Below are 57,923 nucleotides of genomic sequence, written 5' to 3' on the forward strand. Positions count from 1 at the left end.
ACTCCAAGTGTAACTATGCCTAAGCAAACATATTATTATGTTTCGTCGTGAAAACAGTTCTAACCGAAAGAGTCACCTTATAGGACTACTGTCATTAACGTAGACTTGTTGGATGGATTGGATGCGAATTGGTTTATAGCTGTATGCTAGTTGTCTAGTGATATTGTCGACCATCATCAGCTGATCCAGTAAAGAAAAAAATTATTGATAGAAAATAATAAAGCTGAATAAATGGTATACTACTTCCGGCCACGGATGGCACAGATAACACCAGTACCTACCCGCGCGTAACTGAAAAACAAAGCATTGAGCGCTCTAAACAGCTGACTGACAAACGAAAACAACGATACATCAACGGATAGATCTAATGCATTGGAATAAAGGCTATTTGTTTTATCAAGGACGCATGGCAAAACAAATAGCGAAAATAAGGAAGTACAAAGGAAAAGCTATGCATGAAGGAACTCAGCTGAGGCCGAAATTCAGCACTGCCACATAGAAATAAATGATTTAAACCATGACAGAGAGGTGGGGCTATTCGTTTAATTTGGAAACGTTTATTTTCCTATTTTCCACTGTAAAACATATTTACCACTACATTTTAAACAAATAGGAGAATGGTTAAATTAGCATTAGTTAGAGACCCCCCAAAGTTGGACTTTTGCTACATTTAGGGGAGCTAACGTCTCATTCGGGGGGAGCTGATCCCCCTGGCTCCCCCGTAATTCGCACCCTGAATATAGGCCTATTTCAGCACAGGATGGGCAGAGGAACAGCAGTCCGTCCACAAGAACAACTTGGTTTTAGGCGTAAACGAAATTTGGAGGTGTGATCAGTGTCAGAATCTCTATTCTGAATATTGTCTTCTTACTTCCATCCTTGGTCCCAGATATTATATAATAAATCCAAGCCTTTGTCCCAGATTGGTATCAGGATTACACTATGGCTGCATTTAGACAGGCAGCCCAATTATTTTGTTGTCTAATGGGTATTCTCTGCATTCAGGAAGTGGCCCTCCACCTAATTCCTCTGTGCCATAGCTGAATGTGTGTTCAACTACCTGGGGCATTGGAGAGGGCCAAGACACTGCGTTTTTGAAGGTCGACCGAGCAGCACTATAAGTATAATATAAGTTTACTGTTGAATTTTAACATCTGATTACAAAATATACATTTTATTTGCCATTAAAAAAACGTTCTCTTGTTGCAGCGCAACTCTAGCTCCAGAGTCTGGCACAGCGTCTCAAAAGATCTCTACCTCACTGTTGCCGCAGGACGCCCAATCCACCAGCAGCTTCAAAGAAGGTCTGGTTCCAACAAACCCCGAGGAGGACATTGCTCAGCTCAAACATCTTAAGAAATAATATGGTGTGTTTATTTGTTCACAGTAATCTAGCCTATACTTAAATGTTAACAAGCTATGGCATATCTGTATTATGCTCTCCCATTCCAATAGCTTAATGTTTATCTGTAGCTAGATATTGGGTTCTGCGAGACCATTCTCCTGCGCTGACAGCACCAAAACGAAGTGTGAAGATTGCTATTGCTACCTACCTAGAGTGAAGGTTGGATAAAGTGCTGGCCTATCATCATCGCCATCGTCTCCATCTCTGTGATCGTCAACACTGTCGTCATCGACAGTTTCTGGGTTTCCTTCATCCGGAGGGAGAGGGATCCGCCGTAGTTTGCAGATGTCGTGCAATATTGCACAAGCCATTATTATGTGGCAGACCATCCTTGGGCTGACGCACCTCTCCATGGAAGAGATGATCTCCTCTTCCACTGGCCTATTCCCCTTTCTACCGCACTCCTTGTGATTTTGTGAGTCATTTTATATTGGTTCATATTTTAATTATGCTGAGATAATGTCCACTATATACTGTAGCCCAGTAAAACAAATGTTTGGCCTATTACCTCACCTGTTATAATTGCGCTTAATGCCGGGAAGAGGTCATAGAAAAGGGGTCAGCAGCCAACTCCTCTGGGGGTATCCCTTGTCGCAAAGCAGGTGACATCTAGACTGCATCAAAAACCCCTTGGGTGTTAATACTGTGGTACCGCTTTCGATTAATGAATGTGTCCTCTTCATTTGTGGAGCAATGAGTTTGATGAGGGTACAATCAATGACGCCAACAACTCTCGGAAAACCAGCGATTTGTATGAAAGTAGCTTGTTTTTGAATAATCTGACGTTGAGTGGTGGGAAAATAAATGAACCTTTGGATGATTTGAGGTGCCGTGAGTGCCATAGGGTTTGACGGATTGCTCTGCTGATAGTAGTCTGTGATGGACCCAAAACATCACTGTTACACTGTTGCATTTTTCTTGTTGCCAAGAAGTGTAAAGTGGCGATTACTTTGATCTCTGTATGGAGAATTAGCATCACGGACAAGGTCAGTCCCATAAAGTATACCATCCCTATCTAACCAGTACCTTTTGATTAAATTGTCATTATCAAATGTTTGTAAAACATCCCTCTCCTCTGCCTAAATGTGTGTGCTTGCTGTCATATCCGTCTTCTGGCAACTCCTAACTGGCTAGAACACCTCTCGATCTCTCTTAAATACACCCTGAGATATGAGTACTTTTATGTCATAGGAATGTTGATAACATGCTCTTCTCCTATGCATAAAAGTAGGACCAGAATTCACACTGAGAACTTTCAGCCAGTTAGGACCAATTTCCTACTCTGAGACGCTTAATAACTACGGGCCCAGATATTAGATCAGCACTCCTACTCTGAGACGCTTAATAACTACGGGCCCAGATATTAGACCAGCACTCCTACTCTGAGATGCTTAAAAACTACGGGCCCAGATATTAGATCAACACTCCTACTCTGAGACGCTTAATAACTACGGGCCCAGATATTAGATCAGCACTCCTACTCTGAGACGCTTAATAACTACTGGCCCAGATATTAGACCAGCACTCCTACTCTGAGACGCTTAATAACTACGGGCCCAGATATTAGATCAGCACTCCTACTCTGAGACGCTTAATAACTACGGGCCCAGATATTAGACCAGCCACACTCAACTACTTCCATCATGAAACTTTTAGACATCTTCAGTTAGCATAGTGTCTTCAGATACAGTATCTAGTTAATGATTTGATGGACAGTTTCACCCCAAATGGTTTTGGTGATAATAAACCTTTACCCATTGTTTTCTTGCAGGTAGCTCAATGTCCAGTCTGCCAGGGGAAAATAACTGTTTTGAAACAGACATCAGATTACACCCCAATAATGTTAATTTCCTCTCCCCCTAACCCACACATTTTCATGCCTGTGAACCATGAATATGCAGAGAGAGGTGTATTTTGCTTTTCTACTTTGTTAACTCCTTATGGCTGCAGGGGCAGTATTGAGTAGCTTGGATGAAAGGTGCACAGAGGTGCCCAGAGTAAACGGCCTGCTCCTCAGTCATAGTTGCTAATATATGCATATTAGTATTAGTATTGGATAGAAAACACTCTGAAGTTTCTAAAACTGTTTGAATTATGTCTGTGAGTATAACATAACTCATATGGCAGGCAAAAACCTGAGAAGTTCCACTTCCTGTTTGGATTTTTTCGGAGGCTGGCAGATTTTCAACCAAGATCCCATTGAAATTACAGCGAGATATGGATGAGTTTTCACTTCCTACGGCTTCCACTAGATGTCAACAGTCAATAGAACTTTGTCTGATGACTCTAATGTGAAGGGGGGCCGAAGGAGACAGGAATGATTCACCACTGCCATGAGGTGACCACGCATTGAACACGCGCGTTCACGTGAGAGGCAGCTCTGTTCCATCGCTCAACTGAAGTCAATGTAATTCTCCGGTTGGAACGTTATTCAAGATGTATGTTAACAACATTCTAAAGATTGATTCAATACATCGTTTGACATGTTTCTACTGACTGTTACGGAACTTTTGGATATTTCGTCACGTTATAGTGGACGCGCTTTGTGACTTTGGAATTGTTTACCAAACGCGCTAAACAAAGTAGCTAATTGGACATAAATAACGGACATTATCGAACAAATCAAGCATTTATTGTGGACCTGGGATTTCTAGGACTGCATTCTGATGAAGTTCATCAAAGGTAAGGAAACATTTATCATGTATTTTCTGGTTTCTGTTGACTCCAACATGGCGGCTAATTTTACTATTGTTCTGAGCTCCGTCTGCTGTTTCCGTAATGTTTTTTGAAATCTGACACAGCGGTTGCATTAAGGAGAGGTATATCTATAATTCCATGTGTATAACTTGTATTATCATCTACATTTATGATGAGTATTTCTGTTGAAACGAAGTGGCTATGCACTATCATTGGATGTTTTTGGAACTAGTGAATGTAACGCGCCAATGTAAACTCCGATTTTTTTTATATAAATATGAACTTTATCAAACAAAACATGCATGTATTGTGTAACATGAAGTCCTATGAGTGTCATCTGATGAAGACCATCAAAGGTTAGTGATTCATTTTAGCTATATTTTAGCTTTTTGTGACTGCTATCTTTTGCTGGAAAAATGGCTGTGCTTATTGTGGTTTGGTGTGACCTAACATAATCGTTTGTAGTGCTTTCGCTGAAAATCATATTTGAAATCGGACACTTTGATGGGATTAACAACAAGATTATCTTTAAAATGGTATAAGACACATGTATGTCTGAGGAATTTTAATTATGAGATTTCTGTTGTTTGAATTTGGCGCCCTGCACTTTCACTGGCTGTTGTCATATCATCCCGTTAGCGGGATTGCAGCCATAAGAAGTTTAAAAACAAGTGTATCTTTAATTCTATGTAAAACATGTATCTTTCATCAAAGTTTATGATGAGTATTTATGTTATTTGACATGGCTCTCTGCAATTTCTCCGGATATTTTGGAGGCATTTCTGAACATGGCGCCAATGTAAACTGAGGTTTTTGGATATAAATATGAACTTAATCGAACAAAACATATATGTATTGTGTAACATGAAGTCCTATGAGTGTCATCTGATGAAGATCATCAAAGGTTAGGGATTCATTTTATCTCTATTTCTGCTTTTTGTGACTCCTGTCTTTGGCTGGAAAAAGGACTGTTTGTCTGTGCTTTTGCGGTGACCTAACATAATCGTTTGTGGTGCTTTCGCTGAAAAGCCTATTTGAAATTGGACACTTTGGTGGGATTAACAACAAGATTACCTTTAAAATGGTATAAGATACATGTATGTTTGAGGAATTTTAATTATGAGATTTCTGTTGTTTGAATTTGGCGCCCTGCACTTTCACTGGCTGTTGTCATATCGATCCCGTTAACGGGATTGCAGCCATAATAAGTTTTAAGTAACGGAATGGGAATTGGATGGGATGGACCTAACCAAGGCGAAAATAACCTCTAAGGGGTACAAGTACATATGTGTAATCAGTGGCGGTTCTAGCTTGTATGGCTCCCTGGGCGAACCCCCGTCACGGCTGTTGAAAGGAGAGGACCAAGGTGCAGCGTGGTGAGCGTACATATTCTTTTATTGAATAAAAATGACGCCAAACAAAACAATAAACACTACAAAAACAAACCGTGAAGCTCAAAGGCAAAGTGCCCTAAACAAAGTCAACTTCCCACAAAGACAAGTGGAAAAAAGGGCTACCTGAGTATGGTTCTCAATCAGAGACAACGATAGACAGCTGCCTCTGATTGAGAACCACACCCGGCCAAACACAAAGAAATACACAACATAGAACATAGAATACCCACCCCAACTCACGCCCTGACCAAACCAAAATAGTGACATAAAAGGATCTCTAAGGTCAGGGCGTGACACCCCCCTTCAGCGCCCGCCCCCAACACAAAAAAAGCACCATTCTGCACTAACTGTAATTTTTATTGGACATTTGGAACAACACAAATTAATAATCATAACATTTAAAACTATATAAATGTATATACAAAAATAAGACTCATACAGTTGAAGTCGGAAGTTTACATACACCTTAGCCAAATATATTTCAACTCCGTTTTTCACATTTGCAGATATTTAATCCTAGTAAAAATTCCCTGTTTCAGGTCAGTTAGGATAACCACTTTATTTTAAGAATGTGAAATGTCACAATAATAGTAGAGAGAATGATTTATTTCAGATTTTATTTCTTTCATCACATTCCCAGTGGGTCAGAAGTTAGCATTGCCTTTAAATTGTTTAACTTGGGTCAAATGTTTCAGGTAGCCTTCCACAAGCTTCCCGCAATAAGTTGGATTAATTTTGGCCCATTCCTCCTGATAGAGCTTGACTTAACTGAGTCAAGGTTGTAGGCCTCCTTGCTCGCACACGCGTTTCCAGTTCTGCCCCACAAATTTTCCATAGGATTGAGGTCAGGGCTTTGTGATGGCCACTCCAATACCTTGACTTTGTTGTCCTTAAGCCATTTTGCCACAACTTTGGAAGTATGCTTGGGGTCATTGTCCATTTGGAAGACCCATTTGCGACCAAGCTTTAACTTCCTGACTGATTTCTTGAGATGTTGCTTTAATATATCCACATAATTTTCCTCCCTCATGATGCCATCTATTTTGTGAAGTGCACCAGTCCCTCCTGCAGCAAAACACCCCACAACATGATGCTGCCACCCCTATGCTTCATGGTTGGGATGGTGTTCTTCGGCTTGCAAGCCTCCCCCTTTTTCCTCCAAACTTAACGATGGTTATTATGACCAAACAGTTCTATTTTTGTTTCACCAGACCAGAGGACATTTCTCCAAAAAGTACGATCTTTGTCCCCATGTGCAGTTGCAAACCGTAGTCTGGCTTTTTTATGGCGGTTTTGGAGCAGTGGCTTCTTCCTTGTTGAGTGGCCTCTCAGGTTATGTCGATATAGGACTCGTTGTACTGTGGATATAGATACTTTTGTACAGGTTCCCTCCAGCATCTTCACAAGGTCCTTTGCTGTTGTTCTGGGATTTATTTGCACTTTTCGCACCAAAGTACGTTCATCTCTAGGAGACAGAACGCGTCTCCTTCCTTAGCAGTATGACGGCTGCATGGTCCCATATTGTTTTGTGGCGGATGAATCAGAATTAGTTGGGTAACATAGATAAGATGTTTTATTTGCATAATATGCTTATGTGAGATACTTGTCATTAGAATGTTTCCCTTGGACTATAGGGTTGGCAGTTGCACTTATCCCTTCTCAGCTAGGGCTCAGTCACTTGGGGCCCAGAGAGGGGAGAGGTCAGGCTTGTCTTCATATGTGAATGTATCTGTTAAACCATCTGGTGCTATGCAGAATATCAGAAGGGGAGGAGGACAGAATGGAACAGTGTCTTTACCTATTCTTAAACCATGTGAAGGGATGGTGTGATTAATGGGGAACCAGTTAGTTGTCTCCACAATGTCTGTACACCAGTCACTCCCTCCTTTTCCCATTGGGGGGAGGAGTATGGCAGTGTCTGGAACCATTGTATGTCCCCTCTGATGTTGCACTTATCTTGAGATAGTATATGACCAAGAGGTTCACTCCCCTCAGTGAGCTTGTCCAGGAGTGGGGTGTACTTGAGATGGGAGTATCTAGAGTTGACAATTGATATATGCCATTGGATGAGTTGGTGTTTTTGTACTATGAAGTACCAGGAACGAGATTAGAACCTCGTCTTAGAGACCAAACTGAACAATAATTTATAGCTAATTCTATCTGGCTATGGGATACTCCTTTCTCAAGTAAAAGGCCCTTTGTGAAGAGTTCCTGAGATCTGTGGTTTGTCATGTAAGTTGAGAGGGGTGGATCTTTGCTATAAAAGATCTCAGTTGCCATTATGTTGACACTCTCAACTTTTCATTAGAGATAGTGAATTGTTAAAAGTCAAATGCTATTGCAAAAGCTTAATTATTATTAAAAGGTGAAGTTTAAGTATATCTCTGAATGGTGTGTGGTTTGTAACTCTCCTCATTTGGTAATACAGGAAATTAATCTACCACAGTTTATACTTGCGTACTATTGTTTGTACAGATGAACATGGTTCCTTCAGGCGTTTGGAAATTGCTCCCAAGGATGAACCAGACTTGTGAAGGTCTACCATTTTTTTGTGAGGTCTTGGCTGATTTCTTTTGATTTTCCCATGATGACAAGCAAAGAGGCACTGAGTTTGAAGGTAGGCTTTGAAATACATTCACAGGTACACCTCCAATTGACTCAAATGATGTCAATTAGCCTATCAGAAGCATTTAAAGCCATGACATCATTTTCTGGAATTTTCCTATCTGTTTAAAGGCACAGTCAACTTAGTGTATGTAAACTTCTGACCCACTGGAATTGTGATACAGTGAATTATAAGTGAAATAATCTGTTTGTTAACAATTGTTGGAAAAATTACTTGTGTCATGCCCACAGTTGATGTCCTAACCGACTTGCCAAAACTATAATTTGTTAACAAGAAATTTGTGGAGTGGTTGAAAAACGAGTTTTAATGATTCCAACCTAAGTGTACAGTCGTGGCCAAAAGTTTTGAATGACACAAATATACATTTTCACAAAGTCTGCTGCCTCAGTGTCTTTAGATATTTTTGTCAGATGTTACTATGAAATACTGAAGTATAATTACAAGCATTTCATAAGTGTCAAAGGCTTTTATTGACAATTAAATGAAGTTGATGCAGAGAGTCAATATTTGCAGTGTTGACCCTTCTTTTTCAAGACCTCTGCAATCCGCCCTGGCATGCTGTCAATTAACTTCTGGGCCGCATCCTGACTGATGGCAGCCCATTCTATCATAATCAATGCTTGGAGTTTGTCAGAATTTGTGGGTTTTTGTTTGTCCACCCGCCTCTTGAGGATTGACCACAAGTTCTCAATGGGATTAAGGTCTGGGGAGTTTCCTGGCCATGGACCCAAAATATTGATGTTTTGTTCCCCGAGCCAATTAGTTATCACTTTTGCCTTATGGCAAGGTGCTCCATCATGCTGGAAAAGGCATTGTTTGTCACCAAACTGTTCCTGGATGGTTGGGAGAAGTTGCTCTCGGAGGATGTGTTGGTACCACTCTTTATTCATGGCTGTGTTCGTAGGCAAAATTGTGAGTGAGCCCACTCCCTTGGCTGAGAAGCAACCCCACACATTAATGGTCTCAGGATGCTTTACTGTTGGCATGACACAGGACTGATGGTAGCGCGCACCTTGTCTTCTCCGGACAAGCTTTTTTCCGGATGCCCCAAACAATCGGAAAGGGGATTCATCAGAGAAAATTACTTTACCCCAGTCCTCAGCAGTCCAATCCCTGTACCTTTTGCAGAATATCAGTCTGTCCCCTGATGTTTTTCCTGGAGAGAAGTGGCTTCTTTGCTGCCCTTCTTGACACCAGGCCATCCTACAAAGGTCTTTGCCTCACTGTGCGTGCAGATGCACTCACACCTGCCTGCTGCCATTCGCGAGCAAGCTCTGTACTGGTGGTGCCCCGATCCCGCAGCTGAATCAACTTTAGGAGACGGTCCTGGCACTTGTTGGACTTTCTTGGGCGCCCTGAAGCCTTCTTCAGAACAATTGAACCGCTCTCCTTGAAGTTCTTGCTGAGCTGATAAATGGTTGATTTAGGTGCAATCTTACTGGCAGCAATATCCTTGCCTGTGAAGCCCTTTTTGTGCAAAGCAAAGATGACGGCACGTGTTTCCTTGCAGGTAACCATGATTGACAGAGGAAGAACAATGATTCCAAGCACCACCCTCCTTTTGAAGATTCCAGTCTGTTTTGTGGCAGGGCTGAAATGCAATGGAAATGTTTTTTGGGGATTCAGTTCATTTGCATGGCAAAGAGAGACTTTGCAATTAATTGCAATTCATCTGATCACTCTTCATAACATTCTGGAGTATATGCAAATTCCCATCATACAAACTAAGGCAGCAGACTTTGTGAAAATTTATATTTGTGTCATTCTCAAAACTGTAGAGCTTGAAAATTGAAAATTCAAGCCCCTTGGGTGCTGCCATAGAGTTACATTAGAAGTGCCCATCCATGAAGGATCAAGGTCATTGGCCACAGATAAAATTACATCAAATCACATTATATCTACAGTAGCTTTGATTGGACTGATCATGTCTACATCATACTTCAAAATCGTGCAGTCATCATCATGAATCAAGTCAACAATCTAGTGGCAAATCCTTTTTAATCCTTGTCATATGAAGAGAAATAAGGAAGAGAAATTATAGATTATATCGTTGCTCAACGGCTATTGGAAATAAACATTACACAAGAAGTTGGAAATCGCAAATTCAACAATGAGTGGTTTGGAAGGAATCAGTGATTAACTGCAAGCATTGCAAAGCAATCATTAACCTGCTATTCAGTGGAGTGGCCGTGTGGTCCCAAGTCTAAGATGAATGGTCTCTTTTCCTAGTTTAAAATTATAAACATTCAACATTGGCCATGCTGTCAATGAAGCTTGATTTGTGCCGCGCCCAAAACAAATGTTAACTTGGAAAGGCAAAATCTGACTTAATGAGTTCAAGACAACTGGGAACTCTGGGAAAAACAAGCTACGACTGGGAAAATACATGTTGAACTTTCATTGAACTCTGAATTGTAAATCGGGACCTCGGGCTTCTTTCTAGAGCTACGAACTGAAGAGCACTGACGTCATCGTCATTCAACCCCCCCAGAGTTCCAAGTTGTCTTGAAAGCACCATAAATCCAGAGAATGACAGACTTTGATGACAAAATTTGCCCACAAAGACCCGCCGCGTCACCTTCCTGTTCAAGTGAGCACAGCACAAGGTGAGTCCAAACAGGTCTTGTATGCTGCTGCATAAATGGTGTAATGTGCCAGGGAGATATGTATACTGTAGCTAAGAAAGTAATGCTAAGTGTATGTTGTGTAGTAAGCTGTTAGTAGCCCATGTGCCTCACCCTAATAATTTGGTCTATTTTCACCTCTTAATTTCACCTACTGTTCTGACTTGGTGGTGCACATGTAGCCTATAACCTGTTATTGAGAAATGTAATCATCTGATAGCCAGGTGTCTCAGTGGTATATTGCAATTAATGTATTGTTTAGTGTTGTGTAGTGGATTTGCTAGCATGCATCCCACTTGTATATATTTTTTGCCCCACCAAGATTAACATGCTAAAAATCACCACTGACCATAACCCAGGGCTCTCCAACCCAGCTCCTGGAGAACTATCCTGTAGAACAATCCTGTAGATGTGAGTAACCTGATTGTTTATCAACCAGTTAATTATTAGAATCAGGTGTGCTAGATTAGGGTTGGAGTGAAAACCTACAGGACGGTAGCTCTATAGGACCAGGATTGGAGGGCCCTGCATAAATCCCTTTCCTACCTAACCAATTGAAATGTAAACTTCAATGGGAGGTAGGCACATCCCAAGGATCCCGGATAGCAAGGGCCTTTTTTGACAAACCCAGAGTGCAACGCAAGCACGCTGCGTTGGACTCTTCTGATTGGACAATATTTCAAACATCGGTTGCGTTCCAGGCTATTTTTCATTGTAGTAGCGCTGCGCCGATAATCAGATCCCAAAATGCCTGAGAAAGTGTTTTACATTTATCGGGAGCCACTGCTTTATACAGCAACCTTCGTGTCTTGTTAATGGGGTTCTCGAGTAGTTAAACACTTCGCATAGCAATGTGAGATCTGATCATTTACGCAGCACACCTACAATAAATACGACATGGAACACGACCATTTCCTTCTACCGATTTTGTGATTAGGGAAATCTGGGGAAATTAATATCACTTTAATTTAAATTTAAATGTTTGCCATGTAGCAGACGCTCCTGTCCAGGGCGATTTACAGGAGCACTTTCGTCATTCAAATTTGCATAGAATACATGTGCAGATTTGAACTGCAAACGTTTTTTTATTGGAATTCTTATCTATATATTATATCTATGTGTTATAAATGTTATTTTCGAACACACAATTAATAAAATCACGAATAACTCCCATTAGGTGTAATTGTGTGTACCTTCCGCATTTTGCCAACTGAACAACGTTGCACTTCAACCAAACCTCAGCTCGGTCTCTTTCGCATCAACTTTGACCCTCTCATTGGTAAAGAAAGTGAAAGTTAATATACAGCGGTTGTAGGGAACTGTATGTGATTCGTGAATCCAAAGTATTATATGAATATGTTAAATTTTTTATACATATGTAGAAACAATGCCATGTGATTGGGTGTCTCTTCAGTCATCCACTTCCTGTACAGTGAACCAGCAGTTCGTTCACACCCTCATGCAATGTGTGTGCCTCTATGGAAATCAACGTCAGTCATACCAATTTGGCAGAGAAGACCAAACGGCCATTACTGTCAATGAGAGCCGCAGTGTAGATTGTGGACTATTCGGTTTTACATTTAGCAGGAAACAGGCATAGAAGCAAGTTGCACCAAGGATTTTTCAACGTAAGAACTTCGTATTCAGCAAGCCACAGCTGCTGAGAGCTAGAGGAGGTCAGCTATCAAGCTGAGATAGCTAACAAGCTAGACAGGTAACTTACTGTAGCTAGCTAAATGTAGTAAAGCCCAACGAGGCAATTCGATCTAAGAGTATTTTACATTTTATATAGAGTAAACTGTGTTGACCGTACATTCTAGTTAGCGAACATTTGCCACCTACAACATATTCACAATCAATGCTAATCTTAGCCAGAGAGCGAACATGCTAGCTAGCTCAATATATTTGACTATCTGGGGAGGGTTTTGTGCTGTCATTCATGCTAGCTAGCTACCTACTATTGATGCCTTCTCTCACACAGCTTCCTTGGGCCAACTGGTGTGTGTCTGCTTGTACCAAGCTGTGTATGGCAATGCAGTGGGTAAAAGTCCCACTGGTCGCCGGGCTGGTCGTGGCGGTGTTGTCGCTGCTCGCTGAACACTGTTGGGCGGATGGTGGGGGCCCAAACCTTGCTGAACGAGTTATTTGGGCAGTGAACGCTGGCGGGGAAGCTCACACAGACATGCATGGCATTCACTTTAAGAAGGATCCTTTGGAAGGAAAGCTTGGGAAAGGTGAGTCTGTCTAGGCATGGCTGAATCGTCATTTCCTTATTAGCGTCATAGCTAACCTCTAACTTTGTATGATACTGATACAGTTCCCTATTGCAAATGTGACTGCTAAATTGAATTAAAAGCTAACTAGCCAGCTACACGTTAGATCTGTGTGAAATTAGCCACACGTTGAACTATTTGGCTAAAAGCAAGTGAAATATTTTCTTCTGGCAGAGGGTAATCGTGTGATTGCAGATGTGTATTTTTCATAAATAAGATATTTCAAGCTAATCAACTCATGCATGGTTTTGACTTCCGCAATTTAACCAGGTTAACCCAATGAAGAGTCAGCATTACTTTCTAGTGCCTCGCTATTAACCCAACTGTGATGATAACTAACGATATTCAGAAATGTATGTCTTTAAAAGTAATAATTGGAAACTAATAACATGAGTAGTTAATTAAAAGTAAAGTATGAGGTAAATGATACAGTGATGAAACGTCATATTTGATGTTGTATGATAGCCACTTTGCTTAGTTCCACGGAATGTTCATCTATTCATTTGATGAAAAACACTTCACTCAGAAGCGACGTTTCAGATTGTTTCTTACATCCACTCTACTAAAACTAAAGACCAAATGGTTCTTTCAGGAAATATACTGAACAAAAATATAAATGCAACATGTAAAGTGTTTGTCCCATGTTTCAAAAACCGCTAGGCTACTCTTAACCGCTAGGCTATCTGCCGCTAACTTGCCAGAACAGATAAGTCATTAATATTTGAACATGCCAAACCATGGTTAGCCAGAAAGTTTGCATCTCACATTGTTTTATGACTGTATCAGGCATAAAAATGCATGCACTATTTGCCTTGTTTGCAGCTTTTGTGTGCAAATACAGTACAAGAAAGTAAATGTATGCAGGCATCACTACTGTTCCGGTAGATGGGTAAGCAAATGTGTTTGTATTGTGTAAGCTTATGTGAGAAGTGTTGGGTGCAAATGCGACTGAATTGCTTATAAATCGACAACGTAGTAAACAATCTACTCTTTGTATTTCCCTCTAGCATCAGATTATGGAGTCCGTCTGCCCATATTGCGTTCTAGTCCTGAAGACCAGGTTCTCTACCAGACAGAACGCTACAATGAGGATACTTTTGGCTATGAGGTGCCGATTCGTGAGGAAGGAGACTATATACTAGTCATGAAGTATGCAGAAGTCTACTTTGCCCAGTCTCAGCAGAAGGTATGACAGCCATCCAATCAAATCATCATAATATGTTTTCTGTTTAGATCTCAAAGTTCTGTCCAGTAAACTGTAAGTCATGGTAATGTTATTCTAATTTGGCAGCAAAGATTGTTGTTCAACTTAGATGATGATGATGATGATGATAGTCTCAAAATAGACAAATTCCAACAGATGTTTTATTGGAAGGTAATGATTTATTAGTCATCTATAAATACTTCTTACAAACTTGTACACTTAGGACTGAGGATTTCCCATGCTATTTTCTTTCTTTCTTTTGTATTTTCACCCCCTTTTTCTCCCCAATTTCGTGGTATCCAATTGGTAGTAGTTACAGTCTTGTCTCATCGCTGCAACTCCCGTACGGACTCGGGAGAGGCGAAGGTCGAGAGCCATGCGTCCTCGAAACCCAACCAAGCCGCACTGCTTCTTGACACAATGCCCATCCAACCCGGAAGCCAGCCGCACCAATGTGTCGGAGGAAACACTGTACACCTGGCAACCGTGTCAGCGTGTACTGCGCCCGGCCCGCCACAGAAGTCGCTAGTGCACGGTGAGACAAGGATATCCCTGCCGGCCAAACACTCACCTAACCCGGACGACACTGGGCCAATTGTGCGCCGCCCCATGGGTCTCCCGGTCGCGGCCGGCTGCGACAGAGCCTGGACTCGAACCGAGAATCTCTAGTGGCACAGCTAGCACTGCGCCACTCGGGAGGCCTCCCATGCTATTTTCATGTTGCGAATCTGGCTGGCTGAAATGATCCTTTCTACAGGTATTTGATGTGCGTCTTAATGACCATGTGGTGGTGAAAGACCTGGATATCTTTGAGCGGGTCGGTCACAGTACAGCTCATGACGAAATAGTGCCTTTCTCCATACGCCGCGGTAAGCTGAGTGTCCAGGGAGAGGTGTCCACCTTCAACGGCAAGCTCACTGTGGAGTTTGTCAAGGTGAGTTGAAGTGTGTCAGTGAATATTGTTTTTTCCTCTCCTGACTCATTAAAAAAAAAAAAAAAACAGAAGTGTCCAAGTTAAACGGTCAAGCACAAAATGTACTATTACCTACATACTACTCTGAATGTGTGTTTGTTTAGGCTTTTTCTATGCCATTAATATTTTTTTACAAATAATGGTAGGATAGTGTTTTTCAAAATGTTCATTTGACACGTGGCTTTATCTCCTGGGAACTGATAACCTGCCCTGTGTTTTCTCAGGGTTATTATGACAACCCCAAGGTCTGTGCTCTGTACGTGATGAAAGGGACATTAGACGGTGAGCCTCATCAGTCTATTAACAGGAGAATATTCAACAGTGCCAGTCAAAAATAGCATTTTCTAAGATGTTGTCTTTATAATTCTGAAATTCTTTAAAGAATTGTAATGGAATGTTGTATTATTATGGAATATTTGCTCTCTTTTTTTATCCCATTCATTTTCAATAACATTTTATTTGCTCCTGAATCAATTAATTGTATGCACAATCCAGTCTAAAGTCATCACAACCTCTCCTCAATGTCCTGAAGTTCTGTATGACAAAATATTTTATTACCTTTCTATTTTCACTTAACACTATCTTTAAACCCATAATCTCAGCCCCCTCTATATTTTCTGCATCTCAGATGTACCAAAACTCCAGCCTCACCCTGGACTGGAGAAACGTGAAGAACTTGAGGAGGAGGAGGAAGAGGAGACTGAGGTAGGCGAGGAGGGTGGTAAGAGGAGTACCTCGACAGCTCCCAAGTACAAGGTCCAGTCAGGCCCCAGAACGCCAAACCCGTATGCGGCCGACAATAGCAGCCTCATGTTCCCTATCCTGGTGGCGTTCGGTGTGTTCATCCCTACACTCTTCTGCCTCTGTCGGCTGTGAGAACGTAAGTTCGAGGGGGAAACGGGGACATGAAGGACAAGAGACTGTGAAGAAGGGGGGGGGGGGGTCAAAGTGACATCAAAGACACAAGGCAAGCATACAGATGGGAGAGAGCACAAGATCCAAGGGGAGAATGGTGATAACAGAGGACAAAAAAGAGACCACAAATTTGGAATGCTGGGCAGGCGGCAGAATAAAATGCCTTCCTCACTGACTAAGGTCACACACAGAAAAGGGAATGGAGAGAGTTTGTGTGTGTTGTACATCCGACACCTTTTCACCATGTGGCACATTACCACATCGCAAAGAAATAAGACAGGATTTCCCACTTTCAAACCAGGTTTCTCTTGTCTGGCAGGAAGTGCCTGGGATTATACTGAGGGGTTCTGAAGTGTTAGTGGCTGTCCCTCTTTATAGATACACTTATTGTTATGGATTTGGATGAGGTGTGGCTTGGAGTGAAGGGAATGCAGATAGGCTGCTATTATGATCAACAAAAAATCAGGCCCAGTATTTAGTCAGAGATGGAACAGGAGGTGAAATCATGAAAATTGACAGATTCTTAAAAAATTTAAATTTGAAGTTATTTTGTTTTAGAGATTGTGTTGTTGGTGGAATTTAGGGGGAGATGGTTACCAATTTGATCAGTTAGGCTTTAGAATGTTGTTTTTTCTTGCTCTTTTTGACTTTTTATTTCTGTGCTTGATTATCTCTCAACGTGCTGGTGTTTTAGAGCAAAAATGTACTTTCGCTTTTGATACAAGATGTGCCATAGTCTGATGAAGACAACATACCAGTAATTTCAACAAGTTCATACTGTTACAGCCTGTTCTTTGCAGCACATTGACATTTCATGTGCTGTTTTATAAGACTGCTGATGAAGTGTTATCACATTCAAGGTGGGTTTCACAATTCTCTTGCATAATGTTTCAAAAATGCATGTGTACCTCAATGGGACTATCCCATGCTGTGCTGTTTCATATAGCTGATGCAAGTTTCCTCAAATGTGATCACAAGTAAGAAGTCCACTTGTTGTGCTGGCACGCATAAATATCTGTCCTAGCAGGTACCTTTTGAGGCAACTAGACTATAACGTTATCAGAAATTGAATCTTTTGAGGGTTTACATGGTTTTTAATCACATTGATAAAACCCTCTAACTTCTGTGTTTTCCACTTAACGGTACATGGCTTGGTTTGCAGCTGATGAAAGGCCACCTTTGGAAGGTTATGTGAAATAGTTCTGAGCGATTTGACTTACATTGCCAACAGTGAGGGACCTGATCATTTAACAAATACTCTAGTGGGACAGGTCCTGAATCAGGAAGATGTCTAAATTGACTCAAAGATGCATGTAGTGTAGTCCTTTGTCATGGTCACTGCCTTTTCTGCTCATTTTATGATTGTGCATGCCTTTTTGTTTCACCAAAGAGTGTTTTATGTTGTAAAATTTTGTTTTATAAAACTCTCAGTAATCCTCCATTCATAACACTCTGTGATTAATATGATTTCGTTTTTTTACTCACATTGTTGGTGCTGTAGTGATGATTAAGTACTAGGTCAAGATAGAACGTAAACATCAGAAGTTATCCCGATACAATTTGTGTCATTAGGAGTTATAATAACTGGAAGAGCCTAAGCGTTTTATTTAATTTAGTATTTATGTAATGTCCTCTTTGAGATACTGCTGGATTCTTAAAAAATATTGGAACATGAATGTAGGACTTACAATGTGAAGAACAATTGTGTGTGTATACATGCATAGTGAAATGATGAGTTAACTAGTTCTTTCTATGTTAAACATTTGTTGATTTTCAGTGGTAGGCTAAATTGAAACTGGCTGTGACCAGAAAGCTTGAGTGGCCTTCTTAAGAATTATTTTATTGCGATTTTGAAATTGTTCCCAGGGGATTATTATTATTTTTTTTTTGCCTGCACACTTTATAGAAGTAATTTGAGGCGCTATTAGTCAAATCAACATTATGTAAAAACAGTGTGCTTGCACCAGTCTTAATCATGATCTATAGCCTATTCACTATGCACCTGTGCGTAGATATGGGTGTGTGCATGTTTCACTGTTGGGAATATTTTTACTCTTCTCCGTCTCTCCATTAGTTCAGTTTAGGCCAGTATTTTTGTCTCATCAATTTGTCTCATTTATTTTTTAGCATACCTTGTCTTAAAATTTGCCTTAAAGTAGACCGCAGCATTTTGTTGTTATTAGTCTCTAAGGTGTCCCAGTGACATCCTATATTCTTCCATACAGTTAGCCTGGAAGTCAGTAGCTGCATGTTTGCATTGTTTTTGTGTTTCCAATTCCCTCTGTATCAAGAACGTAGCTCTTTTACCAAGCCTTGTCTTATGTTTCCCCAAGCCTCTCCACACTTGTCATTGATTTCACACTTGCTGAATACTTGACAAATAGATGATCCCGGTGTTGTAAATCCCCTCACTCCTGAGGTTTCCCTCCATGTTCCATGCTGCTGGAAAACCAGCCAGGGGAGGTTACAATACTTGATAGTCAGCTGATAGTAGTTTGGTTTATTTGTTTTTTTATATAAAAAAAGAAACAATCCATAAATAATCAGAAGCACCTTTTTTGTTCCTTAGTTGAAAAACTGCAACAAAAAAAAGTCAATCTTTTTGTTGGCTAATGGAAATCTACACAGTTGCGTGTGTATATACTGTACGGTACAATATCACACTTATTGTAGTGTGACAGCGGCTGTTTTTTTTCATCAAACTATTGTTATTATTGAGGTGTTAGGTATTTTTTAATGGTTAATTGTAAAGAAGACTGTGGCCTTTCTGCTGGGGATGACAGCCAGCCAGACAAACACTGACTGTCAGGAAGAGAAATGTGATTAGCAGTGTATGGAATTCTTTACATTTTATATTGTATAATTTAAGTAAGAAAGTGGGGTTTAATCTTGAGATATTTGCTAAATGATTAATAAAGATTTGTAGCTTTAACATTTTCCTCAGGATCGGTTTTATTTTATTATTTTTTAAATTACCATGATTTAACTGGTTTATTTTCAAAGCATTTGTCTGTTATTTGTGTGTAATTTTGTTTTGATTGAGTTATTGTTGCCTTGGTTTGAATACATTTGTTTTACCATTATCTGCTTTGAGGTTCCTTTTTTTGTGTGCTTTTCATTACTTAATTGCATGGTTTTTAATTATTTTTGTCCACGAAAGTCCCAGTGTGCAATAATCCTAACCCTACATAAGCTCACCTTGGATAAGAACCAACGGCTTGCTGTCATATAGATATGTAGGCCTAAGTCTTCAATAATTACATTTAGCTGCATCACTCTCCCATTATCCCCACTGCGGTACAGACAGACAACAGTCATACACTCTTGCGCTCCACACACAGTCACAATCACAGAGTATGTATGAATTTGTGTGAGAGTGATCAATGCCAATAAGGAATCCTACTCTCCTTATTGATTTCTCCCAGCCTTGAGGGCTTCAGGCAGCAGGTGGACTGATGGAATAATTTGAGATGCCCCCCATCTTACTCAGTTTTAGCTCTGCAAATAACATCTACAAAGTAGGAACTGCTGATAAATGCTGTCTCTTAATAAATGTGCTATTTTATCTAACAGGTGTTTTAGCAAATTGTTTCTTTATAATTTATCCCATGTTCTACTATCCTTAGGGTTATTGCAGTACCTCGCCCTCATAACTGAACGGTTCAACATGCTGTATCACTGAGATACTGCAGTCGTCACAAATCACGAGAACTACAATTCTATTATATTTCTATGGGGGTGACGTGGGAAATGTATGGTCGGTAGGATGAAATGGCAGTAATGCGTTTGAGAGATGTAATGAGAGATGATGAATAAAAAGCATGGGCAAACTTAACTACATTGGTATAGTGAAACCATTTTCATTAAGTTGTACCATACTTAGGCGTTCCCTGGTTGGAATTCCATTTACCTGCAACCTAGGTTAAAGATGAAAAAAAAATTGTTTTACCTTGCCTGCAACGTTTTTGAACATCCCGCCCTACTGGTAACTATGGTAACCACCTACCGTTTTCAGCCAATTACAATCGACTGTTCTCAGCATAGGTTCTCCATTGAGACGCTTCGCCATCTTGAATTTAGTGAAAGTTGCAGTTGACTAAACAAACACAGAACAACCAAGACATGAGCGGCTCTAACTCTCGGAACGAGACGGCAGCCACAGTTAAAGGACCGGACACCGATATGGGGCTGGCTGCAAATTCCAGGGAGCGAAAGTCCGGTGGAGATGTGATGAAGAGACTCAAGTCGCGACGAAATCAAACGGATAAACAGCGGCCTGTTGTTACAGAAGATGAGCTCAGGGCGCTAGGAAGAGACATCACACCAGATGAAATCCTTGGTCTGTGTGCTGTTACACGGGGTATGTATGGAGTTAGCTACTGATTGTTAAAGCAGATAATGTGATGTAACAAAATATTTTTGGTTTCCATTACCGGGAGTTACAGGTTAGTTACTGTTTGATGTTGTCCAGTTGTAGGTGGTGCGTTTGAATTTGAGGTGGACCCACCTGTCTAACGTTAAATCAATCAGTGAATATTTTAAATAGACAAGATGGCGGCATACACATTGTTGGATTACTTAATGTAGAAAAAAGTGATTTATTTGAATAAAAGAGCATTTTCTAAATTAAAATGCTTCACCTGCAACTGGACACAGACATTTTAGAAGATAAACGAAAAATGTAAAGTGTTGGTCCCATGTTTCATGAGCTGAAATAAGATCCCAGAAATGTAACAAACACACAAGTGTATTTCTCTAAAAGGATGTGCACAAATTTGTTTACATCCCTTTTAGGGAGCATATTTCCTTTGCCAAGATAATCCATAGACCTGACAGGTGTGGCATATCAAGAAGCTGATTAAACAGCATGATCGTTACACAGGTGCACCTTGTGCTTGGGACAATAAAAGGCCTCTAAAATGTGCAGTTTTGGCACAAGTCAATGCCACTGATGTCTCAAGTTTTGAAGGAGTGTGCAATTGGCATGCTGACTGTAGGAATGTCCACCAGAGCTATTGCCAAATAATTTTATGTTCATTTCACATTTTTGAGAATTTGGCAGTACGTGCAACTGGCTTCACAACCGCAGACCAAGTGTAACCACGCCAGCCCAGGACCTCAACATCCAGCTTCTTCACCTGTGGGATCGTCTGGGACCAGCCACCCGGACACCTGATGAAACTGAGTTTGCACAACCGAAGAATTTCTACACAAACTTTCAGAAACTGCCTCAGGGAAGCTAATCTGCGTGCTTGTTGTCCTCACCAGGGTCTTGACCTGACTGCAGTTTGGCGTCGTAAACAACTTCAGTGGGCATATGCTGACCTTTGATGGCCACTGGCATGCTGGAGAAGTGTGCTTTTCACGGCTGAATCCCGGTTTCAACTGTACCGGGCAGATGGTAGAGTGCCCCATTGTGGGATTATGGTATGGGCAGGCATAAGCTATGTACAATGAACACAATTGCATTTTATTGATGGCAATTTGAATGCACAGAGATACCGTGCCATTCATCCGCCTCCATCACCTCATGTTTCAGCATGATAATACACGGCCCCATGTTGCAAGGATCTGTACACAATTCCTGAAAGCTGAAAATATTCCCAGTTCTTCCATGGCCTGCATACTCACCAGACATATCGCCCATTGAGCATGTTTGGGATGTGCTAGATCGACGTGTACGACAGCGTGTTCCAGTTCCCGCCAATATCCTGTGGTCCTGTGTGGCTCATTTGGTTGAGTATGGCACTTGCAACGCCAGGGTTGTGGGTTCGATTCCCACGGGGAACCAGTACCAATGAAAATGTATGCATTCACTACTGTAAGTCACTCTGGATAAGAGCGTCTGATAAATTACTAAAATGTAAATATCCAGCAACTTCGCACAGGCCACAATCAACAGCCTGATCAACTTTATGCAAAGGAGATGTGTCGTGCTGCATGAGGCAAATGGTGGTCACTCCAGATACTAACTGGTTTTCTGATCCATGCCCCTCTCTTTATTTTTAAGGTATCTGTGACCAACAGATGCATATCTGTATTCTCAGTCATATGAAATCCATAGATTAGGGCCTAATTTATTTCAATTGACTGATTCCCTTGTACTGATTCCCAAGCTTTGAAGTTGTTACATTTTATTTTTGTTCAGTGTACATGTTTGGCCGAATCGAGAACGAAGATAGTATCGCCAAGTTAAGGTTGGTCGAGAATTCTGTGTACTACACAGTACTTAACCTGTAACTCCCGGTAATGGATACCAAAAATCTTTGTGTAAATCTGGTGTAACAATCTGTAGCTAGTATGGAGTGGATTGATTGAAGATGATGATAGATGTGATTTGGATAAGATTCAAGTTAATCAATGTAGCTATCTATTATTTTTCTAGCTCATCTACCTAGTTAATGTGAAGGGCTAACTTGATGTGGTTGCAAACACTGCATACCTCGCTTTGTAGTGAGTTAGTTGACTTTAACTAGCTAGCTAAGTTTGCACCACTGTTTTGAGGAAGCCGAACAAAGAATCTGTGGACACACCAGATTCCCTGTCTGTATGTGCTGCTTACTACGAATTTCCTTCCAGATTATCTATGTAAACCTGAGGACAATGTCTACAATATTGACTTCACACGTTTCAAGATCAGAGATCTGGAGACTGGGACAGTGCTCTTCGAGATTGCTAAACCTCACAACTGTGGTAAGTTTAAACTTTTCCACAACACTTTGCCACAACATAAGTGACAGATCTTAAAGGTATACTCAGCAATATGCCATCATAATACACACTGGGGTGAGTTTCTGCTTATATAAATCAAGCTGGGGTTGCTGTCAGCTTGAACAGGGCACCAGGCTCAATCTGTGAGACACCCCAGTTGCTGAAACCATTGCAATCACTGCTAACCGGTGCACTGGTGGTGTTAGGTTGGGGCACAAAACAACTGCTGAAATCTGCCACACGTGACACTTGGCTCTTTACAATGTGGACTTGCCTCATTGGAAGGTATATATTGGGACAGCCCATCATTTTGGGAGATTTGAGCATTAGTTTAGTAAGCAGGAAGTTCCCCCGCTGTGTATGATGTCATATTGCTGAGTCTACTCCGAAGGGCCCCAGACTAAATGAATCTGTATTATTTCAAGTAAAACCAAACAAGCCAAGTTATTCCTTCTATGATAATGAATGTAGTCCTTAGGCAAATGTTGTAGCTATAATGTTAGGTTGAAATCCGAGATTACCTTTTGTCACTTATTTGGATGCCAATTACATTTGAATCCATGTTGTCTTCATCAGACCCTGAAGATGAGGAGAATGGAGATGGAGACACCAGTTCTGGGCGCTTTGTGCGCTATCAGTTCACGCCAGCCTTCCTCAGACTGCGGAATGTTGGTGCAACGTAAGGCAGTGGATTAAACAGGAAACATCACATGCATTATCATTGTTAGAAGTCACATGACTCATCATTGAAAGACCACATACTTTGGTAAGGCCTAAATGTTCCATAGTATGTGCTTTCCCTTATGCTGACAAATTCTGAACTGTTTAGTTTGCTGGTGTGGCTTACCAGCACAAGAAACTAAGTCCTGCAGCTCCGGCAACCACCTAAACTACAACAGAGAGAATTTGGCAGAGCACACAGCTGGGAACAACTATTGAAAGAATCATCCTACTTTTGGACTATAAAAAGGAATATAGATGGTCAATGAATAAATCTACAATTCAAGTAGTTGAAGCAAATTAATGCAGATACCACCCACAGTTATGTTCAGCATGTCCCTGCTAGTATCTCAAGTGCCTCTTTCTACTCTGCTTTCAGTGTGGAGTTCACCGTGGGGGACCGGCCTGTTAACAGCTTTCGCATGATAGAGAGGCATTATTTCCAGAATAAAGTTCTCAAGAACTTTGACTTTGACTTCGGATTCTGCATCCCAAACAGCCGGAACACTTGCGAACACATCTATGAGTTTCCCCAGCTCCATGAGGACCTCAGTAAGTCTAATAGTAGTAGTGCATCTTTCTCACTTCGTCTATCAACTTTGTTGTAGCCTGTGTGTGTCCCTACAAGCTAGTTCAGACTGGCCAGAACATAGCTGGCCAAGTCTGTAAGTCTATACTATCCACATCCATACAGAGCCAGTCATACAACTCTCGTTGTAAGGGGAGGAATGTGGATACTAGACAGTCACATGGTTCCTCTACAGGTTGTTTATTTTGGTGCGCTGAACAGCAGTAATTTACTTTTTTAGTTCGTGATATGTGTGTTCTGCTGTTCCTTATGAAGTCATTTGCAAACTGAATTTCCTTCTTTTTTGTCTCTTTAAGTTGGCCTAATGGTGGAGCACCCGTATGAGACCAGGTCAGACAGCTTCTATTTTGTGGACAACAAACTGATCATGCACAATAAGGCAGACTATGCCTACGATGGGGGCCAGTAGTATCTGAAGATTAGCTTCTTGTGTGCAATGCAAAGCAGGGGTCACATTGCCCCTGAATACAATCATCATGTAGCTCTTTTGGGAACAGGAGTGTACTTTCTCCACTTCAGACATTCCAACAAACTATACCAGCCCCAGGTTTGGAGAAAAAGGACCATATCTACCTTCCAAACAGGTTGCTTCATTTATTTGATACCTCGTACCCATCTATTGCTTGGACTCATTGGAATCTCTTGTCAATCATTCTTTTGTAATGTTGAACATGTTTTCATTTGTCTTTTCTAATGTTTCCACATTTAAATGTTTACTTTACTGCTTATTTCAATCTGCTTTGAGTTCAGTATTTGTTGCAATATCCTTGTTTTTGAGTTGTTTTGTGTTTAGTCAACTGTTACCAGACAGCTTTACAGAGGGATAAGGGAACATTACATGATCCCAATCTGAATGTTATATACCGGTCATTTGTAGCCCGTAAGATGAACAATGATTGAAGTTGACAGATGGCACAATTGGATTGCAAGCAAATTACTACAACTGTGATACTACCTAATTTCATTGAACAATAGTTTGGTTCTGGTCATCAATTTTTAACTACTCATTCTGCTCAAGTCGCAATCGTGATCCTTTGCTATGTCTTCATTCCTCATATAGTGGGCTAAACTGTATATTCAGCTTTGAGACTAACAGATGCTCCATGAATTTGACATCTTGCCTTGGTGTAGAAGCTGTATTTTTCGTATTGGGTGTCCCATGTCACCCCTCTAGCTATATACACAGAGCACAAAACATTATGAAAACCTGCTCTTTCCATGACTGACTGACCAGGTAAAAGCTATGATCCCTTATTGATATCACTTAAATCCATTTCAATCAGTGTAGATGATGGTTAAAGAAGGACTTTTAAGCCTTGAGATATGGATTGTGTGTTTGTGCCATTCAGAGGGTGAATGGGCACGACAAAATATTTAAGTGCCTTTGAACGGGGTATGGTAGTAGATGTCAGGTTTGTGTCATGAACGCTGCTGGGTTTTTCACGCTCAACATTTCCCTGTGTGTATCAAAAATGGTCCACCACCCAAAGGACCTCCAGCCAACTTGACACAACTGTGGGAAGCATTGGAGTCAACATGGGCCAGGATTCCTGTGGAATGCTTTTGACACTTTGTGGAGTCTATGCCCTGACAAATTGAGGCTGTTCTGAGGGCAATGGTGGGCATGGGGGGTAGTAAGTGACAGACAACACCCCTGGTCTGTTACGTGTTTAGCATTTGTAAATGTGCTTGTAGTATGTTCGTGCCTGCTGGAGTTACTGAGTTTTCCAAAACTAAATGAAACCTCCCACATGTGCCTTGTATTCAGACTTCTCAGCTCAAGAGGCTTTGTTGTGTTTGAGAGAAATCCATGTGAAGTCCAGCTGTGCTGCGCTACAAATCTGTCCAACATGTCAAACGCTGGCTGGAAGAGATTTTTGTGAATTCATTCTAAGCATATCCCAGTCAGCTATAAAATAATATTGGTTACCCAGAAGTAAAATTAGCGCGAAGGTTAGTGATTTCTTGTTTTACTTCTGGGGGAATGCCGATAACAATTCATTACCTTTGTGCGAAGTCTCCTCCCTTGTAAACGGAAATGGCCAAATCTCCTTCCTTCTGCTAATTTCACCCGTGTTTATCATGGTCAAAAAGCACATTTTTTGTTTTCATGAATTTTTATGATAGACAATTTTGAGTTTGTAGCTGTGGAATTTAGTGGAAACCGCTTATCATCCACACACAGGCTTTAAAATTACAGCACCAATTTAAGAACCGCCTAAACCCAATCCTGCTGCTTGTAATCACATAATTGTACGTGAGTCTCGACATATTCTCGCCGTTTCCTCTGTCCACGAGAGGTTAGTTATGAAATTATAACTATACAGTTCATAATGACAAGTGGAAGGTATAGTGTATGTATCAGTGGAGGCTGCTGAGGGGAGGACGGTTCAAAATAATGGCTGGAACGGCACGAATGGAAACCATGTGTTTGATACCATTCCACTCATTCTGCTCCAGCCTATCACGAGCCCGTCCTCCCCCAATTAAGGTGCCACCAACCTCCTGTGATATGTATGATGATGTGGCTGTGATGTTAACTACTTTAGAGACTTGTGATGTCTGTTCTAAACCTTTACTGATGTAAGGTTTGTGATAGCAGCCACCATTTTTCCCCCTAATAGCACCACCAAATTAACACTAATTATGGCTTTTACAACACAGTCTCTACTGATATAATTTTTCACTCTTATGAAGTTGGACCCGCATACTGTGTAAACTGGAACCCCTTTGAATTTATTGAGCATATTGTACTTTTATCTATTGATGAATGTGTTTTAGGACAGAAAAATTTCACAGTGAGATTTTAATTCAACATTACTACAAAGATTATTGTATTTTGAATGTTCCATTTCAGGGACCATAGACTCCATATGTTGTCTATATCGTTGGATGTGTACTTGGTCAACTAGAAGTAGAACTAGAAGCCCTCCTAACATTGCCTTTTATGTTCCGTTAAATGTTTTTGTTTCTGCAAGATGATATACTGCCAGGAGAGGGGGGAATAAAAAAAACAATTGAACAAATGTTCTGTATACATTTTGCTTTAAGTTCACTCAAACTCTCACTCCACTGACTGGCGTGCATTTCTCCCCCGAAAGACTTCATTACCCATAGTACATTGCTTTGTAGCGGCAAATGTACTTGATCCAACATGTCAGCCCCCGTTGGAAAGATGGTTGAAGACTCAAGCAGTGAAGATGAAGATCTGGAAAAGTTTAAGGAAGCAGCTTGGAGTTTTGGCACATGTGGAATTAATGGTACACACAATACCAACACGGCAGGTAAATTCAGCCTAAATAACCTTGTGCTTTAGCTAAAACACCTGATGTAACTTAGCTAGCTAATGCTAGTCAACAACAAATGTGGGGTGGGAGATAGTTTAGTGTGTGAAATCTTTAGCCAGCGATCAAATCTATCTTACCCCAAAACAAATGCAAAGTCTTAACAGTAATGTAACGACTGTTGTTTTAGATGGGGAAAGCAATGGGAAGTTATCCCGTCGGTAAGTTGATCCTTTTCTCTGGATGGCATGCTATCCCCTCTGTATTATTGTGATTCACCATCATGCATAGAGGTTCTGCCTCACGTTTGGCTTCGCCAGAACAATCACGTAATTATGTAATGCTGTGGTCAACAGTGTGGCTGTATCTAAACATGAACATGATGGGAACGAGCTTCAGACGACTCCGGAGTTCCGTGCGCACGTTGCAAAGAAATTAGGTGCTATACTTGACAGGTACAGTATTTCTTCTTTGTCATGGGAAAATGTTGATGAAACATCAGTTTTACTATTATAGCTACCTATAGCCTTTGCCTCGTGTTACCTCCACCTATCAACTTTTCAGTCGCCAACTTTAATCTAACTATGCAATTTGATATTCAGTTGCATTTCAGTGATATCTGCAGAAACAACAAAACCCTGCACACAGTCAACCAAATGTGAAGATGAAGGTGAGGGTTTATCCAGAAATTGTTTTGCATTGAAACTAATGCAGTAGTTACGAACTGTATGATGTCAAATATGATGCGATATAAATGCTGTGTGTGGTCTTGATATTTTTTCTTGTTTTTTTGAAGGTTTCCGGCTGTTCACCACATCTGTCCCAGGAGAGTTTACCATTGATCCCCCTCCTCCTCCTGTAAGGCGCCGGCCTGTCCCCAGCTCAAGGTGATGCGTGTTCTATGTAGGCCTGACCTTTTAACCTTTGGGATGTGTGAGGTGGTTTGATGTCACCTTGTTAACTACTTTGGGAAGGAATCCTTACAGTAGCATTGCATGATTGAAATATTCCTGTATCTCATATTGTAATACTACTGTAATAAACAGTTTAAGTTTGTTTCTGCAATTTTCTCCTAGTGACAGTGACAGTGAGCTGGAGATGAGACTGAGAGAGGCGGCAGTGTCAGTTACAGACCTCCTATCATCTGCTCTCCCCATCGCAGTTACACCTTCCCTGCCAGAGTCCCTCAGCTCAGATAAATTGAAGAAGAAGAAGAAGAAATACAAGGTTCAGGAAGAAGAGGACAGTAATAACAGCCCTGTCCCAGAGAAAAATAAGAAAAGGACAGCTCCCCGCGAGGTCGAGAACTGTGGAGAAGCCTCACCTTATGCTAAAACGGAAGAGGACCAAAAAAGCCCCGAGGAGGATAGTCTACCGCTGAAGGTCAAGAAGAAGAAAAATAAACAAAAAGGCACAGATGAAAGGGTGGAAGAGGAAGTAGAAAAGCACTGAGAGACTTCTGTGATTTGGGATATTGGCAGTTCCATACTTGTAAGAACTGTTAACCTGTTGTAGCTTGGGGTTCTTAGCATTCATTATAACATGGTCAGGTCATACACTGTTATTTTCCTTAAATAATCACTGCAATGTTGTACTACTTTGTACTTTGTTCTTTTCTGGAATGGAATACGTTCTTTCAGAAATGTGGAATACTGTAAGTCTCACCAGATATTTTATGACATTTCTTCTCTGCCCAAAACACAATCAGTGCTATGCCTTGTTTTGTAAAGGAAGCAGTTTACACTGATGTCAAGAATTCTGAGAGCATTTTTATTAAAACACTTTTCTATTGATAATATACATGTTTATTGTAAAACGGGGATCAACCGCTCAGCGTTCTCTGTTTGCATGGATTTAGATGTGGTTGTTTCTAATGGTTTATCTCTGACCTCAGATCAGCAGACTGACACTGAGTACAACATTCTTTGTAATAGTAAGGCTGCTAATTCAAGTGACTAGACTGATAACTGGCAGTGAGTCTGTCCTGGATTTATGTATCTAGCAGAATGAGTTATAGTTTCTCTGGAAAATTTTACTGCAGAAGTAGTTTTGGAGAATTTGTGTTACATCTCTATTACAGTTCTCTACTTACTGTAAAAACGATTTTGTTTCACCCACCCTCTACTCCCACCCCTTCACATTACATAGTGGTTACATTCTGTTGCTACTGTGCGGTAGAGACCATCTGTGCAGGAATGTAGGAGTTGATGTCTGCTGGCGAAGAGGAGAGGCGGTGAGGTGGATGAGTTTCACTCGACTGAGATGGAGGATACAGCTGTAAATTCCCAGAGGAAACTAAGAAAGACAGATGTTAAGTTATTAATTTCCAATTTCTCTGTCATTCCAATTACAACCCTGCATTTAAAATGCCCTATTTTGACTGGCAACTACAGAATACCATGGGTTATATTTACTACTTTCTAGCTGTATTAAGATGACTTTAAAGTACAGTACCAGTTATAAGTGTGGACACACCTACTCATTCAAGATTGAAGACATCATAACTATGAAATAACACATGGAATCATATAGTAACTAAGAACTTTTCAACAAGTCAAAATATATTTTAGATTCTTCAAAGTAGCCACCCTTTGCCTTGACAGCTTTGCATTGTCTCAACCAGCTTCACGAGGTAGTCACCTGGAATGCTTTTCCAACAGTCTTGAAGGAGTTCCCACATATGCTGATCACTTGTTGGCTGCTTTTCCTTCACTCTGCGGTCCAAATCATCTCAATGGCGTTGAGGTCGGGTGATTGTGTGGAGGCCAGGTCATCTGATGCAGCACTCCTCCTTCTTGGTAAAATAGACCTTACACAGCCTGGAGGTGTGTTTTGGGTCATTGTCCTGTTGAAAAACAAATGATAGTCCCACTAAGCGCAAACCAGATGGGATGGCGTATCGCTGCAGAATGCTGTGGTAGCCATGCTGGTTAAGTGTGCTTTGAATTCTAAATAAATCACTGACATTGTCACCAGAAAAGCACCTTCACACCACCACCTCCATGCTTGACGGTGGGAACCACACACGCGGAGATCGTCCTTTCACCTACTCTGCGTCTCACAAAGACACAGCGGTTGGAACCAAAAATCTCAAATTTGGCCTCATCAGACCAACGGACAGATTTCCACTGGTCTAATGTCCATTGCTCTTGTTTCTTGGCCCAAGCAAGTCTCTTCTTATTATTGGTGTCCTTTAGTAGTGGTTTCTTTGCAAGAATTCGACCATGAAGGCCTGATTCACAGAGTCAAATCTGAACAGTTGATGTTGAGATGTGTCTGTTACTTGAACTCTGAAGCATTTATTTGGGCTGCAATTTCTGAGGCTGGTAACTTTTTAATGAACTTACCCTCTGCAGCAAAGGTAACTCTGGGTCTTCCTTTCCTGTGGTGATCCTCATGAGAGCCAGTTTCATCATAGTGTTTGATGGTTTTTGCGACTGAACTTGAAGAAACTTTCAAAGTTCTTGACATTTTCTGGATTGACTGACCTTCATGTCTTAAAGTAATGATGGTCTGTTGTTTCTCTTTGCTTATTTGAGCTGTTCTTGCCATAATATGGACTTGGTATTTTACCAAATAGGGCTATCATCTGTATACCACCCCTACCTTGTCACAACACAACTGATTGGCTCAAACGCATTGAGAAGGAAAGAAATTCCACAATTTAACTTTTAACAAGGCACACCTGTTTAATTGAAACACATTCCTGGTGACTACCTCATGAAGCTGGTTGAGAGAATGCCAAGAGTGTGTAAAGCTGTCATCAAGGCAAAGGGTGGCTACTTTGAAGAATCTCAAATAGAAAATAAATGTTGATTTGTTGAACACTTTTTTTGGTTACTACATGATTCCATATACACTATTTAACGTTTTGATGACTTTACTATTATTCTACAATGTAGAAAATAGTAAGAATAAAGAAAAACCCTGGAATGAGTAGGTGTGTCAACTTTTGACTGGCACTGTATGTGTTACACACTTAGTAGCTTTTTTAGATGTCTTCAGTCTCCCCTTTTAGTGTAGTGTAAGAAACTGCATCTTTTGGGAAATAGTCTACACTTGGAGTAACATGATTTATCTTACCTGGCACAGGTGAAGGGGACTGCAGGTGTAGGGAGTCCTCCTGGATGGGTTGATCTGTCTGCTCCTCAGGGTCTGTGGTCAGAATCTAACCAATGCAAAAGTCATTAGCAGATTCAACCCACATTGATACTACTACTGATCATTAGCTAGTGAGTAGACTTTTCTATACCTGTATACACAGACTTATGCAACTGATTATTAATGGCATCACTTTCATTTTAGGTGAATGTTTGGAATCACAGTACCTGCCTGACTGTGGTTAGACTGGTCAGTGTTCCAAGGCTGCTGCTGTCAGTGATGACCATTGCTTGGGACAGTAGGCTGGACGGAGGGTAGTGGGACATATCAGACTTGCTGTACACTGCAATGGAGAAATTGAGAGCAGGCGCATGGGTACTTTATGAAACCCTCCTTAGTTCTAGCTGTTCTATTAGGTTGCTCTCACTCATTCCTTGTTTCACATATTATATTTCTGTCAAAGGGCAAATGAAGGAGTAACATGCTGCCACTGTGGCCTTACTGTGACATGGAAGCTGTGCCATGGTTGCCATGAAAGGACTGTGGTGGGTCATATGACTCTGGAACTGCTGTGTGAGTTGCTGCTGGGAAGTGGAATGAAGCTGCTGCTGGAAAGAGATTGGCTGAAGGGTGGTGAACCCGCCTCCCATGTTGTTGATGACAGGTACGGTTTGACCTGTTGACCAACAGGCCAGGAAAACAGGGATTAGGCTAGGATATTTTGTTAATGTCAGTTAGTTTTTATATCTGACAACTTTCTGATCATCACTGGAAAAGGATAAGATACAATACAGTGGATATGTTTTGAAATGACCGTTTTAAAGATAATTATGCTCTGACTTAGAGCTGTTTGAGTGGAGGGGACTATGTAGAATCGGTTACCTATGAGGAGAGAGGACTCTCCCAGACTCATGACGCTGGGCAGGGAGGTCATGATGAGTCCATGGTGGGGAGCAGGCGAGGCAGACAGACTGTGCAGTGATGTCAGGGTGCTGACTGGGGGCAAGGGGCCACCACCTGATACCTGAGATGGGGAAAGTTGGTGGCAGAACCACAGCCATGGATTCTTGTGAGGATTGAGATGCTTTGTATATCCAAAGGTTTATGATGACATGAAGTAGTCTATGATCTCACTAGTTTAATGTGATATGGCTTGGGATTTCACTGCGTTACATGATGATATATGGTTAGCGACCTCATGGTCTTATATAACGATGTAATATGGTTTGTGATGTAATTTGCTTATCATGATGTAATATGGTTTGTGAAATAATTATCTTATTGTGGTTTGTGATCACACTGATGTGTTGTGCAGTTACTAATCTATGTATTGTGATGATTGGGATTATGTGATCACAGTTGCTGATCTCTGGTTGTGACAATGAGAGGTTGTTTGCTCTCATCTCACTGGTTTGTGATGGTGTAATGGGGATTATAACAATGTGTGTCGAGGTGAGATATGGTGAATGATAATATGGTAGGTGATCTCACTGGTTTGTGATGGTGTGTTTCCAGGAGTGTGTGGCTGGGCTCCAGTTGAATGGGGCTGGCCAGGCGGCCCCCCAAGCCTCTGTCTCCATTGTGACCCCTCGATGACCCCAGATTGTCACATGTGATTTGCTGGCTATACTTCATGCCTGGAAGAGAGGAAGCCTGTTAGGATGAGTTAGGATCAGGTGTTTCCTGGGAGGAGGGAATGTTGCACCCTGTCAGTCTTGGCTCTGTTCCTCTGTATAAGGGCACTGAAAATAGTACATAAGCAACATCTGATGACAACACTAATGATTAATTATGCTCTTTGTGGATTAAATTAAATTATATTTTGATTCACTTTGGTGAGGGTGAGTGTTACCTTGCTCAGGGCTGTGTGAGAGCGTGTGGTTGGTGGAGCTTGCTGATTGGCTGTTGTAAGGCATATCAAGAGCCAGTTTATGGCGGAAGGCCTCCTCCTTGCGGCGGTTAGCGAACCAGTTGTACACTCGTACCTCTGTCACCAGGTTAGAGCCCAGGCCAGCCAGCTGGGACGGAGACACACCCCTCTGGAGACACTCAGCCCTGAGGGAGAGCCAGAGAGGGCCCAGAGCAAGAGAAATGTCTTTAAAGGGGGACACGCTAAAATGACAGGGACAGTTCCTCCATTGCACTGGAACTGGGAACATTTCCTGTTTTAGCTGACCTCTCCCCTCTCTCTCACCTGTTACACTCCTCCACTAATCCCTCTCTCTCCTCTTTGCTTGGGTTCCTCTGTCGTTCATAGGCGTGGAAGAGGATTTGCTGGGAGGCGGGTCCCCATTTGAACCTGTTCCTACGTCCCTTCCTCACATCCTCTCCCTGATCCTCTCCAGACCCAAGGGCATGCCTGGCATTAGTAAACTCTGCATGGGGTGGTCAGTGAAAGCATATTTGTAGAATTTTGTGATAAACGTCAATTGTATTAATATAGTATCCATATTGTTATATCAGTATTATTAATTATTCAGACAGTATTGTTTTATATCTTTAAAACAATAGGGCTAATTCACAGGAATCTGTTTTTATATTGGAGTTTGAGATCATTTGCAATGCAACATGTGTGTGTGAGTGTAGGACATGCAGATTGTGTGTCTCTACACATGGAATGTGAAAGTTGACAGTATCATGTTACCTTACATGTCTATATTTGACTCAGTGACCAGTGGGCCTCCATAGTTGTTTACAGCTGACAGACAAATTGAATACTGTATCATGATGGATTTACCAGTCTAAGGATTGGGGTACAGGGATTGTGATTTCGCTATCATTGGGAAAACACAGCAGGAGACCACACTTTCCTTACATGGTTGAAATGGAAAGTTTGCAAATGTCAAATCTATTTGAAACTTTTCCAGGAAGTGGATATAAGGAAGGACATAGAATGAGAAAGAAGAGTAAGGAGATCCGTTGACATAATTGTTCTTCGCATCCTGAGATTCAGTCTTGTGTAAGAGCTCCCAATCCCCAAAACCGTATAGATTTATAGCAATTTATTGTGAATATTAATGAATGAGGTAGTCATGATTTGACCTATTATAAATGTTACACTTCAGAGTCCAGACTGTAATGTCATACTGTAGTGCAGTAAAGGCAGGGTCAGCTCATCAGCTGGTCAAATACTCACGCTGGCTAATCTCGCCCTGCTTCCTGACGTACCAGCTGTACAAAGCAGCCCGTTTCTGGTTCTTCATGGGCGTGCCTTTGTTGAGGTGCTGGGAGAGATGGGACTGGTTGAGGCCTGTGGACTCGACCACCTCTCTCTGGGGGAGGTTATGCTGCTGCATGTAGCTCTTCACCAGTTTTGCCACGCGCCATGGATCCTCCCTATCACACACAGACAAACACACAGACAAAACACATATGCATAAAGAGAGGGAGGGAGGGGGAGGGAGAGAGGGATGTTGACAATAAGAGATAAGGGGAAGCACAGCAGGGCAAAGTCCAGCTCTCTCTGGTCACTGGAATTAAAACCCATAAAGATATGGATAGCCTACTTGCTGCAACACAAACCTTGACGGCTAGCAATAGTACATAACATTTGTATTATGTATATTAACATACAAAAGCTTTATCTATGTTCGATGCATTTTTATACTAAGGCATGGTTGGTCAAGTTGCGTTTTCATGCTAGGTGTTGTAAAATGGCCAACTTTTAACTATATACAATGACCAGTTAAACCATAATCTTGAGATATATGTTGTAGTTTGAAATGTGGTGAAATTAAATGGTCTTTAACAAATAGTAGTAAATATTCACTCAATCTGTTCTAACGCACAGACAAACATAGCACATTTCTGTTAATCTTAACCATTGCATGTAGTTCATTCATTAAATGGACAGAGAAACCTGATGGGGTGGGTAATTAGTAACCAGGAAAGGAGGAACCCTCCTTTAAATTCACCTCAGAGGCCAAGAGAGATCTCAGAGGGAGCAGGAGAACGGGGGAGGAAGGGGGAGAGGGGGACTAAATTTGAGAAAGACGAAGAAAGGGAGTAGAAAGGATGCTGCCAGGTAAAACCGTCAATTGTTTGTCCTCTCTGGAACCTTTTCTTGGTCAGAAAACGACAGGAAAAGAAAGCCGAAAAGAAAGAATGGAGAACAGAATCAAGTAACCACCCTAAAACGTATTTGTTTTTAAATATGTTTTTTTTTTTTTTTTTTACAAATGAGTTGGACATTATTTTTTTAAAGTGAGAGAATAATAGCACAGCAAAGGGGTATGGCTATGTTGTTGTATGGGTGTGTGTATTAATATTTGAGGTTTGATAAAAGGAAGAGATTGATGTACTGTATATGTTGTTAAGGGGAGGATAAGGTGGATGGCAGACATTTGGGAGCTACTTACTGAAGCAGTTGGTCGACCAGAGCCCTCTGCCTGGCTGCCTCCTCTGGGGCTAGGGCCTCCAGCTCCTGGAATATGGGGGGTGGAAAATCCATTTCTCCCTCCTCCGAACTCTCGCCATCCCCCCTGTCCCCCTTCTCTGCTCCAGGGGTGACCCTCTCTCGCTCCAGTTCTCCCAGGGCATGGACCAGGACCTCCCGGGACAGTCCAGAGCCCAGCAGAGCCCAGATCAGCTGCTCCTGGAGAGCAGACAGACGCCCAGGGCCGGGCCCTGGTTCTCCTTTCCTCTCCTCTCCCTCCATTACGCTGTTGCCTAATCTTTACCTCACTAACACAGCACACAGACTACGCAGGCCACAGGTCACAAACACACACTCACACACCAACACAGACACACTGCAGTCATGCGCTTACACAAAAAACAGAGCAATTGGCTTCTGGAATCATTGCATTTCTGTCCTTCAGTTTAGGAATAGAGAAAGTTTGCTTTCATTTTCCCCCCGTTTGATTTTTCTCCTCGTCTCGTTCCGTTCTGAGCTGAGCTGTCTGGTTTTAGCCCTCCACCTGCTGTTATGCTTTAAAAGGTATTTTTTCCCTCCCCCCTCCTCCCCATGCGCTTTCTGTGAACTTTGTCCCCATCTCCGTCCATCCCTAACAGTGAGCAAAGTGCAGTCAAACTATAAATGAAAATAACCTGCACATTCATACAGCCTCCTGTATAACACACAAATGTAATACATATGTGAACGGTTACAAAAATTAGCAAACTGCATCTTAATACGCACATTAAAACCCAGCATATTTATTTTTCAATATATTCTAAACCGACACAATTCTCCATGACACTTACAGGCATTCATTTTAGGATCCAAAAAGGATAACAGCAAAATGCATATTTTAGACTGCCTTGATGTAATTTATGACTAGTATAACTATACTATTCTATTTCAAATCAATGGTAAAGGCGAAATGGAATGGATGTTGTAGCTTAACATTTAACATGGAAACCTGATAGGTGTGTTTTGAGAGGTTTGGATTGAGTTGAGTTGGACAGAGAAATTGAAAGTAACTGTTGTCCTGTACAGCACTAGAGGGCGCTACTGCATCATTCTAGAAAGACAAGGTATGATAGAGGTAGCTTTTAGATGCCGAGAACACCTGCTAGTGTTCACTGACTTTGGGTTCTGTTTCTTTCTCTCTGCTCGCTTGAATATTTCTGCTGTCCCTGACAGTCACCTAACCTTTCCTCTAACCCTCTTCCTGGGTCTTTTTCTCCCCCAGGTAACCTAACCTACGGTTGGGTTTTCACTTTCCCAGAGCAGGAGACAATCTGGCCATAAAACCCTAACAAAAGCATCCTCCCACCCCTTTGTCCAACCCTTTTCTCATTCATTCCTTCCTCTCTCTCATTGAAAGTGCTTTACCGCCTGTGATTACATCAGACATAGATGTCACATCAAAGCTTTCACTAAAGAGTTCAGATATTTCAGATTCACAGGTCGTTACTATCACACGTCTGTTCTGTATTATCCTCCATGACTTTGTCTAACTTCAAGCGTACATCTGAATCAGTAATACTTAAGAACCCCTACAGGTGGCATTGTAGCTATGCTGTATAGGTATTGCTTTCGCAGTGTGGATTCATCTCCAATAACGCTCTCTCTCTCTTTACCTTGTGCTTCCTCCGGTTCAGCCTCTTTCCTCACCCCACACTACACTAGGTAAGATGGCATTGTACAGTGTATGAAAGGGGGAACAGGGCTCCCTCTATCTCTCTGAAACACTACTGCCCTGTAATTAAGTCCCATTGTGCCTGAATTTGCACTGTTCAGAGGACAGCCCAGTGAGGGAGACCGGGCTGGGTAGTGTGGCCTGTACTGCATTTAAATCCCATACAGTGCATTATATCACACATTCTAGCAGGCATTTGGTGTGAGAAAGTAAATATACAGTTATGTAATTGTATTATCAAAGAAAAAGTGTGTTTGCATGTGTTAGTATGTAGCCTACAGTATCTTCTGTTCTAGAAATAAAGAACCAAATCAAATCAAGTTTATTTTATATAGCCCTTCATACATCAGCTAATATCTCGAAGTGCTCTACAGAAACCCAGCCTAAAACCCCAAACAGCAAGCAATGCAGGTGTAGAAGCACGGCGGCTAGGAAAAACTCCCTAGAAAGGCCAAAACCTAGAAAGAAACCTAGAGAGGAACCAGGCTATGAGGGGTGGCCAGTCCTCTTCTGGCTGTGCCGGGTGGAGATTATAACAGAACACGGCCAAGATGTTCAAATGTTCATAAATGACCAGCATGGTCAAATAATAATCAGGAGTAAATGTCAGTTGGCTTTTCATAGCCGATCATTAAGAGTATCTCTACCGCTCCTGCGGTCTCTAGAGAGTTGAAAACAGCAGGTCTGGGACAGGTAGCACGTCCGGTGGACAGGTCAGGGTTCCATAGCCGCAGGCAGAACAGTTGAAACTGGAACAGCAGCAAGGCCAGGTGGACTGGGGACAGCAAGGAGTCATCATGCCCGGTAGTCCTGACGCATGGTCCTAGGGCTCAGGTCCTCCGAGAGAGAGAAAGAAAGAGAGAAGGAGAGAATTAGAGAGAGCATACTTAAATTCACACAGAACACCGGATAAGACAGGAGAAGTACTCCAGATATAACCAACTGACCCTAGCCCCCCCGACACATAAACTACTGCAGCATAAATACTGGAGGCTGAGACAGGAGGGGTCAGGAGACACTGTGGCCCCATCCGATGATACCCCCGGACAGGGCCAAACAGGAAGGATATAACCCCACCCACTTTGCCAAAGCACAGCACCCACACCACTAGAGGGATATCTTCAACCACCAACTTACCATCCTGAGACAAGGCCGAGTATAGCCCACAAAGATCTCCACCACAGCACAAACCAAGGGGGGGCGCCAACCCAGACAGGAAGATCACGTCAGTAACTCAACCCACTCAAGTGACGCACCCCTCCTAGGGACGGCATGAAAGAGCACCAGTAAGCCAGTGACTCAGCCCCTGTAATAGGGTTAGAGGCAGAGAATCCCAGTGGAGAGAGGGGAACTGGCCAGGCAGAGACAACAAGGGCGGTTCGTTGCTCCAGAGCCTTTCCGTTCACCTTCACACTCCTGGGCCAGACTACACTCAATCATATGACCTACTGAAGAGATAAGTCTTCAGTAAAGACTTAAAGGTTGAGACCGAGTCTGCGTCTCTCACATGGGTAGGCAGACTATTCCATAAAAATGGAGATCTATAGGAGAAAGCCCTGCCTCCAGCTGTTTGCTTAGAAATTCTAGGGACAATTAGGAGGCCTGCGTCTTGTGACCGTAGCGTACGTGTAGGTATGTACGGCAGGACCAACTCGGAAAGATAGGTAGGAGCAAGCCCATGTAACGCTTTATAGGTTAACAGTAAAACCTTGAAATCAGCCCTTGCCTTAACAGGAAGCCAGTGTAGGGAAGCTAGCACTGGAGTAATATGATCAAATTTATTGGTTCTAGTCAGGATTCTAGCAGCCGTATTTAGCACTAACTGAAGTTTATTTAGTGCTTTATCCGGGTAGCCGGAAAGTAGAGCATTGCAGTAGTCTAACCTAGAAGTAACAAAAGCATGGATTAATTTTTCTGCATCATTTTTGGACAGAAAATTTCAGATTTTTGCAATGTTACATAGATGGAAAAAAGCTGTCCTTGAAACAGTCTTGATATGTTCGTCAAAAGAGAGATCAGGGTCCAGAGTAACGCCGAGGTCCTTCACAGTTTTATTTGAGACGACTTTACAACCATCAAGATTAATTGTCAGATTTAACAGAATATCTTTTTTTTCCCATGGGACCTAGAACAAGCATCTCTGTTTTGTCCTAGTTTAAAAGTAGAACGTTTTCAGCCATCCACTTCCTTATGTCTGAAACACAGGCTTCTAGCGAGGGCAATTGTTGGGTCTTCACCATGTTTCATTGAAATGTACAGCTGTGTGTCATCCGCATAGCAGTGAAAGTTAACATTATGTTTTCGAATAACATCCCCAAGAGGTAAAATATATAGTGAAAACAATAGTGGTCCTAAAACGGAACCTTGAGGAACACCGAAATGTACAGTTGATTTGTCAGAGGACAAACCATTCACAGAGACAACCTGATATCTTTCCGACAGATAAGATCTAAACCAGGCCGGAACTTGTCCGTGTAGACCAATTTGGGTTTCCAGTCTCTCCAAAAGAATGTGGTGATCGATGGTATCAAAGGCAGCACTAAGGTCTAGTAGCACGAGGACAGATGCAGAGCCTCGGTCTGACGCCATTAAAAGGTCATTTACCACCTTCACAAGTGCAGTCTCAGTGATATGATGGGGTCTAAAACCAGACTGAAGCATTTCGTATACATTGTTTGTCTTCAGGAAGGCAGTGAGTTGCTGCGCAACAGCTTTTTCAATTTTTTTTGAGAGGAATGGAAGATTCGATATAGGCCGATAGTTTTTTATATTTTCTGGGTCAAGGTTTGGCTTTTTCAAGAGAGGCTTTATTACTGCCACTTTTAGTGAGTTTGGTACACATCCGGTGGATAGAGAGCCGTTTGTTATGTTCAACATAGGAGGGCCAAGCACATGAAGCAGCTCTTTCAGTAGTTTAGTTGGAATAGGATCCAGTATGCAGCTGAAGGTTTAGAGGCCATGATTATTTTCATCATTGTGTCAAGAGTATAGTACTAAAACACTTAAGTGTCTCTCTTGATCCTAGGTCCTGGCAGAGTTGTGCAGACTCAGGACAGCTAAGCTTTGGAGGAATACGCAGATTTAAAGAGGAGTCCGTAATTTGCTTTCTAATGATCATGATCTTTTCCTCAAAGAAGTTCATGAATTTATTACTGCTGAAGTGAAAGCCATCCTCACTTGGGGAATGCTGCTTTTTAGTTAGCTTTGCAACAGTATCAAAAATAAATTTTGGATTGTTCTTATTTTCCTCAATTAAGTTAGAAAAGTAGGATGATCCAGCAGCAGTGAGGGCTCTTCGATACTGCACGGTACTGTCTTTCCAAGCTAGTCGGAAGAGTTCCAGTTTGGTGTGGCGCCATTTCCGTTCCAATTTTCTGGAAGCTTGCTTCAGAGCTCGGGTATTTTCTGTATACCAGGGAGCTACTTTTTTATGACAAATGTTTTTAGTTTTTAGGGGTGCAACTGCATCTAGGGTATTGCGCAAGGTTAAATTGAGTTCCTCAGTTAGGTGGTTAACTGATTTTTGTCCTCTGACGTCCTTGGGTAGGCAGAAGGAGTCTGGAAGGGCATCAAGAAATCTTTGTGTTGTCTGAGAATTTATAGCATGACTTTTGATGCTCCTTGGTTGGGGTCTGAGCAGATTATTTGTTGCGATTGCAAACGTAATAAAATGGTGGTCCGATAGTCCAGGATTATGAGGAAAAACATTAAGATCCACAACATTTATTCCATGGGACAAAACTAGGTCCAGAGTATGACTGTGGCAGTGAGTAGGTCCAGAGACATGTTGGACAAAACCCACTGAGTCGATGATGGCTCCAAAAGCCTTTTGGACACTTTGTTTACTGGAAAAGTAGCTCACTAACAGACCTGCTATTTTCCCTGCTGTCCTCAGTCTCATTAGTCAGCAAACCTCCCTGTTTCTGCCCCCTCCTCTTTCAGCCTTGTGTCCATGCCACCCAAGACCCCCCCCCCCCCCCCCCCCACTATTCAACCCCATTGATCATGCATGCAGAAATTTAACACACCCCTTAGTTCCTGCCAGAATAAGCACTGTCCACATTTTTGTAGTTTCCTCTGCAGGGAGGAGAGGCTGTGTAGCCTACGCTGTGTGCCTCCAACAATGTCCAACAGCTCACCCAGTATAAACTTAATGGACACTTCACACACAAACAGAGCTTACCATAAACAGCACAAAAATAAGTAGTCAATAGACATAGCTTTCACATATTCTTGAGTAGGAAGTGCGAATGCGTGTTTGTTCAGTCTCTCGTTCTTATTGTCATCTGGTGTTAGTTTAGCGGCTTACCTTGAGAGTGCACCCCCTAATGGAATGAGCTGAGTGTGTAAAGGGGAGTCGGAAGAACCAGAGTCTTCTAGGACAATACAGTAGTTACGGTTAGTCTATTTGAAGTTTTAATACAGATTTGAAAGGCTTTCCAAAGTTCCCTTACAGGCTTTCGGAGGCATGTGAATCAACAACATTGTTCACCTTTATCACCCTAGGCATTGGTGCTAATGCATTTCCATTGCTTGAATTATTTGAATGGCTGTTTCTTTGAGGTAACATTGTGATCGGCCTCCAATCGGTTAACAAGTCACATGATGTGTTGGAGAGGAGATTAACTGGAGCTGGTTTTGGCAATAATGAAATACTGAAGACCCAGCAGTGAATGAGCAAGTACACTACCCAAGTACACTACCCAGAATCACCTCATTGTCAGCGGGTTAGAGTATGGAGGTGGATTGTGCTAGAGTAAGCGACTGTATTACTGATGCTAGTGTCAGGACTGTTCAGGTGTAGGCGAACCAATGCCTGGAGACTAGCTAGCTTTCCATCCAATTAGTGACACATTTTCATGTGAATATTCTAAACTCTGCATAAAGAAAATATGCGCATTTTCCCAGCAGTGGTGTTTCCACCTAACTGACTTGTTGCAGATTTAAAAAGTCAGTGCGTGATGACAGTGCACTCACAATGTTTTCATGTACCTAATAAAAATCTAAAGTTCAATGTGTTTCCATCGCATTTTCAACTCTACTGATATATTTTTTATCACAAACGGTTGCGTTAAATAGCAAATGTGTCTACTCTGGACTTGACAGGTGTGCTCTAGCCAACAGCTAACAGATAGTGTGGGTATGCTAGTCTACTTGATGAGATTATTATGGAGAAAAAAAATGATATTGAATGGCAGTCATATTATCCTCAATATTTATAGGAAAGCAGCATCAAGCTCATCACCGTGCACTTGCATCACTCTGTGAAGTTCATAACTTATTTCATCTGTAGCCTAATAAACTGCATGGGTTCCCAAGTCGTAGTAAGAGGACCACACACCATATCATCGTAAATTTACTTCGATAAGATGGTTATTATAATAATATTTGCGTTTCCACCGCCGTTTCTCATATAGCGTAATTCATTTTAGACACAAAAAGATCCCACACTGTCAAGCGAAGAATTATCTGTCATAATTTATACAATTGTACCGAAACTTCCTGTTTCCATCACAGCTGTCGTGATTTTTTTTTATACGTTATGCTTTTACTCTAATTAAAGCTCTGGGTGGAATGTGGCTAATGACACACAGTTTAAGACAATGTGAACACTGATATGACGTCTGTCCTTCAAAGAAGATCAACTAGCCCAAAAGTTGTATTTTCTCAATCCATTTTATTTGTAGACAAAAAACTGCACATTTTCATGAAGGCCTATACTGTAGCTGTAAAACGGCATGTTTTGTTAGATTGATTGAAAGTGGAGAGCAGATTTTTCAAGGCTAGCTTCATTGTTCAATATTTAGTAATGCAGTTGTCAATAAGGTAACAAATAACTAAATGCTATACATGACCTACTGTCAAACAAAACAGAATTCAAAATGTGTCATCTGTACAGGGTTGGATACAATTTGGATTAGTCTGAACGTCATATGTTCACCAAGTTTAGTCATTTATTTTCTTGTCTATGTGTTGTAAAGTGTTGCAGCAGCTTACAGTGCATTCAAAGTATTCAGACCCCTTTTTGTTACATTACTTACTTATTCTAAAATGTATTAAATAGTTTTTTCCCCCTCATCAATCTACACACAATACCCCATAATGACAAAGCAAAAATGGTTTTCGACACTTTTTGCAAATGTATTGAAAATAAAAAACTATCACATTTACAGAAGTATTTAGACTCTTTACTCAGTACTTTTGAAGCAGCTTTGGCAGCAATTACAGCCTCGAGTTTTCATGGGTATGACACTACAAGCTTGGCACACCTGTATTTTGGGAGTTTCTCCCATTGTTCTTTGCAGATCCTCTCAATTTCTGTCAGGTTGGATGGGGAGCGTTGCTGCACAGCTATTTTCAGTTCTCTCCAGAGATGTTAGATCGGGTTCAAGTCCGGGCTCTGGCTAGGCCAATCAAGGACATTCAGAGACTTGTCCCGAAGCGTCTTGGCAGTGTGCTTAGGGTCGTTGTCCTTTTAGAAGGTGAACCTTCACCCCAGTCTGAGGTCCTGAACACTCTTGAGCAGGTTTTAATCAAGGATCTCTCTATACCTCTCTCTAAACCTCTAAAACATCCCCACAGCATGATGCTGCCACCACCATGCTTCACCGTAGGAATGGTATTGGCCAGGTGATGATCGGTGCCTGGTTTCCTCCAGACGTGACACTTGGCATTCAGGCCAAAGAGTTCGATCTTGGGTTCATCAGACCAGAGAATCTTGTTTCTCATGGTCTGAGAGTCCTTTAGGTGCCTTTTGGCACACTCCAAGCGGGCTGTCATGTGCCTTTTACTGAGGAGTGGCTTCCGTCTGGCCACTCTACCATAAAGGCCTGATTGGTGGAGTGCTGCAGAGATGGTTGCCCTTCTGGAAGGTTCTCCCATCTCCATAGAGGAACTCTGGAGCTCTGTCAGAGTGACCATCAGGTTCTTGCTCACCACCCTGATCAAGGCCCTTCTCCCCTGATTGCGCAGTTTGGCTGGGCGGCCAGCTCTAGGAAGAATCTTGGTGGTTCCAAACTTCTTCCATGATAGAATGATGGAGGCCACTGTGTTCTTGGGGACCTTCAATGCTGCAGAAATGTTTTGGTACCTTCCCCAGATCTGTGCCTCGATACAATCCTGTCTCAGAGCTCTATGGACAATACCTTTGTCCTCATGGCTTGGTTTTTGCTCTGACATGCACTGTCAACTGTGGGACCTAATATAGACAGGTGTGTTCCTTTCCAAATCATGTCCAATCAATTGAATTGTAGAAACATCTCAAGGATGATCAATGGTAACAGGATGCACCTGAGCTCATTTCGAGTCTCATAGCAAAGGGTCTGAATACTTATTTTTATTTCTAATACATTTCTAAAAACCTGTTTTCATTTTGTCATTATGGAACACTGTGTGTAGATTGCTGAGGATTTTTTAATCCATTTTAGAATAAGGCAGTAAACATAACAAAATGTGGAAAAAGTGAAGGGGTTTGAATATTTTCCAAATGCACTGTATGTCACATGAGGGAGTTGAGTGAACTCAAGCATGTGTATTAGGCCTGTGGATCTAGACCTGTGGATCTATGCCTGTGGATCTATGCCTGTAGGACAGTTCATTCAATCCTATTATCTCAACTAAATGAAGAGATGGTGGCATGTTCATTTCAGGATTGTTTCATTGAAAACCATTTTGTCAAACTAATCAAAAAGTGTTCTCTTTTTAAAACAGGTTTTTACAACACAGGTAACTACCAAAATAATGGAAACACTTGAGTAAATGAGGGATACACACTGTAACTCAGTAAAATCTTTGAAATTGTTGAATGTTGCGTATATATTTTTGGTCTCTGTATACATGATCCTAAACATGAGATGTTAATTGCTTAATTAACTCCGGAACCACACAGTTCATAGAAGGAAATCAGTAAATTGAAATAAATAAATTAGGCCCTATTCTATGGATTTCACATGACTGGGCAGGGGTGCAGCCATGGGTGGGCCTTGGAGGGCATAGGCCCACCCACTTAGCAGCAAGGCTACCCCACTACGGAGCCAGGCCTAGCCAATCAGAATGAGTTTTCCCCACAAATGGGCTTTATTACAGAGAAAAAAATATTTTATCTACCATGGCTATGCCCCCATAGGATGACAATGCGCCCACCCACAGAGTACGAGTGGTCACTGAATGGTTTGACGAGCATGAAAACGATGTAAACCAAATGCTGCGGCTGTCTGTCACTAGAGGTGCCGGAGACAGCGTTTTCCATCACCAACAATAAAACCTAAAAATATGGAATTTATTGTGGAAGACTGTCGCATCCCTCCAATAAGGTTCCAGACACTTGTAGAATCTTTACCAAGGTGCATTAAGCTGTTCTGGCTGGTGGCCCAATGCCCTACTAAGACACTTTATGTTGGTGTTTCTTTTATTTTGACAGTTACCTGTAGAATCTCAATTAAACCTATTGAAGGGGAGCACCCGAAAGGTTATAGGGAAAGTGCACTACCTCCTGTGCACTAGACAATTCTCTTGGAAGAGGCCAGTAAATGTTCATACATTGAGGACTGGGCACACAAGTTATACCCAATGCTTACAGATTGAATCCCACTTACAAAAAGACAAGGAACTCTTGAAATATCCAATCACTGCCACCATTGTAGCGGTTGACTGGAGACAACCACCACGGTCCAGTGGTTATGCAGTAACTGGGAAAGCTCTACTCCTCTTGTACCAGAAAGGTCCAGGCTTCTTGGCAGAAGGCATAGTAGCACACGTTACATGTCTACTTCTATTTTGAAACACTACATGACAAAGTATGTGGACACCTGCTCGTCGAACATCATCCCAAAATCATCGGCATTAATATAGAGTTGGTCCTCCTTTTTGCTGCTCTAACAGCCTCCACTCTTCAGGGAAGGCTTTCCACTAGATGTTGGAACATTGCTATGGGGACTTGTTTCCATTCAGCCACGAGCATTAGTGAGGTCGGTCACTGATGTTCGATGGGGTTGAGGTCAGCGCTCTGTGCAGGCCAGTCAAGTTCTTCCACGCCGATCTCGACAAACCATTTCTGTATGGACCTCGCTTTGTGCACGGGGGCATTGTCATGCTGAAACGGGAAAGGGCCTGTTGCCACAAAGTTGGAGGCACTTAATCGTCTAGAATGTCACTGTATGCTGTAGCATTAAGATTTCCCTTCACTGGAACTAAGGGGCCTAGCCCGAACAATGAAAAACAGACCCAGACTATTATTCCTCCTCCACCAAACTTTACAGTTGGCACTATGCATTTGGGCATGTAGTGTTCTCCTGGGACCTGCCAAACCCAGATTCATCCGTCGGACTGCCAGATGGTGAAGCGTGATTCATCACTCCAGAGAACATGTTTCCACTGCTCAAGTGTCCAATGTTGATGATCTTTACACCACTCCAGCCGACGCTAGGCATTGCGTATGGGGATCTTAGGCTTGTGTGCGGCTTCTCAGCTATGGAAACCCATTTCATGAAGCTCCCGATGAACAGTTCTTGTGCTGACGTTGCTTCCAGAGGCAGTTTGGAACTCTGTAGTGAGTGTTGCCAACGAGGACAGGCAATTTTATTTATTTTTTACGCGCTACGCACTTCAGCACTCAGTGGCTGAGCCGTTGTTGCTCCTAGACGTTTCCACTTCATAATAACAGCACTTACAGTTGACCGGGGCAGCTCTAGCAGGGCAGAAATTTGACAAACTGACTTGTTGGAAAGGTGGCATCCTATGACGGTGCCATGTTGATAGTCACTGGGCTCTTAAGTAAGGCCTATTGACAATGTTTAGCTATCGAGATTGCATGGTTGTGTGCTCGATTTTATACACCAGCCAGCAACGGGTGTGGCTGAAATAGCCGAAAACACTCATTTGAAGGGGTGTCCACATACTTTTGTATATATAGTGTATTTATGTGACCAGTTTAAAACCTTAAACCGGTACGAAATATATTTAGCTCACACCAACAAAAATGATCATTCTAATGATTTCATACAGTATTATCATTTACCCAAACTAAAATACATATTGATATCTCTATTTGTTTATTTTACAAATTGTAACACAATTTTGTATTTATAAGCATGCGTAAAATGTGCGTAACGCTAGGATGAGAGGAACACGCGGGCACAGCACAAGGAGGAGGAGTCGACCACCTCTCCTTGAGGCAAATGTACTCGTCCCTCCTCTCTGCAACAGCCCGTTCCCCCCTTAAACCTTGGCCAAACCCCCGCCCCATCTCTCCACTCGGTCTGTTTTTCCATACCGTACAGTCTGAACACACCGGCACGAAATGGATACGGAAGGGAGCCAGAGCAGCCTGTCCTCCACGGACTCCCCTCACGACCCCTGGTAAACCTACCTTCCTCAGTCGGCTATACCTAGTCATGAGATCGATACACCTCAGAGACAAACCCAGGAGTTGAGAGAAACTACCTATTTTACTGAGACGGAGAGCGTACTCGCACTTTTTGTGTTGTTGGTCCATGGGCTTCTCATCTTCAAAGAGAGACCGCCCATTCATAGTATTTTTGTGAACAGCTAAGTTATATTTAAGCTTCAATAACGGTGTTATAATTTATATTAAGCGAGTTAAATATTGCTGTAACGGGTCGACATTTCTAAATGATTGAACTGCCCTTGTTTACCAAACATCAAAGCTTACATATTACGTAGGCCTATTTAATGTGCATTTTCACTTACGTGTTATTTCTTTTAGCAAAATGTTCATAGGCGGTCTCAGCTGGCAGACGACACAAGGTGAGCTTTTTCTCCAAACTTTATCAAAACTTTTATCAGCCGTTTATTCTCGTATGTGATTCTCAGTCATGTGTTTTTAAAGTCACAGTGAGAGTGGGAAATAATCATCTGTAGCTATTAGCCTAAATTCTAGTTTTGATCCAAGATTTCTAAAAGTGATGAATGAGTTGTGCTACACTCGCTTGGCATCTAGATACATTCAATCAGAGGTCCTTTGCTAAAATCAAAGTCCCTCATTCAACACAGATCAGTAGCCTAGCATACAGGGGGATATAATACAGAATGCCAAGATGAAAATGAACCAATGCTAAAGTAATGAGACAAAACTATAACTGGCCCTAAATCTTTGGCAATAGGCTATTGTTCAAGACAATAATTGAGCACATCTCAGGAAGAAAGATCGTTGCAGTCCTTGAGGGATGAGTTTTGTCTTGATTCTGTCATTGGATATTGTATCATAATTTACTCTCTTTATGCAGTATGTATGTTGATATAACCGAAATATATCCTATTCTGTATAGGCTGTCATGGTCAACTTTAAATATTCCTTATTTTATGTTCTCATTATTGGACATTAACATTGTTGACGTTTGAACCGAATCACAGACTGCGACCATCAGAAAGTTGAACAATGGTGGCTACAATTCTACCGTAGTAGGCTGTAGAGTCACACACCACCTGCTTTATGCAACCGACATACAAAAAAATAGTTTATCTCAGTTTGTTGGTCTTCTTTCTTTCAGAGGGATTGAAAGAGTACTTTTGCAAGTATGGCGAGGTGAAGGAGTGCATGGTGATGCGGGATCCAGTTACCAAGCGCTCTAGGTGAGGGGGGCGTGCACGGTGCAGCGCCCTATCAGAAAAGCCCAAGCCCGCTCAGACACATCACACCAGTTAAAACTGCTCGTGATTACATTGGCCTACTTAATTCACATGATTATTATGTGCCCATACTTTCTTTGTGTTTTAATTATTTTACCGTGCCTTCAGAAAATATTCATACCGCTTGACTTATTCCACGTTTTGTGTTACAGGCTGAGTTCAAAATGGAATAAATATATTTGTCTCACCCATCTACACAATATCACATAATGACAAAGTATATCTTTTTTTTTTGCACATTTATTGAAAATAAAATACAGATATCTCGTTCAGTTCATACCCCAAATGTTAGACTCACCTTTGTCAGTGATTACAGCGGTGAGTCTTTCTGGGTAAGTGTCTAAGAGCTTTCCACACCTGGATTGTACAATATTTGTCCATTATTCTTTTCAAAATTATTTCAGTTCTGTCAAAATGGTTGTTGACCATTGCTAGACAACCATTTTCAGGTCTTGCCATAGATTTTCAAGCAGATGTAAGTCAAAACTGTAACTCGGCCACTCAGGAACATTCACTGTCTTCTTGGTAAGCAACTCCAGTCTAGATTTGGCCTTGTGTTTCAAGTTATTGTCCTGCTGAAATATTAATTCATCTTCCAGTGTCTGGGGGGAAAGCAGACTGAACCAGGTTCGATCCCAGGCTTTATCTCAACCGGCCGTGATCGGGAGTCCCATAGGGCAGCGCACAATTGACCCAGCGTCGTCCTGGTTAGGGGAGGGTTTGGCTAGAGTAGGCCGTATTTGTAAATAAGAATTTGTTCTTAACTGACTTGCCTAGTTAAATGAAAAAAAGGTTTTCTTCTAGGATTTTGCTAGGGCTAAGTTACAATCTTTTTTATCCTAAAAACTTCCCAGTCCTTAACGATTACAAGTATACCCATAACATGATGCAGCCACCACTATACTTGAAAATATGAAGAGTGGTTCTCAGTAATGTGTTGTATTGCCATAAAAAGGGGTTGAATACTTATTAAGTCAAGACATTTCAGCATTTCATGTTTAATTATTTTTCAAAACATTTCTAAAAACATAACTGCACTTTGACATTATGGGGTATTAGGGCAGTGACAATCTCAATTTAATCCATTTTAATTTCAGGCTGTAACACAACAAAATGTGGAAAAAGTCAAGGTGAATACTTTCTGAAGGCACTGTATATGCTGATATTTATTTGCAGGGGTTTTGGATTTGTCACGTTTGTTGACCAGGCCGGTGTGGATTCAGTTTTGGCAGTAACCAGGCATGAGTTGGATTCAAAAACAGTGAGTTATTAATCCACTTAAAGTATTTCTGTAGACTAGAATACTTTTCTAATGTTATCACTTCTATTTTTACCCAAAAGCCAACTCCAAAACATGTTTTCTGTCCTCAAGAACTAACTAAAACCATATTTCATATGGCTGTAGTAGTTTTATCAATTTTAAGTCTTTTAGACATATTCTACAATTTTTTAAACTTTTGTAAAGTTATTACATTATCTCTGGGAAATAAGTCAAATGTAAATACAAAATTAAGTAAATGTATATATATTATTGCCTTTATATGGCACTATTAAAGAGTTGCCATAGCTGCCTTTAATTTAATCTAGACTACTAAACTATGCTATTAGTAAAATACTTATGAGTATTGCTCTTCCCAATATGATTTGCAAGTGTTCTTTACACATGACACTTAATGGGGTCTAAAAACTACATGTTGAGCCATGGAGTAAAGTTCAGGAATAGACTGGGCTACAGAATATGCTCTCTCTTTCCCTCACCCTCCCACAGTGAAACGGTCAAGAAAGCGTTACACAGTGTCAATTGCCATGGAAACTGGGGGACCCAGACAGGGTTGTGCTCAATTGCACAGTTTCTGCTTCATAGCAAGTGTAAACTCATCGTCAAACGTTCTGCATGCTGTTTTATACTTCAGTTCGCAAGTAATTTGTTCCTAGGGTGAAAATTACCTCCATAACTGTCTTATTTAAACACATCAATTCATTAACTTGTGCCTCTGCACCCTGAAACTAGCAAGCTACAGGTGTTTATGTAGTTGGGACAAGATAGTGAGATTCCCAACATTGTCATATCGGTACTATTCAATAGGGAGGGAGTGTCAGAACAACCACTACCATATGGAGGGGCATTATGATCCCTTGTGGGAAAACAAAAGAAAATCTCAGAACTCCGTTAGCCAGATCAAAGACTGCACAACTGTTTCGAACAACCTGTTTCTATGTCTACATATGCATGAGGGAGTGTGTATAACTTGCGTTTTTAAAACTCTGGGGGTTGTGTGGTTTTGTTATTAATGAATGTGGGCTGGTTTGGGAACAATGCTGCCCGTTGGTCGTCATAGGGATGGCTGAGTTCCCCCTTACTGGGTGGGAGGGGTGATGGTTGGGGGTAGGTCAGTGTATTGAAATGTGCTGAGGCTCCTTCTTCCCTTTTGTGTTTGGAGAGGTACACCATCTCAACATATCTACAGATATACACAAGGAAAATGAGTTGAGACTAAAGAGGACACCACTCGAGGGAGGGATGGAGGGAGGGAGAGTCATAGTTAGGGTGGAGAGCTATATGGGAGAGAGAGCGAGTAAATCTCAGTAAGACAAAAAATAATGGTGCTCAAAAAAGGTCCAGTCGCCAGGACCACAAATACAAATTCCATCTAAACACCGTTGCCCTAGAGCACACAAACTATACAGACCTCGGCCTCAACATCAGCGCCACAGGTAACTTCCACAGAACTGTGAACGAGCTAAGAGACAAGGCAATAAAGGCCTTTATGCCATCAAAAGGAACATAACATTCGACATACCAATTAGGATCTGGCTAAAAAAAATCTTGAATCGGTTATAGCACCCATTGCCCTTTATGGTTGTGAGGTCTGGGGTCCGCTCACCAACCAAGAATTCACAAAATGGGACAAACACCAAATTGTGACTGCATGCAGAGTTCTGCAAAAATATCCTCTGTGTAAAACACCAAATAATGCATGCAGAGCAAAATTGGGTTGATACCCGCTAATTATCAAAATTCAGAAAAGAGCCGTTAGATTCTACAACCACCTTAAAGGAAGCGATTCCCCAACCTTCCATAACAAAGCCATCACCTACAGAGAGATGAACCTGGAGAAGAGTCCCTTAAGCAAGCTGGTCCTGGGGCTCTGTTCACAAACAGACCCCACAGAGCCCCAGCACAGCAACACAATTAGATCAAATCATGAGAAAACAAAAAGATAATTACTTGACACATTGGAAAGAATTAACAAAAAAAATGCAAACTAGAATGCGATTTAGCCCTAACCAGAGAGTACACAGTGGCAGAATACCTGACCGCTGTGACTGACCCAAACTTAAGGAAAGCTTTGACTATGTACAGACTCAGTGAGCATTGCTATTGAGAAAGGCCACCGTAGGCAGACGGCTATGTGCACACTGCCCAAAAAATGAGGTGGAAACGGAGCTGCACTTCCGAACCCCCTGCCAAATGTATGACCATATTAGAGACACATATTTCCCTCGGATTACACAGATCCACAAAGAATTCGAAAACAAACCTAATTTTGATAAACTCCCATATATACTGGGTGAAATACCACAGTGTGCAGCAGCCAGATGTGTGACCTGTTGCTACAAGAAAAGGGCAACCAGTGAAGAACAAACACCATTGTAAATACAACCCATATTTATGTTTATTTATTTTCCCTTTTATACTTTAACTATTTGCACATCGTTACAACACTGTATATAGACATAATACGTGTCATAGTTAGGGTGGAGAGCTTTATGGGAGAGAGAGCGAGAGTCATAGGGTGGAGAGCTTTATGGGAGCGAGCAAGAGTCGTAGTTAGGGTGAAGAGCTTTATGGGAGAGAGCAAGAGTCGTAGTTAGGGTGGAGAGCTTTATGGGAGAGAGCAAGAGTCGTAGTTAGGGTGGAGAGCTTTATGGGAGAGAGCAAGAGTCGTAGTTAGGGTGGAGAGCTTTATGGGAGAGAGCAAGAGTCGTAGTTAGGGTGGAGAGCTTTATGGGAGAGAGCAAGAGTCGTAGTTAGGGTGGAGAGCTTTATGGGAGAGAGCAAGAGTCGTAGTTAGGGTGGAGAGCTTTATGAGAGAGACGGAGAGAGTCATAGGGTGGAGAGCTTTATGGGAGAAAGAGAGAGAACGAGAGAGCGTGTCATAGTTAGGGTGGAAAGCTTTATGGGAAAGAGAGTCGTAGTTAGGGTGGAGAGCTTTATGTGTGAGAGAGAGAGTCGTAGTTAGGGTGGAGAGCTTTATGTGTGAGAGAGAGAGTCATGTGGTGGAGAGCTTTATGGGACAGAGAGAGAGAGCAAGAGTCATATGGTGGAGTTCTTTATGGGAGAGAGAGTGTCAAAGTTAGGGTGGAGAGCTTTATGGGAGAGAGAAAGAGAGTCATAGGGTGGAGAGCTTTATGTGAGGGCGAGAGTTGTAGATAGGGTGGAGAGCTTTCTGGGGGAGAGCAAGAGTCATAGTTAGGGTGGAGAGCTTTATGGGAGAGAGTCATTGTTCGGGTGGAAAGCTGTATGGGAGAGAGAAAGAGTCATAGGGTGGAGAACTTTATGGGAGAGAGAGAGCGAGAGTCGTAGTTAGGGTGGAGAGCTTTATGGGACAGAGAGAGATAGTCAAAGTTCGGGTGGAGAGCCTTATGGGAGAGAGAGAGTCATAGGGTCGAGAGCTATATGGGAGAGAGATTCATAGGGTGGACAACTTTATGGGAGAGAGAGACAGAGAGCGAGAGTCGTAGAGAGAGTGTGTGTCATAGTTAGGGTGGAGAGCTTTATGGGGGAAAGAGAGAGTCGTAGTTAGGTTGGAGAGCTTTACGGGTGAGAGAGAGAGTCATAGGGTGGACAACTTTATGGGAGAGAGCGAGAGTTGTAGTTAGGGTGGAGAGCTTTTTTCTGAGAGCGAGAGAGAGTTTCATAGATTGGAGAGCTTCATGGGAGAGAGAGTCATAGGGTGGAGAGCTTTATTGGAGAGGGAGAGTCGTAGTTAGGATGGAAAGCTTTTTATGGGAGAGGGGGTCATAGGGTGGAGAGCTTTATGGGAGAGAGAGAGTCATAGGGTGGAGAGCTGTATGGGAGCGAGAGAGAGAGTGTGTCATAGGGTGGAGAGCTTTATGGGAGAGGGAGAGAGTCGTAGTAAGGGTGGAGAGCTTTGTGGGATAGAGAGTTTCATAGGGTGGAGAGCTTTATAGAAGAGAGCGTTTCAAAGGGTGGAGAGCTTCATGGGAGAGAGTGAGAGTGTCATAGTTAGGGTGGAGAGCTTTATGGTAGAGAGAGAGAGTCGTAGGGTGGAGAGCTTTATGGTAGAGAGAGAGAGAGAGTCTTCGGGTGGAGAGCTTTATGAGCGAGAGAGTGTGTCTTTGGGTGGAGAGCTTTATGAGCGAGAGAGTGTGTCTTTGGGTGGAGACCTTTATGGGGGAGAGAGAGAATTTGTCATAGTTAGGGTGGAGAGCTTTATGGTAGAGAGAGAGAGTCGTAGGGTGGAGAGCTTTATGGTAGAGAGAGAGAGAGAGAGAGAGAGTCATAGGGTGGAGACCTTTATGGGGGAGAGAGAGAGAGAGTGTGTCATAGGGTGAAGAGCTTTATGGGAGAGAGAGAGAGATAGTCATAGGGTGGAGAGCTTTATGGTAGAGACAGAGAATTTGTCATAGTTAGGGTGGAGAGCTTTATGGTAGAGAGAGTCATAGGGTGGAGACCTTTATGGGGGAGAGAGTGAGTCATAGGGTGAAGAGCTTTATGGGAGAGAGAGATAGTCATAGGGTGGAGAGCTTTATGGTAGAGAGAGCTTGTCGTAGTTAGGGTGGAGAGCTTTATGGGAGAGAGAGAGTGTCGTAGGTAGGGTGGAGAGCTTTATGGGAGAGAGAGCTTGTCGTAGTTAGGGTGGAGAGCTTTATGGGAGAGAGCAGGAGTCGTGGTTAGGGTGGAGAGCTTTATGGGGGAAAGAGAGCGAGAGTCGTGGTTAGGGTGGAGAGCTTTATGGGAGAGAGAGAGAGAGTCGTAATTAGAGTGGAGCGCTTTATGGGAGAGAGAGTCATAGGGTGGAGAGCTTCATGGGAGAGAGAGAGTCATAGGGTGGTAAGTTTTATGGGAGAGAGAGAGCGAGAGTCGTTGTTAGGGTGGAGAGCTTTTTGTGAGAGAGCAAGAGTCGTAGTTAGGGTGGAGAGCTTTATGGGAGAGAGAGAAAGTCATAGTTAGGGTGGAGAGCTTTATGGGAGAGAGAGTCGTAGTTAGGGTGGAGAGCTTTATGGGAGAGAGAGAGAGTCGTAGTTAGGGTGGAGAGCTATATGGGAGAGAGAGAGAGTCATAGGGTGGAGAGCTTTATGGGAGAGAGAGAGAGAGTCGTAGGGTGGAGAGCTTTATGGGAGAGAGAGAGAGAGTCATAGGGTGGAGAGCTTTATGGGAGAGAGAGAGAGTCATAGGGTGGAAAGCTTTATGGGAGAGAGAGAGAGTCATAGGGTGGAGAGGGTTATGGGAGAGAGAGTCATAGGGTGGAGAGCTTTATGGGAGAGAGAGAAAGTCATAGTTAGGGTGGAGAGCTTTATGGGAGAGAGAGTCGTAGTTAGGGTGGAGAGCTTTATGGGAGAGAGAGAGAGTCGTAGTTAGGGTGGAGAGCTATATGGGAGAGAGAGAGAGTCATAGGGTGGAGAGCTTTATGGGAGAGAGAGAGAGAGTCGTAGGGTGGAGAGCTTTATGGGAGAGAGAGAGAGAGTCATAGGGTGGAGAGCTTTATGGGAGAGAGAGAGAGTCATAGGGTGGAAAGCTTTATGGGAGAGAGAGAGAGTCATAGGGTGGAGAGCGTTATGGGAGAGAGAGTCATAGGGTGGAGAGCTTTATGGGAGAGAGAGTCATAGGGTGGAGAGCTTTATGGGAGAGAGATGGTCATAGGGTGGAAAGCTTTATGGGAGAGAGAGAGAGTCATAGGGTGGAGAGCGTTATGGGAGAGAGAGTCATAGGGTGGAGAGCGTTATGGGAGAGAGAGTCATAGGGTGGAGAGCTTTATGGGAGAGAGTCATAGGGTGGAGAGCTTTATGGGAGAGAGAGAGAGTCATAGGGTGGAGAGCTTTATGGGAGAGAGAGAGAGTAATAGGGTGGAGAGCTTTATGGGAGAGAGAGTTGTAGGGTGGAGAGCTTTATGGGAGAGAGAGTCATAGGGTGGAGAGCTTTATGGGAGAGAGAGAGAGAGTCATAGGGTGGAGACCTTTATGGGAGAGAGAGTCATAGGTTGGAGAGCTTTATGGGAGAGAGAGAGAGTCATAGGGTGGAGAGCTTTATGGGAGAGAGAGAGAGAGTCATAGGGTGGAGAGCTTTATGGGAGAGAGAGAGAGAGTCATAGGGTGGAGAGCTTTATGGGAGAGAGTCATAGGGTGGAGAGCTTTATGGGAGAGAGAGAGAGTCATAGGGTGGAGAGCTTTATGGGAGAGAGAGAGAGTAATTGGGTGGAGAGCTTTATGGGAGAGAGAGTCATAGGGTGGAGAGCTTTATGGGAGAGAGAGTCATAGGGTGGAGAGCTTTATGGGAGAGAGCGAGAGAGAGTCATAGGGTGGAGAGCTTTATGGGAGAGAGAGAGAGAGTCATAGGGTGGAGAGCTTTATGGGAGAGAGAGAGAGAGTCATAGGGTGGAGAGCTTTATGGGAGAGAGAGAGAGAGTCATAGGGTGGAGAGCTTTATGGGAGAGAGAGAGAGAGTCATAGGGTGGAGAGCTTTATGGGAGAGAGAGAGAGAGAGAGTCATAGGGTGGAGAGCTTTATGGGATGGTAGCGGCACAGTTTCAAAGTAACATTCTGTGCAGTAGTATAGAAGTGTAGAGCAAAGTTTCTAGATAAATTATAGATTAAAGACGTCAGACCAAGTCAAAGGTTACTACATCAGTCTGATTTGGCATGATGCTAGTTGCAATGGGGGCTTTAATGGTTAGTTGCCATAGCTTTTTTGTCTCCATGACGCCTCCCTCCAAAGAGATTGGACACAAACCAACATCTTTGAAAATGATCATTCCTGGGATACCAGACTAGGTGACAGTTTAACCTATAAAAACCTAGAGCAGTAATAGATTATATCCATGTGTTGTCAGCTGGATGGAGCATGACTGAGTGTGGTTGGTAACAGGGTGTGACTGTGCTCTGCGTGGCCGGTGCTCTTTTGCAGCTTTAGAGTGTGTGTGTCTGGGGTGGAGAAGGCTCAGTGACCAACGGCAGGGGTGGGATGGTGAGTAGGGTTGGCTTTAGTTTAGAGTGAGAACACCCTGCCCCCTCTCTTCTCTCTCTCACAGCCGCAGGCAGGCTGTCCTGTTAGACAGTAGAGAGAGAAACCTTCTCTAGTGGCAACCGAAAGAATTTACCATGCTGTGACTGACTAACCTGCTCCAGGCCAAGAATGGAGGGAGGTTTACTCAGAAGGACTTTTTTAATTGACTTTTATTTGTAGCTGCTAGGCACACTGTCTGCTAGTGACTTGAGTAGCCTATCTATGGAGAATTATTGTATTATGTTTTAAGATTACTCCCATCGGAGTGATGTTGCACTCTGTCGTCATGGTTTAGAAAAGGGTTTGAGGTAAAGTGAGTTTTACAAGATATTATGTAGTCCTACATTTCTCAAGCATAACTTTAACACAAGGATACTCCAACAGGCTAATATATCGATGATAGCAACAGTAGGTCAACATCAAGTTA

The 57,923-nt window shown here is 42.2% G+C and overlaps 5 protein-coding genes and 1 long non-coding RNA gene across 15 annotated transcripts in view; 5 read left to right on the top strand and 1 right to left on the bottom strand.

Moving 5' to 3' along the window:
- The first annotated feature begins 266 nt into the window (after positions 1 to 266).
- Positions 267 to 7,877, top strand: LOC139545525 (uncharacterized). The gene is made up of 3 exons (XR_011669082.1): positions 267 to 528; positions 1,006 to 1,121; positions 1,210 to 7,877. It is a non-coding gene; the product is annotated as an uncharacterized lncRNA (long non-coding RNA).
- Positions 7,878 to 12,214: 4,337 nt separating this feature from the next.
- On the top strand, positions 12,215 to 16,229 carry LOC139545526 (malectin-like). Its single transcript, XM_071353407.1, has 6 exons — positions 12,215 to 12,460; positions 12,728 to 12,980; positions 14,027 to 14,205; positions 14,981 to 15,157; positions 15,421 to 15,478; positions 15,825 to 16,229. Exons 2-6 carry the CDS (start codon positions 12,773 to 12,775, stop codon positions 16,070 to 16,072), a joined length of 870 nt encoding a protein of 289 aa, XP_071209508.1. The 5' UTR covers positions 12,215 to 12,460; positions 12,728 to 12,772; the 3' UTR covers positions 16,073 to 16,229.
- Positions 16,230 to 20,154: 3,925 nt separating this feature from the next.
- On the top strand, positions 20,155 to 27,157 carry LOC139545531 (protein unc-119 homolog B-like). The gene is made up of 5 exons (XM_071353420.1): positions 20,155 to 20,471; positions 22,691 to 22,804; positions 23,399 to 23,501; positions 23,922 to 24,094; positions 24,428 to 27,157. Exons 1-5 carry the CDS (start codon positions 20,234 to 20,236, stop codon positions 24,538 to 24,540), a joined length of 741 nt encoding a protein of 246 aa, XP_071209521.1. The 5' UTR covers positions 20,155 to 20,233; the 3' UTR covers positions 24,541 to 27,157.
- A 53-nt stretch (positions 27,158 to 27,210) lies between these two features.
- On the top strand, positions 27,211 to 29,211 carry c19h12orf43 (chromosome 19 C12orf43 homolog). Its single transcript, XM_071353419.1, has 6 exons — positions 27,211 to 27,415; positions 27,606 to 27,636; positions 27,772 to 27,870; positions 28,018 to 28,085; positions 28,212 to 28,302; positions 28,492 to 29,211. Exons 1-6 carry the CDS (start codon positions 27,286 to 27,288, stop codon positions 28,865 to 28,867), a joined length of 795 nt encoding a protein of 264 aa, XP_071209520.1. The 5' UTR covers positions 27,211 to 27,285; the 3' UTR covers positions 28,868 to 29,211.
- On the bottom strand, positions 29,165 to 36,450 carry hnf1a (HNF1 homeobox a). 2 transcript variants are annotated; one of them, XR_011669083.1, is made up of 11 exons: positions 35,875 to 36,450; positions 34,653 to 34,852; positions 33,711 to 33,891; positions 33,369 to 33,571; positions 33,008 to 33,153; positions 32,399 to 32,540; positions 32,019 to 32,192; positions 31,744 to 31,859; positions 31,499 to 31,583; positions 30,056 to 30,260; positions 29,586 to 29,710 (listed from the first exon to the last, which is right to left on the bottom strand). XR_011669083.1 is itself a non-coding variant. In XM_071353418.1 (10 exons), exons 1-10 carry the CDS (start codon positions 36,171 to 36,173, stop codon positions 29,580 to 29,582), a joined length of 1,677 nt encoding a protein of 558 aa, XP_071209519.1. In that variant the 5' UTR covers positions 36,174 to 36,449; the 3' UTR covers positions 29,165 to 29,579. The 2 variants fall into 2 exon arrangements, 1 of the variants encoding a protein (XP_071209519.1); XM_071353418.1 differs by lacking the exon at positions 30,056 to 30,260 and having other exon boundaries at positions 29,165 to 29,710; positions 35,875 to 36,449.
- Positions 36,451 to 47,810: 11,360 nt separating this feature from the next.
- The window catches only part of LOC139545527 (RNA-binding protein Musashi homolog 1-like), a 22,750-nt gene continuing 12,637 nt past the window's right edge, over positions 47,811 to 57,923 (top strand). For 2 of the 9 annotated variants that reach the window (XM_071353408.1, XM_071353414.1), the window contains exons 1-4: positions 47,813 to 47,958; positions 48,326 to 48,366; positions 49,110 to 49,191; positions 50,425 to 50,509. In XM_071353408.1, the coding sequence (XP_071209509.1) occupies positions 47,900 to 47,958; positions 48,326 to 48,366; positions 49,110 to 49,191; positions 50,425 to 50,509 (267 nt within the window). In that variant the 5' untranslated portion in view covers positions 47,813 to 47,899. Of the gene's footprint in view, positions 47,959 to 48,325; positions 48,367 to 49,109; positions 49,192 to 50,424; positions 50,510 to 57,923 lie in introns of all 9 variants that reach the window. The other 7 variants (XM_071353410.1, XM_071353417.1, XM_071353412.1 and 4 more) reach the window with 5 other exon arrangements.

The sequence above is a fragment of the Salvelinus alpinus genome, chromosome 19 (genome assembly GCF_045679555.1).
Source record: "Salvelinus alpinus chromosome 19, SLU_Salpinus.1, whole genome shotgun sequence".
Lineage (NCBI taxonomy): Eukaryota > Metazoa > Chordata > Actinopteri > Salmoniformes > Salmonidae > Salvelinus > Salvelinus alpinus.

What these genes read in the sequence shown, in the direction of transcription:
- LOC139545531 (XM_071353420.1), top strand. Translation starts at nt 20,234, where the DNA reads ATGAGCGGCTCTAACTCTCGGAACGAGACGGCAGCCACAGTTAAAGGA. An exon ending in TCTGTGTGCTGTTACACGGG is followed by an intron (nt 20,472 to 22,690) that starts GTATGTATGGAG and finishes ATTTCCTTCCAG; the next exon opens with ATTATCTATGTAAACCTGAG. An exon ending in CTGCGGAATGTTGGTGCAAC is followed by an intron (nt 23,502 to 23,921) that starts GTAAGGCAGTGG and finishes CTCTGCTTTCAG; the next exon opens with TGTGGAGTTCACCGTGGGGG.
- c19h12orf43 (XM_071353419.1), top strand. Translation starts at nt 27,286, where the DNA reads ATGTCAGCCCCCGTTGGAAAGATGGTTGAAGACTCAAGCAGTGAAGAT. An exon ending in TTAGGTGCTATACTTGACAG is followed by an intron (nt 27,871 to 28,017) that starts GTACAGTATTTC and finishes TTTGATATTCAG; the next exon opens with TTGCATTTCAGTGATATCTG. An exon ending in CGGCCTGTCCCCAGCTCAAG is followed by an intron (nt 28,303 to 28,491) that starts GTGATGCGTGTT and finishes ATTTTCTCCTAG; the next exon opens with TGACAGTGACAGTGAGCTGG.
- hnf1a (XM_071353418.1), bottom strand. Translation starts at nt 36,173, where the DNA reads ATGGAGGGAGAGGAGAGGAAAGGAGAACCAGGGCCCGGCCCTGGGCGT. An exon ending in GCAGGGCGAGATTAGCCAGC is followed by an intron (nt 33,892 to 34,652) that starts GTGAGTATTTGA and finishes CACCCCATGCAG; the next exon opens with AGTTTACTAATGCCAGGCAT. An exon ending in GGCACAGCTTCCATGTCACA is followed by an intron (nt 31,860 to 32,018) that starts GTAAGGCCACAG and finishes TCTCCATTGCAG; the next exon opens with TGTACAGCAAGTCTGATATG.
- LOC139545526 (XM_071353407.1), top strand. Translation starts at nt 12,773, where the DNA reads ATGGCAATGCAGTGGGTAAAAGTCCCACTGGTCGCCGGGCTGGTCGTG. An exon ending in GGAAGGAAAGCTTGGGAAAG is followed by an intron (nt 12,981 to 14,026) that starts GTGAGTCTGTCT and finishes ATTTCCCTCTAG; the next exon opens with CATCAGATTATGGAGTCCGT. An exon ending in TTGCCCAGTCTCAGCAGAAG is followed by an intron (nt 14,206 to 14,980) that starts GTATGACAGCCA and finishes TCCTTTCTACAG; the next exon opens with GTATTTGATGTGCGTCTTAA.